Source organism: Ranitomeya variabilis, chromosome 4 (assembly GCF_051348905.1).
Source record: "Ranitomeya variabilis isolate aRanVar5 chromosome 4, aRanVar5.hap1, whole genome shotgun sequence".
Classification (NCBI taxonomy): Eukaryota; Metazoa; Chordata; class Amphibia; order Anura; family Dendrobatidae; genus Ranitomeya; species Ranitomeya variabilis.
The window spans coordinates 32,802,321-32,870,208 of NC_135235.1; the positions used below are offsets into that span (position 1 = coordinate 32,802,321).

Sequence of the window (67,888 nt, forward strand, 5' to 3'; positions counted from 1 at the left end):
AAGCCTTAGATTTTCTTTATAAAAATGTAGGTTTTATGTGTGAAGTCCGCAGTATGATAAATAATTCTAATCATCGGTGATCTGGTTATTACAGACTCAGTCAGGACCTGCCCACAAACAAGCCCTGGGTAACACTTGGCTTCTCACAGCCTCCTGAGGACTAGTGAGCTGTTCTGGCCTCTGCTTGTTGTAGATACCATCTCCAGGAGCCATTCATTCTGCTGTGACACCGAGGGACAAGCCAACAAGCAGCAGATGAAGCCATTGTTCCAGCAGGGACCTAAACATAAACAGCGACCGGCATCCAATGCCGCCGGCATAGCGCCACATCTGACTATCCTCCATATAAGAGCAGCCTGCAATGTCCTACGTGGCGGATGTGGAGGTCCTACCAGGGGTCCGCAGTGGCCAGGCCCCCGGCAGCTGTGACAGCAGCTTAGATGAGGGTCTCCGCTTCTCTCCAGATCTGGGGCTGTCACCTGTAAGCTGCCTCTCTGGAAACATGGGGCATCTGCACTGTGAGGACAGGTAACGTTGCCACATTGCTGTATTGTTGGGGATGTCCTATTATTTAACACGGATGATTGTGTTTTTATTTATCTTATTTTACGTAAATATTGTAATATTTAATAAAAGAACAAAAAAATAGAACTTTTCGAATTAAATGGATGATGTGAATAAAGTACGATTCCTGACCCTGCCATCCTGGTATAGGGGGCGCTCTAACCCTGGGGTAACGGCATCTTATATTTATTTTATTATTATTGATGCTGACTTGATGGATGGTCTGGTGTGAAGATCGGTCTTGTGCAAGTCTAGATAGGTCCACCAGATAGTATTAAGACACCGGTTTGTTGGTCTTCCTCTTCGCCTTATTCCTTCCATTCTTCCGACTGGATAACACATCAGATTTTATGTTCAGGGCTCAGGGAAAGTTGGGTGACAACCAATATGGTGGCCAGCAGAACTCCTGATCTGGTTGTCACCTAGTTTTCCTTCCTGGTAATAAAGCGATATATGTCATATTTTCTTATTGTAGTGTAACTAATCATTTTGACCTTTCAAGACTTAAGAAAATATATCACCCAGCTTTCCTAGACTCCTGAATGACTTATCTTCCTGTTTTGAACCAATATAGCACACAGTCCTCCGTTACTGTTATTTTTACTATTCAGGGCCCTAGGAAAGATGGCTGACAACCAATATGGTCACCATCAGAACTTGACGTCACCCAGCTTTCCTTCTGAATGACATATCAGCCTGGATATTAAGGGATACAGGTCACATTCCCTTATTACTGTATAACTGATTATTTTTTTATATTCAGGACTTAAAAAAAGATGGTTGACAGACAACATGGTGTGAATTGGAACTCCTAATAGTGTTGCCACACAGCTTTCCTAGTATCCCGAATGGCCTGGTTAAACATTGATATATCCTGATATATCTCTCATTCCCTTATTATTGCTAAAGTAATTTTTTTTTGGTCCAGACTAAAAGAAACAAAACAAATAAGGTCGCCATTAGCACATTTAATGTGGCTGCCATTCTGCTTTCCCGGGTGCCTGAATGGCAAATACAGGTGCTTCTCACAACATTAGAATATCATCAAAAAAATACTTTGTTTCAGTTCTTCAATACAAAAAGTGAAACTCATATATTATATAGCGTCATTACATACAGAGTGATCTATTTCAAGTGTTTGTTTCTGTTAATGTTGATGATTATGGCTGACAGGCAATGAAAACCCAAAAGTCATTATCTCGGAAAATTAGAATAATTAACAAAAACCACCTGCAAAGGCTCCTAAGTGTTTAAAACGGTTCCTTAGTTTGTTTCGGTAGCTCCACAATCATGGGGAAGACTGCTGACCTGACAGATCTCCAGAAGGCATCACTGACACACTCCACAAGGAGGGGAAGCCACAACAGGTCATTGATAAAGAAGCTGGCTGCTCACACAGTGCTGTATCCAAGTATATTAATGGAAAGTGGAGTGGAAGGAAAAAGTCTGGTAGAGAAAGGTGCACAAGCAACCGGGATAACTGCAGCCTGGAAGGATTGTTAAGAAAAGGCCATTCAAAAATGTGGGTGAGATTCACAAGGAGTGGACTGCTGCTGGAGTCATTGCTTCAAGAGCCACCACACACAGACGTCTCCAGGACATGGGCTACAAGTGTCACATTCCTTGTGTCAGCCACTCATGACCAATAGACAAGGCCAGAAGCGTCTTACCTGGGCCAAGGAGAAAAAGAACTGGAATGTTGTCAGTGGTCCAAGGTGTTGTTTTCAGATAAAAGTAAATTTTGCATTTCATTTGGAAATCAAGGTCCCAGAGTCTGGAGGAAGAGTGGAGAGGCCACAATCCAAGCTGCTGGAGGTCTCGTGTGAAGTTTCCACAATCAGTGATGGTTGGGGAGCCATGTCATCTGCTGGTGTAGGTCCACTGTGTGTTATCAAGAGCAAAGTCAGCACAGCCGTCTACCAGGACATTTTAGAGCCCTTCATGATTCCCTCTGCCGACAAGCTTTATGGAGATGGAAATGTCATTCTCCAGCAGGACTTGGCACCAGTCCACACTGCCAAAAGTACCAATACCTGGTGTAAAAACAATAGTATCACTGGGCTTGATTGGCAGCAAACTCGCCTGACCTTAACCCCATAGAGAATCTATGGAGTATTGTCAAGAGGAAGATGAGAGACACCAGACCCAACAATGCAGACGAGCTGAAGGCTGCTATCAAAGCAACCTGGGCTTCCATAACCCCTCAGCAGTGCCACAGGCTGATCACCTCCATGCCACGCCGCATTGATGCAGTAATTGATGCAAAAAGAGCCCCGACCAAGTATTGAGAGCTGATCATACATTTCAGTAGGCCAATATTCCAGATTTTAAAATCACTTTTCAACCTGGTGTTATAAAGTATTCTAATTTACTGAGATAATGACTTTTGGGTTTTCATTGGCTGTAAGCCATAATCATCAACATTAACAGAAATAAACACTTGAAATAGATCACTCTGTATGTAATGACTATATATAATATATGAGATTCACTTTTTGTATTGAAGAACTGAACTAAATTAACTTTTCGATGATATTCTAATTTTGTGAGAAGCCCCTGTATGTCATATCCTTTATTAATAACTAAGGGGAAAGGAAAGCTGGATTACACCCCGCTGTGAGCTGCCACCAAGCTTTTCCAGAAGTAGAAATATTGGGTCTAAAGAATTGATGATGACTTAAAAACTTTTATTTACTTTTTAGTTTTTTTTTTTATTAATTTGGTGACATTTTTCCTAGTTGTGGCTTCTGTTTTACAATGAATTATGGCGGATACATGTTGCGGTTTCACGCTTGGTTTGCGTCTAACCCACAACAATACTCCGGTAATTTCCTTTGTTATCGTTTCTCAGTCTCACTCCAAGAAGAAAGCTGAAATTATCCCCGGACTCCCAGGATGCCAGCCCCATGGAGACACCAAGCTTACAAGAGCCTGCCATGGGAACTGCGGGACTCTCAGGTCAGCTGCATCACTCCCACACAAAGCCGGCTGATGAAACCCCAGTGACTGCCGCCACACACTGTCACCAGGCACCACAGAGCCCAGCAACAGCCTATAACACAAATGTAGTGCCAGGGCTACGGGGAAGTCAGCGTGCACTGCTCAGGCCTTCACTCACAGTCAGAAACACCTTCGAGTGTTTGTTGTTGTTTTTTTTTAACCTAAATCCATATAGTTGGGGCTAAAGATCATTTTTGCAATTGGGTTTTATAAAAAAAATTGCTTTTACAGGCTCTTTTTTATTTCTATGCACATTCAACTTTGCTGTGGTCATAGATCAGCTGAGAGGAGCGCAGAAAAATACAAATAAAAGCGTAACAAACTCTCCAATCCTAAGGAGCTCGCTGAAGGATTCTCAGTTAACTCATTGTGCAGCCAGCAGCAGATATTGCGACACAGAGGCTTTGGGAGGGAAATTATGCAATAAGGACTTAATATAAAAAATGATTTTTAGCCCCAAACACACATGCATTTACGCAAAGTTAGAAGATTGTCCCCAAAGGTGAACAACCCCTTTAATATTTAATTGAAATACATTCTTCATGGAATCTTGGCTGCCGCTTTCTTCCCACAATATGAGTGTTGTAAGCATGGTTTGTAACACGTGTATCTGTCTTTTCCTGAGCTCATCTCAGCTAATGTATGACCACATAAATGTTACATTCAACCTTGATGTGGTCCGAGCTCCTAAATAAGCAGAGAGGAGCTCAGAAAAAGACGGATAAAGGAGTTACAAACTCACTGTCAAAAAAAGAGCTCACTGACGGTGAGCCTGAACTGTAAAAGCGGAACAGTGCAACATTTTTTAATGAAACCCAATTGCAAAAATAATTTTTAGCCCTAAGTATAAATGTATATAATAATTAATAATAATAATAAATGCCCCCAAAGCTTTCCCTATACTTTAAGGTGGCATTCATCAGTATGTTTTGGCTGCTGTTCTTTAGTTATGTTTTTCCACAGAATCAGCCCAATTTTCTCACGCACAAGAAAAACGGACCGATTATTTTTATCAAACTTCGATCGCAGTTTGGCCTGGGTGTCATCAGTTTTTCTCGTACGTGGAAGAAAAAAAAACAGTTTCTCCATCTTCTCCTTTATGACAGTCCGTGAAAATGACCCCGGCCACTTAGGGAAGTCTTTGGAGAGTTTTTCATTTCTTGAAACGTTTTTACAGGATTTTGGAAGAGTTTTTGTTTCCTGAAGCTTTTTTTTTTTTTTTTGCAGCCTTTTGATTGGACAGTTCCTAGGTCAGAGCAGATTTATTAGGATCCACTTCAAAGGAATGACATGCACTTTATTTAGAAATTCATTAAAAGAGTATTCCGAGCTGGATTTGGGAAAGTATCAGCTAAAAAAAAAAAAAAAAAATCTTCAAAAAACTTCTAATCTTAGAGGACTTAACATTTTATGCCTTTGTGGGCTCTGTGTAATGCCTGACTTCCCCTGTGGTGGCGCTGTGGGAAAAGTGAACTGTTGTTTCCAGGTTTTCTTAGAGACTTTTCCATTTAAAAAAAATATATATATTTTTAAACTTTTTTACTGCACAGGAAAACCTAAGATCACTCTTCAGCAAAAATGTCCATCTTGCACCGTATGATGACCTATTGCTTTATGTGTCTATAAAATCATCATAACGTCCGTATCCAACAGTTTCAGGTCTCATCCTCTATAAACTGCCATGTTGTCATGCACTGTTACTAAGTTGCAGGTGAACTGCATTCACTTCTATGGAGGTGCTTGGACATTAGTAACAGCCGACGGCCGGACGCTAGTGATGCCGCAATCTGTGGGCCCATGGGTTATAATCTCATGCAGGAAACATCAATAAGGTCAGGATTAAATCTGGCAGGGCACTATATGGCATTATATAAGGCTATGTATTATAGCCTCAGACCCTCTGCGAGCACTGCAAATATATTCATCTAAGGACGGTCCGACTGAGATCAGAACCTAGTGCACGGGCCGGCTGGCGGCCTGCTCGGGTGGGGAGAGCCGCCGGCCGGTCCGATCTCAGTCCTCCCCCATCGGGAGCAGCGTTGCTGCCATCTTGGTACCGCGCCATCGTCATGTCGCCACTATTTCCAGGGTTACATATATTTTGTGACATATTTCAATATAATTAGCACAAATGCATAATGTTTATAATTTTTAATATTATGTTTCAGATTTATCAAGTGAATTAACTCCGGTGTTGAAACCACGAGTCTGTAATGCAAGGTAAGAGAGAGCGAGACATCAGCGGAGATACCGGGATTTGATGGGAACCTCCACTTTTAGGCTACTTTTTCTAAAAAAAAGGTGCAGGGATAAAAACATCAGCCGAAGACTGGCAATTTGTGCGAAGGTTGCGCCCCCATTTGGCGCGGCTTTAGCGGTTCATCGTCACCGCGAGAAATGACAGTGGCGGGAGCACATTCCTGGAGCATGCGCGGAAACGTTCCCTCTTGGCTAAGACCTGGCGGAGCTGGGTTAAAGTCGTCGAGAATTTTGGTGAAAACTGATTGATGAATCGGCGCCATCGTGCAACAAACAGATAACTAGAAAACGTGATCCTGCTATAACAGCAGGAAGACGACACCATTCTCTGATCAGATCCTGGGGCTTGCCACAATCCATCCTGGGGCTCAGTTTGGTTTTCTTGTAGAAGATTAAGCTCAGAAATGATGCACTAATGGGGATTGTCTGGCAGAAACAAGTTATCAGCTATCTGAATTGATCGTGGGGGTGCGACCGCTGGGACCAGTACCAACGGACAGAATGGAGAACTAGAACGGAAGGGCAGTGTGCATGATCGACCAGTGCTCCATTCATTCCCCATGGGACTGCCGAGCGCTGCATTCAGCTTTTTAGTCAGTACACCCACCAATTGAGAAATTATCACCTATCTTTTGGGGAGCTAATCAGTGCAAGTCCCAGAGGTCGATCACCCACCAATCTATAAGTTATCGCCTACCCTTTGGGGAGCTAATAGGTGCGAGTCCCAGAGGTCAATCACCAACCAATTGATGTTATCAGCTATCCTTTGGGGAGCTAATTGGTGCGAGTCCCAGAGGTTGATCACCCACCAATCGATAAGTTATAACCTATCTTTTAGGGAGCTAATCGGTGCAAGTCCCAGAGGTCGTACACCCACCAATCGATAAGTTGTAACCTAGCTTTTGGGGAGCTAATCGGTGCAAGTTCCAGAGGTCGATCACCCACCAATCGATAAGTTATCGCCTACCCTTTGGGGAGCTAATCAGTGCGAGTCCCAGGGGTCATACACCCACCAATCGATAAGTTATCACCTATCCTTTGGGGAGCAAATCGGTGTGAGTCCCAGAGGACGCACACGCACCAATTGATAAGTTATCACCTCTCTTTTAGGGAGCTAATCGGTGTGAGTCACAGAGGTCGTATACCCACCAATCGATAAGTTATCACCCTTGGATAGGTGATAACTTGTTTTCACTGGAGAACCCCTTGATCTGTTATATACTTCATGCAGTAATTTCTCATGAAAGCCACGATACGATTGATAATATACTGTTGCGACCAGAGACTGAATGAACACCATTTTGGCCTCCATTGGGTAAATAAGCTTGGAGTGTATGCCAGAAGCTTTCCCCGGTAAAGACTCATATCGTGATATGAACAGAGTATAAAGCCCCCAAAACACATTTTACTAACGTCAGTCGAAGCCGGTGATATTAGCAGGATCAGCCGACACAGTCTTATCTGTATGGGGCCCCCAACTGTTGATTTTTGGGGAAGGTAAGCATCCAGTGTTTCCGATTTTGGACTGCTGATCCTTTTGTTATCCAAGAGACAAGTCCCTCCCTGAGTCTGACGGGGGCTCTCCCATAGAGAACACCGGAGCGATTGGCCGATCGAGTGCTCCTGTGTATGTGAGAGTTGATCGAGTTAGCTGCCGGTTGACCAGTCGGAGAGCTAACTAAAGTGCATGGAGGCTTAACTCTCCAATGAAGAGAGACAGCAAGATGTTCCTGAATCAGAAAGTCAGATTTAACCAGTAGTCTACCATGTAGGTCAATATATTTGTGTTCTATTATAATACCCCTTTTTTTTTATTTTGCAGTGATTTTTCTTATCCACCGAGCATCTACAAGCCGGTGAGTATCCTAAGTCCAATTTCCGTGTATTGGTGCCCTGTGCTTCATGGCATGGGAGGAATCATCTGTGTTATCTTCAAGTTCATTTATCATATTATTATTTTTTTTTTTTTTAATATCTAGAAAAAGGCGTCAAGAAAAGTGAACGTAAGAGAACAGGAGAACTCCCGTCGTAAAGACACAAGAAAGGTACAAACCGCCCTTCAATCATCAGGATCGGTCAGTGTGTAGCCAAGACCGATGGGGTCAGACCTTCTCAGTGCTTCACGGATTATTTTTTTACCCTCTGTTTATCCAGAAAAAATCTCGCCTGAAGCTTTTAGACTTGTTCCAAAGCCCAGAACTTCTGATTGGGCACCAGGGTCAGAGACTGGAAACAGACAAGAAAGAAGAAGACGGAGAAAGGGAGCCCAAGACAGAACGCATACAATGCTCTGAGAGCAAGAGGGGATCGGTAACAAAACAGCCTATTACTATTCGTCTGAGCCTTTTGCACTTTATTCACCCCCCATTGCAAATTTTGTTTATTGACAACATTTTACAAACTTTCATCTTTTTGCAGTAAATTTCGTGATCCTGGAAAATAAAACGTTATTGCATCAGGTAATATGTGAACCTTTTCTGTGCTGTTCTCTTTAGATGGCTGACGTCAGTCCGACATTTAAGGAAGCCGAAGAGGAAAGTGACAACCTCATAGGAGATTTCTCCAAAGTATGTGATAAACACTTCTGTGCCATCAATTGTGCAAAAATGCTAAATAATAGGGATGTATTGCAGGATGTATAGGAGAGATGGACCAGATATATTCTGCATTCAGTTGCTCACCCCAATAACATCAGGTATTCCCATTGTTGGCATTTATGCCATAGTGTGTATGTGCTGTATTAGGTGCCAGTCCCAGGAGTGGAGAATGGGCGGCCTGTGACCCACATCTGCCAATGCGCAGCTATCTATGTTACATTATAAAGGTTTCCGCTGTATAGGCGATAATTGCTGATTGCTGGGGATTTAACAGCTGAGACCCCCACTGATCCCAAGAACAGGGCTCTGAAAGCCCTGATCAGTGGCCACATGTGTGCACAAGCCCCCTCACTCATTGTCTATGGATCTGCGGGAGATAGTGCTCATGAGTCTTTGTAAGTCCCAAGGAATTGAGCAGTGTGTCACGCTATGACGGTCTTTGGTAAGGAAGGGAGACCTCAATTTGTCCCAGGAACTGGGACACTAACTAACCCTGTCCCGGGGTACTCTTGATGGTAAAGAGGCCTGAGTCTCCGACCTTACTATGCGCCTGTTAATGTCCTAAGCTGTACTCTTCTCTTCTCCTAGGAGGCCTGGGATAGATATGTTAGTGTATAAACACGTAAGACAAACAGGTATAGCAAAAAGCAACTAACATACAAAAACACTCATCGAGGGTAGGGAGGAATAAAGGGAAGGATAGAAAGGTACTAACTAAATGGGAATAGGATATTGAAGAAAACATACACCCAAAAACCGCAAACAACAATCTCCAGCAGCAACTGCAAACTCTAACGTCAGCACACCAACTCCAGCAAGTAAACTTTCACAGGCAGGGATGAGAAGGTCTGGCCAGGTTTTATAGAGGGAGGAAATGAGCAGGTCAGGAGCAGCTGTGAGATTAAACTGCATGTCTCCAACCAGCGTACTAAGAGTTGTTAACCTCTTCAGCACGAAAGGAAACTAAGTCCATTTAATATGAGGCTAAATGGAAGACCTGCGATTACTAATACGTAATGATCACCTAATACCAGATCTCCCAGGAGGACGTGATACAGTGACTGCGCTCTTGGCTGTCATATCTGCCGCCTCTGATGTTGCGGCCGCTTCTTCCATTACCTCCTCCCGCTGCACTCCTGCTGTCCGCCCTGGGCATCGCGCCGCTACCTCGGCCTCTCTTGCAGCTGCTGGGGGTCTTCAGCGCGGCGTCCGTGCTTCCTCCTTCCTTCGGCTGGCGTCTGCTCCGCACATGCCCCTTAGGTCGCGGGCGCGCGCTCTCCCTCCTTCTTAACCCCTTCCGCGTCCTTCCTGCTTCGCCGCTGCCAATCAGGTGATTTCTTAGCCTTTATCAGGTGTCCTCTCCTTAATTGAGGCGCCTGATTACTGTTGTGCTTTTGTGCTCAGTGTTTGGCCATTTCTCCTCAGTGTGCTCACGTCTAATACCAGTCGTGTGTCAATCTTCCGTTTTTGCTGTCTTGTGCCTCCTTGTTCCCGTTCCACTCCACCTCGTACCCTTCCCAGTCTTCCTACCACCTATCATTCAGTCTTGTTTTGGTCTCTCTCCTTTGTCTGTTATATTCCCTGAGCCGTCCCTCTTGTACCAGCTGTTGCTGTGTAGCCCCCCTTGGGCCTGCTCCCCACTATCCCTGTATAGGGGTAGCCTCTCCCGGGGTTGCTCGTCCTTGGGTCGTCTGCACCGCGACCCTGAGGGTCCACTCTCTCCTTGTACGTCTCCGTACGTCACAGTGTAATCAGGCCATGGACCCCGCTGGTGCTTCTGCAGCAACGCAGAAGGAGTTGCTGTTTTTACGGGAGAACCAAAGCCGGATCATGTCTGTCATGAAGTCCATGGATTCCCGGTTAACTGCCCTTCAGACTTCCGATCCTGGCAACGCTCCTTTATTGGCGGGACTCCAGCAAGAGCTCGCACAGCAGCGGGATACGCAGTCCCATATCCTAACTTATATGGCATCCGTAGATGACCGTTTACACTCCCTCCAGTCTACGTCCGCTGCTTCTGTCTCTCACAGGGATCCGGTTCCCCTTCCCCCTCCTCGTTTGGGAAAGCCCCCTAGATATAGTGGTGATCCCAAATTATGTCGAGGGTTTCTGAATCAGTGCCGCCTTCACTTCGAGCTTTTGCCCCAGCAGTACCCATCCGATCGTGCTAAGGTGGCCTTCATTGTGTCTCATCTTGAGGGAGAGGCCTTATCCTGGGTAAATCCTTTGTGGGAACGGGACGACCCGGTAGTTGCCAGTATTCAGATTTTTTTAGACACATTCCGTAGAGTCTTTGATGAACCCGGACGGCTGGCTTCTACTACCGAGTCCCTCTTTAGCCTCCAACAGGGGAACCTTACTGTAGGACAGTACGCCATCCGTTTTCGAACATTATCCTCAGAACTCGGGTGGAATAATGAGGCATTGGTAGGGGCTTTTTGGAGAGGGCTTTCGTCCAAGATCAAGGATGAGCTCGCTGGCCGCGATACTCCTACTGTCTTGGAGGATCTCATATCTCTGGCCACGCGTATAGACTTACGCTTCCAGGAGCGTTCTCGAGAATCGGTCAGGGAGAGAAGGTCCTTTAGGCCAAACTGGGTACCTGGTCCTTCCCCAAGCAAGTCTTCGGCCTCTTCCATACCAGAACCTATGCAGGTAGATCGTGTTAAGCTTTCTGAGCAGCGACGTAAAGAAAGGTTAGCACAGGGTTTGTGTCTCTACTGCGGAGGGGTTAATCATTTTTTGCGCTCCTGTCCAGAGAGGCCGGGAAACTCCTCCACCTAGGCCAGGTAAGGGAGGCTTCCCTAGGTGACCCTAATTCCTCTCTACCCTTAACTATTTCAGCTTTGATTTCTTTAGGTCTTGAGCGTAGGTCTGTGGAGGCGTATGTGGACTCGGGTGCGGCTGGTAACTTCATTCGTGAAGAGGAGGTGCACAAGCTTCAAATACCAGTAGTTACTTTGGAAACCCCGCGGGTCATTTCTGCAGTTGACGGCAAACTCCTACCGGATCCTATCACCATGGTTACTCTCGAGTTGGAGATGCAGATTGGAGCCTTACACCGGGAGAAGATCGCCTTCTATGTTTTGCCCAACCTATCTCATGTCCTGCTTTTGGGTCTGCCCTGGCTCAGATCACACGAGCCAGTTCTTGACTGGCGCTCCGGAGAAGTACTCCGCTGGGGGCATGGATGTCATAAACATTGTCTTCAGTCTGTCTCTCCTCCTGGTCTTCAAGCGGTTACCAATCCTTCCACTCTTCCTGCGGCCTATCACTCGTTTGCCGATGTCTTTGATAAAAAGGAGGCGGACTCCCTACCACCGCATCGAATTTTTGACTGTCCCATCGAACTAATTCCCGGAGCTACCCTTCCCAGGGGTAGAACATATTCCCTGTCTCCGGCGGAGACTTTAGCCATGTCTGAGTACATCAAGGAGAATTTGGCTAAGGGATTCATCCGGAAGTCCTCTTCTCCGGCAGGAGCAGGTTTCTTCTTTGTTCGAAAGAAGGATGGCTCTCTCCGTCCTTGTATTGATTACCGAGGTCTGAATACCATCACGGTCAAGAATCGTTATCCTCTTCCGCTGATTCCCGAACTCTTCGACCGACTAAGAGGAGCCCGAGTTTTTTCTAAACTTGATCTGAGAGGGGCCTATAATTTAGTTCGAATTCGCGAGGGAGACGAGTGGAAGACCGCCTTTAACACTCGCGATGGTCATTACGAATACCTCGTCATGCCCTTTGGACTCTGTAACGCTCCAGCAGTCTTCCAAGAATTCGTAAATGAGATTTTCCGTGACCTGTTGTATTCCTGCGTGGTGGTATACCTTGACGACATCCTTATTTTTTCGCCCGACCTCTCCTCCCACAGGAGAAGTGTCCGTTTGGTCTTGCAACGTCTCCGGGAGAATCGTCTTTACGCCAAACTCGAAAAGTGTTTGTTTGAACAGTCCTCATTGCCCTTCTTGGGGTATATTATTTCTGACGTGGGGTTGAAGATGGATCCTGAAAAGTTGTCTGCTGTACTCAAGTGGCCCCGTCCCTGTGGAGTGAAGTCCATCCAACGTTTTCTGGGCTTCGCAAATTATTATAGACAATTCGTGCCGCATTTTTCTTCCGTAACCAAGCCTCTTGTCGCCCTAACCCGAAAAGGGGCGAGGCTTCATGAATGGCCTCCGGAGGCGGAGGACGCCTTTCTTACCTTGAAACAGGCCTTTGCTTCTGCTCCAGTTCTTCATCGACCAGTGGCCAGCAGACCCTTCTCTCTTGAGGTGGATGCCTCCTCTACTGGAGCTGGAGCGGTACTCTCCCAAAGGACTCTTTCTGGACGTCTAGTTCCTTGTGGATTCTTTTCTAAGTCATTTTCCCCCGCAGAATGCAACTACTCTGTTGGAGATCGAGAGCTGCTGGCTATTAAGATGGCTCTACAGGAGTGGCGCCATCTCTTGGAGGGGGCCGCTCATCCTTTTATTATCTTTACTGACCACAAGAACTTAGCTTACATCCAGTCCGCTCAGAGACTAAACTCCAGGCAAGCCAGATGGTCTTTGTTCTTTTCGCGTTTCGATTTTAAGCTTCATTTTCGGCCCGGAACTAAAAATATTAAAGCAGACGCACTTTCCCGGTCTTTGCAATCCCCAGAGATTGAAGAGAGTCCTGCACATATCATTGATCCCGCCAGACTCATGGTAGCTCCTTCAGATCTCCTCTCGGTTCCACCAGGCAAGACCTTCGTCCCGTGTGACAAGAGAACTGAGGTTTTACGATGGGGACACTCTTCCAAGATTGCCGGACACGTCGGTACCAAGAAGACCCTTGCTCTTCTCTCCCGGTATTACTGGTGGCCATCTCTTCGACAAGACACGTCGGATTTTGTAGCCTCTTGCATGACCTGCGCGAAAAACAAAGTACCAAGAGAGTTGCCCTTCGGCCTCTTGCATCCTTTACCCGTACCAGAAGCCCCGTGGCAACAGATAGCCATGGATTTCATTACGGATCTGCCTCGTTCCTCTGGGTGCACAACTATCTTTGTGGTAGTAGATCGGTTTTCTAAGATGGCCCATTTCGTTCCCTTGCCCGGATTACCCTCAGCTCCAGAATTGGCAAGAGTCTTCATCCATCAGATCTTCAGATTACATGGCCTTCCTCAACGAATCGTGTCCGACCGAGGAGTCCAGTTTACTTCCAGATTCTGGAGAGCTCTTTGTAAACTCCTGGGCATCTCTCTGGATTTTTCCTCCGCTTACCATCCTCAGACTAATGGGCAAGTAGAACGGATAAATCAAGTTTTGACTTCCTATCTACGTAACTTCACCAACGTCCATCATGATGATTGGGTCACCCTTCTTCCTTGGGCTGAGTTTGCCCATAACAATCATGTCAGTGAAGCTACTTCCAAATCTCCGTTCTTTGTAGTCTCTGGTCTGAATCCGGGAGTACCTCTTCCAATGTCTTCTCCTTCTGGTGTTCCTGCTGCAGATACCCTTTCGTCTGAGTTTTCCCAAATTTGGAAAGAGACCAAGGAGGCCCTCGTACGGGCTGCGGGCCTAATGAAGAGACATGCTGACAAGAGAAGGAGAGATCTTCCTCCATATCATCCTGGTGACAAGGTCTGGCTTTCGACCAAGCATATCCGCTTGAAAATTCCCTCTTACAAGTTGGGTCCTCGATACATCGGTCCTTTCGAGGTCTTGGGTCGAATTAACAACGTGGCTTATAGGTTGAGGTTGCCGGCTTCGCTCCGAGTTCCTAACGTCTTCCATGTCTCGCTCTTGAAACCTCTCATCCTTAACCGTTTTTGTCCAGCCCCGCTTGATTCTCCGCAACCTTTTGGTGTCGGTCACGATTTTGAAGTAAGAGATATTCTGGCTATGAAGAGGGTTAGAGGTAGAACCTTCTATCTGATTGATTGGAAGGGATTTGGCCCTGAGGAGAGGTCTTGGGAACCTAGGGAGAACATTAACGCTCCACGGATTATGAAAAGATTCTTAACTAACCTGAGTAGAGGGGATCTTAGAAGGGGGGGTACTGTCATATCTGCCGCCTCTGATGTTGCGGCCGCTTCTTCCATTACCTCCTCCCGCTGCACTCCTGCTGTCCGCCCTGGGCATCGCGCCGCTACCTCGGCCTCTCTTGCAGCTGCTGGGGGTCTTCAGCGCGGCGTCCGTGCTTCCTCCTTCCTTCGGCTGGCGTCTGCTCCGCACATGCCCCTTAGGTCGCGGGCGCGCGCTCTCCCTCCTTCTTAACCCCTTCCGCGTCCTTCCTGCTTCGCCGCTGCCAATCAGGTGATTTCTTAGCCTTTATCAGGTGTCCTCTCCTTAATTGAGGCGCCTGATTACTGTTGTGCTTTTGTGCTCAGTGTTTGGCCATTTCTCCTCAGTGTGCTCACGTCTAATACCAGTCGTGTGTCAATCTTCCGTTTTTGCTGTCTTGTGCCTCCTTGTTCCCGTTCCACTCCACCTCGTACCCTTCCCAGTCTTCCTACCACCTATCATTCAGTCTTGTTTTGGTCTCTCTCCTTTGTCTGTTATATTCCCTGAGCCGTCCCTCTTGTACCAGCTGTTGCTGTGTAGCCCCCCTTGGGCCTGCTCCCCACTATCCCTGTATAGGGGTAGCCTCTCCCGGGGTTGCTCGTCCTTGGGTCGTCTGCACCGCGACCCTGAGGGTCCACTCTCTCCTTGTACGTCTCCGTACGTCACATTGGCATTGGTAGGGGATCCATTAAAACCCATTTAACTGGAAATCCAATAAACATCTGAGACCAAACCAACCCTTAGAATGGTCCTCCTCCTCCATTTCTCTTTGTATTCACAGTCACTGACTAGTCGGCCTGAAGCACACTGCAGGTTGTCGGGCGGCACTCCATACTCCACCATATAGTGTTTCCATACAGCGCCAATTACAGAAATATTATCCCCTAACAGCATTTCTATTTTTTCTGCAACGTAATGAATTAAAATATTGGAAGCTTTGGACCCCTTACATGCCGGACACCGGCAGTGCTCAAAGGGACAGATTGACTATAGTGGGGGTCCATCATTTTATATAAAATAGTGATCAACAGGCAGAAACGATCACCTTGTAAATGCCTCTTATAAAAGCTAATAAATGCATCAAAACTTACTAAACACAAGTGAATGTATCTTTCGCAGCCTCACATCCTGCCGGTAGAAAGGGGCAATCACCAGGACCTGAAATATATCACTTGTAACACAGTAAGTAGCTGCAATAAAGTATCACATCTTTTTAAAGGGGATTTATTCACATTCACTTCTATGGCAAGAAGAGTAAAAAAACATTTAGTGTGACCTGTCAATCACAGTCGGTGTGAATCGGTTTGTACGATCGGCCAGGACAGGAATCAGTCAGAACTGCCTTTCCCTGAAGACATCTTGACTTTGAGTTTGATTAGCCGGACTGATGCGACGTTATCGTTACGGCGTGATGGACAAGTGACATCGCACCAAGCCGGATAATGAAAAGATTTAGGTACCAGGCGGCACTCCCAGATTACTAAATACTGTATATTGTGCCCTTTTAGCGCCTACACACCACAGTGACGCCACTATGAAGATGGCAGAACTAATGCTGACTCATTGACATTACTAGCGCTACAGGGGTAATAGTTCGCCTCTCCAGCAGGTCCTCCTAGTCGTTGGCTTCTTTGGGAATTGGGTACCGGACAAGGAACATTGTTATTATTGAGGTTGTGGTTGTGAGGGATAAGCCGCCAACGGACCCCAAAAGTAAGGCTAAAACTGGCAGATTTTCCTCACATCTGCAATATTCATTTTTGTTATTTTTTTTCTCAAGCAAAAGCAGAACAACAAAAATGAAAAAAATGATGGAAGTTTTGGATCCCTCGCATGACAGATATTGGAGTAAAATTGCGCAAAAAAAATCAGTGAAATTTTAAAAAGTCACAAATAATGAATTATATAGAAACATCGGGATAATGAAAACCACTCATAAAGCCAAAGGAAAAGAGCGACGGTCGAAACAAGTACAATTAGCTTAAAAAAGGAACAAATGAAATAATAAAAAAAGTGCAAAATAAGAAAAAAATCATTATTAGGACCATTTTGAGGTGCAAAGTGATGATGAATCTGCCCCTAAGGCCACGTTCACACTTTCAGTATTTTACATCAGTATTTGTAAGCCAAAACCAGGAGTGGGTGATAAATCCAGAAGTGGTGACGTGTTTCTATTATACTTTTCCTCTGATTATTCCACTCCTGGTTTTGGTTTACAAATACTGATGTAAAATACTGACCAAATACTGAGCATGACCTTAAAATGACTTCTGACATTCTGTATTCCGGTGATTTATTTCTCTCCTGATGCTTTATACTCAGCTAGCGCACTTGCTCGGAGGAGGATATCAGGGCGTTGTACAGACGTACCTTCTGGTGGACTGCCGCTATCCCTATGAATACACGGGAGGACATATCAAGGTATGACGCGCCATTCACATAGTGTATGTGTAGGGAAGTGTGATATTAATATGTTTCATTCCTTAATGTGTTTATCTAATGTGGTATATTATGTGGTGTATTATCACACTGTATCTTCTGGTATTGCTACACATACAAGTGTATTACCAGTCATGCATAAGAGTATTGCTACACGTGTATTACTCTGCACATATATATATATATATTATTGTTTACATGTTTGCACAAGTTATTGTATGACAGGGATAGTGAGTTCCCCCTGGGCCGTTCATCAGATATAGGGGTAGGGGGAGTAGTACCCCAAGTTGGCCACTAGATGGGGGCATTATTAATGGGAGGGTAATAGTTAATTGTAGGAGGGACACGGTGGGATAAGTAGTGAGGTTTTCCCGGGGTTTAGTCAGTTGGGGCTGGGGCGCCCGTGTGGTACACAGGGCTGGCTAGCCCAGGGCAACACCGTGCCCCGCAACATTCTCAGAAGAGTGGGCCCAGCACTTAATATCCAAGGGGCCAGAGTACAGAACGAAGCACAGTGACACCAGTGATAGCAGTGCAGTATAAGTGGGACTGCAGTGCTACAGGAAGAAGGCTAAGCAGAACGGGAGCAAGGTATCCCAATATGTGGCAGATTTTTGCATGGGCCGCTATTCTAAGGACCGGGGCGAAACGGCAGGGAATATCCCCATGAAAAGCAGGAATTCTGGGCATTGAGGTCACTGAGGGACCGAATGAAACGGACAGTCCCGGGGACAGGCTTAGTGGCATAGAGAAGAGGCAAGGGAAAGCGTTGCCAATTGCTATGATTGATTGTGCCTTGGATAATGCTGTGTTAAGTAAAGAAGTTGAAGAAAAAGTGAAGCCGGGCTGTGACTCTTTAATTGCGGAACCGTCTGTAGAGAATACACTCTCGTACTGGGAGATCCCAGATGACGCAGAGAAGCAGCACCAAGGTGCTCAGAGAAGAAAACATGATCTTGTGCTGAGAGTGGGCCAGGGGGCGATACAGGGGTTGCTGTTGGCCATGACTAGGGCCCTGGCTCCTTACATGTGTACCATGTGTTTAAAGAGTTATTCCCCAAAAATCAAGTTATCCCCTCTACATTGATAACTTGCTAATTGCTGGGGGGTCTGAACACTGGGTCCTCCAGTGGTCCCAAAAACAGGGTTCTGGAACCATGAGAACGAGACTCTGCAGCCCCAGGGTGACTGGAGCAGAGGTCTCTTCTCCATTGTCTATAGGACTGACAGAAAGACCAGAGCGCAGTGCTCAGCAGACCCTGGAGCGGAGGCCGAGCATGTGGACCTCCGCCCTGCTCACAATGGGGCTGCAGAGCCTCGTTCTCAGGGTTCCACAGCCCCATTTCTCAGGATCGCTGGGAGGGTCCTTCAAAAAAAGCCTAAGAGTGAAGGGGCTGCAACTGTGCAGAGAATTGAATGTAGCCCATATTTAACTGCCTGCTGTGACCCCCTTCGTTATTATGAACAACGGTGGCCCCGCAGGTCACACCCAGTGATCATTAAGCTACGGCATATCCTGGCGATATTCTATCACTTACTGACGTGGGTAAAGCCACTTTATGTCGGGCAATAATGGAGGTGCGAGAGGAACATCTACTGTGGTCCATCTGGGTCTTAGTAATGGTCATTCGCTCATAATGAGCTGGATCGTTGTGAATATTATCAGAATATATACTAAAGCTGGTCATAGATGGAAGGAAAATGTAAAGTGCTATGGAATATGTTGGCGCTATAGAAATAAAATTATGATTATAATTTCTCTTTGATTTTAACAGGGGGCCCTGAACTTCTATAGAGAGGACCAAATTTCAGAACATTTTCTTCAGAACCCATCCTTTGCCCCTGGCAGAAGAGTAGTCATCTTCCACTGCGAATTCTCCTCTGAAAGAGCTCCAAAGCTGTGCGTAGAAACAATTTATTCATTTATCATCCGTATCGTTTAAGAAAACAGACACTGACACAGACAATCAGTGCTCCTCAAACTGTGAGTGGAGCCACCTAGTCAATAGGTGAAGTGCAGGCTAACAAGCTTCTCGGTCATTATCCACTTCCCACCGTGCCAAATTTTCCATTTTTAGGGTATGTGCACACGTTGCAGATTTTTCGCGTTTTTTCTCTTTAAAAATGCAAAAAATCCACATACGTATGCATCTTATCATTTAGAATGCATTTCACAATTTTTGTGCATATGTTGCGTTTTTTTCCGTGAAAAAAACGCATAGCGGAAGAAAAAGCAGCATGTTCATTAATTTTGGGGATTTTTTTCGGATTTACCACTATATTATTGCATCGCAGATCCTCCGGAAAAATCCGCAAAAAATCCCACGCGAAATACGCAAAAAAACCCGCGAAAAATCCGCATGCGGATTTCTTGCAGAAAATGTTCGTTTTTTTCAGGAAATTTCTGCAAGAAATCCGGACGTTTGCACATACCCTCATACTTCTGTCTTTTACTCTTCTTCCAAAAACTTTTTTCTATATATTTCTGTTGACACAGCACATATCAAAGCTTGCTTTTTTTCACAGGACCAGTTACAGTTTTGAGTGATATTCATTTTACCGTTGGAACAAAAGAAAAACAACGCTGTCAAAAAAAAAAAATCAAAACACCAGAATTGCCATTTTTTGTTTCATCAATGCACCTCCCCTAAAAAAAAACAATAAAAAGCAATCTGGACAAATGGCCCTAATAAAAAAAAAAGATCAATTCACCACCCGACAAGCAAACTGGATTACAGCTCCATTGATGGAAAAATAAAAAAGTTATGGGTCCCAGAAAATGGCAAAACAAACCAATTTTTTTTTTTGCAAAGTTCTAAATTTTTTTTTTAAATCACTGAAATAATAAAAAAAATAGATTTGTTTAGTATCACAGTAATCGTTGTGATCAGAAGATTTCATGTTGCTGGATCATTTTTACAGCACACTGAATGGCGTAAAAACTAAATCTGAAAAACTACAGTGAAATTTCTGTTTTTCGTGATTTAAAATTATTCCTGTTTTTCAATACATTATATAGGAAAATGAAAGGTGTCAGTGAAAGATATAACCAACTCATAAAAAAAAGTTTTGGAAGAAAGGAAGTATAAATTAAGGAGCAAAAAATGAAAATTCTTTCCAATGGTAATGGGTAGGGTTGAGCGACCTTGACTTTTTTAGGGTCGAGTCATGTTTTGCGAAACCCGACTGTTGGAAAAGTCGAGTCGGGCGAAATCGGCCGATTACTGCGCAAAGTCGAGGATCGGCCGGAACACGAAACCCTATGCACGTCAATGGGGATTTTTTTGTTGTTGCTGTTTTTTTTTCTCTCTCTCTCTCTCCTCCGTCCCAGCACAGAAAATTTCGTTTTACACATTCCAAATCGCTACTGCGCACAAGCGATAAAATGATGGACGTGCACGCCCTAACCCCTATGTCATCACTCTGCCCACGCTCCTTCATTGGCTGAAAAAATGGCGCTAAACGCGTCATACGAAACGCGACTTTGGCGCCAAGATCGCGTACCGCATGGCCGACCCCACACAGGGATTGGGTCGGGTTTCATGAGACGCCGACTTTACCAAAACTTATGACTTATGAAAATGAACGATCCGTTTCGCTCAACCCTAGTAATGGGCTAAAGTGATGTTGTAGGGAGTAAAGTAAATATAAAATATTAATAAAATATTCTCAATTATTCACTTGTATTTTTGAAAACTTTTTTTTTCTCTCAATCAAGATGTCGGATTTTCAGAAACCTGGACAGAAAAGCGAACAGGTATCCTCACCTGTATTACCCTGAGCTCTATCTCTTACAGGGTGGATATAAGGAATTCTACGAAACATTCAAAGTGAGTATTTCATTTCAATTTAGAGAAAAAAGAAAAATAAATAAAATCAGAAAACAGAGTGCAATATGGACGGGTCCATTGGAAATAAAATGTAAGGCATGTCAGTCAGCGGCGAGAAGGAACTGATGATTGCAGAAGGAATTAACTTTACTTTAAACTGTAGATTTATTTTTTTTTGTACACAGCCTGTAAATTAAATTTTTCATTTTTCGCGCACTATACAGCTCCTCCTTCCTGATGTCCTATTCTTTTACAGGTTTGTCACGCTTAAATGTTTCCGATCACCAAGCAAATGTAAATATTCGACAAAGATAACACAAGTGATTACAAAATGTAGTTTTTAAATGAAGGTCTTTATTATTAAGGGAAAAAGAAATCCAAACCTACAGGGCCCTGTGTGAAAAAGCGATTGCCCCTAAACCTAATAATAGCAGCAACAACTGCAATCAAATGTTTGCGATAAATGTTAATGAGTTGTGATGCAACTGCAAGGCAGTTGCATGCATCCTCCACCAGTGGGCACAGGTAAGGGGAAAAAGGTAGCACTCACTGTGTAGCACCACAGTGCAAAGCGCGGAGTGCCACTAGGAGGCGGCAGAGTAGTCAGACAGGCCGGTCAGCAACAAACAGGAAGACAAAGTACCAGAGGTCACAGCAATGCACGTGGTCAGAGACAAGCCAGAAATCGAAACCAGACGGGAGCGAAGGATCCAAAATGTGAGACAGAAAACGTAGTCGGGTACAAGCCAGAGAGTCAAAGCCAGATGGGAAAAGTAGTAAAAGGGACAGAAAGCAGGAGGCAGGGTTCAGAATTCAATTCAAGAGTCATACACTGTAGGAAACCACCAAACACACTAAGGCCTCTTTCACACTTCCATCTTTCTTTTTCCGTCACAATGCGTCGTTTTGTGAAAAAAAAACAGATCCAGCAAATGTTTCTGCTAAATCCGTTTTTTTTTCTCATAGACTTGGATTAGCGACGGATTGTGACGGATGGCCTTCTGTTTTGTCCGTCGAGTGCTGGATCCCTTGTAAAATTGCTGTCCGTCGGGCGGGGACAACGCACATAGAAACGTTTTTTGTGTACGTCGGAAAATCGCTCAGCGATGGATCCTGCGATGTCCATCGTTGGCTATAATGGAAGCCTATGGGCGCAGGATCCGTCGCTGACTGTCAAAAGCAGGAATCAAGCTTCCTGACGGGAAATTCTCTCGCTCTCTCTCCCTTTCTCTTTTTACTATTGATGCTGCCTATGCTATGCTAAGATGTTAAAAATAAAAAATCGTGATATTCTTACCTTCCGGCGTCCCTTGCAGCCTTCCCGTGGTCCCCCCAGCCTTCCCGATGCTCGCGATGCTGCCTGCAGCTTCCGTTCCCAGTGATGCCTTGCTAAATGACCCGATGACGTAGCGGTCTCGCGAGACCGCTACATCATCACAGGTCAGTCTCACAAGGCATTACTGGGAAAGAGAGCTGCCGGCAGCATCGCGAGCATCGGGAAGGCTGCAGGGACCGCAGGAAGGCTGCAAGGGACGCCGGAAGGTAAGAATATCACAATTTTTTAATTTCTTTTATTATTTTTAACATGGGTTGTTGTTGTGTATGCATTTTTCCAGTGGAAAAACGCTGCGAAGACGCATACACAATGTGTGCACAAAACCTTGACAGATCCGTCAAAAAAACGGACCCAGTGCATCTGTTTTTTACAATCTGCATAGGATCCGTCTTTCCAACATTTTGACGGATTGTGACTGATTGTAAAAAACGAAAGTGTGAAAGAGGCCTAAGTCAGGGATAAGGAACGGGTCAGGCACAAATACGGGTAGTCAGAGGCAGAAGGATCACTAGGGTATACAGGTCAGCTGCTCAAGCCAGAGACTGGAACTATCACTGACAAATGCTACCAGGAATGGCACCAATAAATAGCCACCCATGAACCAAAGAGAGGCAGGAAAGGTTAACCCCACCATAACCGGGCCGGGGAAAGAAAAGCAAGAAGCAAACCCTGACCTGAATCATGACATGAGTCTTTTACAACGCGCTGGAGGGATTTTGGCCACTCATCTTTGCAGAATTTTTGTAATTCAGCCACATAGGAGGGTTTCTGAACATGAACCGCCTTTTTATGCCATTCAGATGTGGGCTTGATGGTGTGTTTTGAATTATTGTCCTGCTACATAACCCAAGTGCACTTCAGCTTGAGGTCACGAACAAATGGCCGGACATTCTCCTTCAGGATTTTTTTGGTAGAAAGCAGAATTCATGGTTCCATTTACCACAGCAAGTCTTCTAGGTCCTGAAGAAGCAAAACAGCCCCAGCCCATCACACTACCACCACCACATTTTACTGTTGGTATGATGTTCCTTTTCTGAAATGCTGTGTTACTTCTATGCCAGATGTAATGGGACATACACTTTCCAAAAAGTTCAACTTTTCTCTTGTCAGTCCACAGAGTATTCTCCCAAAAGTCTTGGGGATCATCAAGATGTTTTCTGGCAAAACTGAGTCAAGCCTATAACGTTATGTTATCTTATTGCTCAGATGTGGTTTTCGTCTTTGATCTCTGCCATGCAGGCCATTTTTGCCCAGTCTTTTTTTTATGGTTGAGTCATGAACACTGACCTTAACTGAGGCACTGAACCCTGTAGGTTTGGATTTATTTTTCCCTTAATAATAAAGACCTCCATTTATAAACTACATCTTGTGATTACTTGTGTATTCTTTGTCTAATATTTAAATTTGTTTTCTGATCTGAAACATTTAAGTGTGAGAAACATGCGAAAGAATAGGAAATCAGGAAGGGGGCAAATACTTTTTCACACCACTGTATACTGTATTACATAAATGAATATGCCCCCCACACAGATCTCTGATATCCTCATATTACACATAAAAAATATATATTTACAAAATTAGGTAAAAATAAAATTAAAATAAACAAACAACACACTGCCCACACCAGAACAAACTACAAACTGACACAATACACACCTCATGATCAAAGAGTAAACACATTGTATATGAAAATGACCAAAAGAATAGGAGACCATTTTAATTACCGTACTTTATTTTACTGTAAGTTTGCAAATTTAACCCCTTTCTGTCATCGGACGTACTATTCCGTCCATGTGGGGTGGGCCCTAATTCCCAAGGACGGAATAGTGCGTCCAGCACGATCGGCCGCGCTCACGGGGGGAGCGCGGCCGATCGCGGCCGGGTGTCAGCTGCCTATCGCAGCTGACATCCGGCACTATGTGCCAGGAGCGGTCACGGACCGCCCCCGGCACATTAACCCCCGGCACACCGCGATCAAACATGATCGCGGTGTGCCGGCGGTACAGGGAAGCATCGCGCAGGGAGGGGGCTCCCTGCGTGCTTCCCTGAGACCCCCGGAGCAACGCGATGTGATCGCGTTGCTCCGGGGGTCTCCTACCTCCTATCCCTGCAGGCCCCGGATCCAAAATGGCCGCGGGGCTGCATCCGGGTCCTGCAGGGATCACTTCCGGGTGCCGAGCAGGCTGCAGATGAAAGCTGCAGCCTGCACGGCTGTAAGTGAGATCGGAGATCTCACAGAGTGCTGTGCACACTGTGAGATCAGCGATCTGTAATGTCCCCCCCTGGGACAAAGTAAAAAAAATTCCCACATGTGTAAAAAAAAAAAAAAAAAAAAATCCTAAATAAAGAAAAAAAAAAATTATTATTCCCATAAATACATTCCTTTATCTAAATAAAAAAAAAACAAACAATAAAAGTACACATATTTAGTATCGCCGCGTCCGTAACGACCCCACCTATAAAACTATATCACTAGTTAACCCCTGCAGTGAACACCGTAAAAAAAAAAACAAAAAACAAACGAGGCAAAAAACAACGCTTTATTCTCATACCGCCAAACAAAAAGTGCAATAACACACGATCAAAAAGACGGATATAAATAAACATAGTACCGCTGCAAACGTCATCTTGTCCCGCAAAAAACGAGCCGCCATATAGCATCATCAGCGAAAAAATAAAAAAGTTATAGTCCTCAGAATAAAGCGATGCCAAAATAATTATTTTTTCTATAAAATAGTTTTTATCGTATAGAAGCGCCAAAACATAAAAAAAATGATGTAAATGAGGTATTGCTGTAATCGTACTGACCCGACGAATAAACCTGCTTTATCAATTTTACCAAACGCGGAACGGTATAAACGCCTCCCCCAAAAGAAATTCATGAATAGCTGGTTTTTGATCATTCTGCCTCACAAAAATCGGAATAAAAAGCGATCAAAAAATCTCCCGTGCCTGAACATGTTATCAATAAAAACGTCAACTCGTTCCGCAAAAAACAAGACCTCACATGACTCTGTGGACTCAAATATGGAAAAATTATAGCTCTCAAAATGTGGTAACGCAAAAAATATTTTTTGCAATAAAAAGCTTCTTTCAGTGTGTGACAGCCGCCAATCATAAAAATCCGCTAAAAAACCCGCTATAAAAGTAAATCAAACCCCCTTTCATCACCCCCTTAGTTAGGGAAAAATAAAAAAAATAAAAAAAAATGTATTTATTTCCATTTTACCGTTAGGGTTGGGGCTAGGGTTGGGGCTAGGGTTAGGGTTGGGGCTAGGGTTAGGGTTGGGGCTAGGGTTAGGGCAGGGGCTAGGGTTAGGGCAGGGGCTAGGGTTAGGGCAGGGGCTAGGGTTGGGGCTAGGGTTAGGGTTAAGGCTACAGTTAGGGTTGGGGCTAAAGTTAGGGTTAAGGGTTGGGGCTAAAGTTAGGGTTAGGGTTTGGACTACATCTACGGTTGGGAATAGGGTTGGGATTAGGGTTAGGGGTGTGTCTGGGTTAGAGGTGTGGTTAGGGTTACCGTTGGAATTAGGGTTAGGGGTGTGTTTGGATTAGGGTTTCAGTTGTAATTGGGGGGTTTCCACTGTTTAGGCACATCAGGGGCTCTCCAAACGCGACATGGCGTCCGATCTCAATTTCAGCCAATTCTGCGTTGAAAAAGTAAAACAGTGCTCCTTCCCTTCCGATCTCTCCCGTGCGCCCAAACAGGGGTTTACCCCAACATATGGGGTATCAGCGTACTCGGAACACATTGGAGAACAACTTTTGGGGTCCAATTTCTCCTGTTACCCTTGGGAAAATACAAAACTGGAGGCTAAAAAATAATTTTTGTGGAAAAAAAATATTTTTTATTTGCATGGCTCTGCGTTATAAACTGTAGTGAAACAATTGGGGGTTCAAAGCTCTCACAACACATCTAGATGAGTTCCTTAGGGGGTCTACTTTCCAAAATGGTGTCACTTGTGGTGGGTTTCTACTGTTTAGGTACATTAGGGCCTCTGCAAATGCAATCTGACGCCCGCAAACCATTCCATCTAAGTCTGCATTCCAAATGGCGCTCCTTCCCTTCCGAGCCCTCCCATGCGCCCAAACAGTGGTTCCCCCCCACATATGGGGTATCAGCGTACTCAGGACAAATTGGACAACAACTTTTGGGGTCCAATTTCTCCTGTTACCCTTGGGAAAATACAAAACTGGGGGCTAAAAAATAATTTTGGGGTGAAAATGTTTTTTTTTTTTTTCACGGCTATGCGTTATAAACTGTAGTGAAACACTTGAGGGTTCAAAACTCTCACAACACATCTAGATGAGTTCCTTAGGGGGTCTACTTTCCAAAATGGTGTCACTTGTGTTTTTTTTTTACTGTTTAGGTACATTAGGGCTCTGCAAACGCAATGTGACGCCTGCAGACCATTCCATCTAAGTCTGCATTCAAAATGGCGCTCCATCCCTTCCGAGCCCTCCCATGCACCCAAACAGTGGTTCCCCCCCACATATGGGGTATCAGCGTACTCAGGACAAATTGGACAACAACTTTTGGGGTCCAATTTCTCCTGTTACCCTCAGGAAAATACAAAACTGGGGGCTAAAAAATAATTTTTGTGGGAAAAAAATGTTTGTTTTATTTTTACGGCTCTGCATTATAAACTTCTGTGAAGCAGTTGGTGGGTCAAAGTGCTCCCTACACCTCTAAATAAGTTCCTTAGGGGGTTTACTTTCCAAAATGGTGTCACTTGTGGGGGGGGTTTCAATGTTTAGGCACATCAGTGGCTCTCCAAATGCAATCTGACGCCTGCAAACCATTCCATCTAAGTCTGCATTCCAAATGGCGCTCCTTCCCTTCCGAGCCCTCCCATGCGCCCAAACAGTGGTTCCCCCCCACATATGGGGTATCAGCGTACTCAGGACAAATTGGACAACAACTTTTGGGGTCCAATTTCTCCTGTTACCCTTGGGAAAATACAAAACTGGGGGCTAAAAAATAATTTTGGGGTGAAAATGTTTTTTTTTTTTTTCACGGCTATGCGTTATAAACTGTAGTGAAACACTTGAGGGTTCAAAACTCTCACAACACATCTAGATGAGTTCCTTAGGGGGTCTACTTTCCAAAATGGTGTCACTTGTGGTTTTTTTTTACTGTTTAGGTACATTAGGGCTCTGCAAACGCAATGTGACGCCTGCAGACCATTCCATCTAAGTCTGCATTCAAAATGGCGCTCCATCCCTTCCGAGCCCTCCCATGCACCCAAACAGTGGTTCCCCCCCACATATGGGGTATCAGCGTACTCAGGACAAATTGGACAACAACTTTTGGGGTCCAATTTCTCCTGTTACCCTCAGGAAAATACAAAACTGGGGGCTAAAAAATAATTTTTGTGGGAAAAAAATGTTTGTTTTATTTTTACGGCTCTGCATTATAAACTTCTGTGAAGCAGTTGGTGGGTCAAAGTGCTCCCTACACCTCTAAATAAGTTCCTTAGGGGGTTTACTTTCCAAAATGGTGTCACTTGTGGGGGGGGGTTTCAATGTTTAGGCACATCAGTGGCTCTCCAAATGCAACATGGCGTCCCACCTCAATTCCTGTCAATTTTGCATTGAAAAGTCAAACGGCGCTCCTTCCCTTCCGAGCTCTCCCATGCGCCCAAACAGTGGTTTACCCCCACATATGGGGTATCAGCGTACTCAGGACAAATTGTACAACAACTTTTGGGGTCCAATTTCTTCTCTTACCCTTGGGAAAATAAAAAATTGGGGGTGAAAAGATAATTTTTGAGAAAAAATATGATTTTTTATTTTTACGGTTCTGCATTATAAACTTCTGTGAAGCACTTGGTGAGTCAAAGTGCTCACCAAACCTCTAGATAAGCTCCTTGGGGGGTCTACTTTCCAAAATGGTGTCACTTGTGGGGGGGTTTCAATGTTTAGGCATATCAGGGGCTCTCCAAACGCAACATGGTGTCCCATCTCAATTCCAGTCAATTTTGCATTGAAAAGTCAAATGGCGCTCCTTCGCTTCCGAGCTCTGTCATGCGCCCAAACAGTGGTTTACCCCCACATATGGGGTATTGGCGTACTCAGGACAAATTGTACAACATCTTTTGGCGTCCATTTTCTCCTGTTACCCTTGGTAAAATAAAACAAATTGGAGCTGAAGTAAATTTTGTGTGAAAAAAATGTTAAATGCTCATTTTTATTTAAACATTCCAAAAATACCTGTGAAACACCTGAAGGGTTAATAAACTTCTTGAATGTGGTTTTGAGCACCTTGAGGGGTGCAGTTTTTAGAATGGTGTCACACTTGGGTATTTTCTATCATATAGACCCCTCAAAATTACTTCAAATGAGATGTGGTCCCTAAAAAAAAAAATGGTGTTGTGAAAATGAGAAATTGCTGGTCAAATTTTAACCCTTATAACTCCCTAACAAAAAAAAATTTTGGTTCCAAAATTGGGCTGATGTAAAGTAGACATGTGGGAAATGTTAATTATTAAGTATTTTGTGTGACATATCACTGTGATTTAATTGCATAAAAATTCAAAGTTGAAAAATTGCAAAATTTTCAAAATTTTCGCCAAATTTCCGTTTTTTTTCACAAATAAACGCAGGTAATATCAAAGAAATTTTACCACTATCATGAAGTACAATATGTCACGAGAAAACAATGTCAGAATCACCGGGATCCGTTGAAGCGTTCCAGAGTTATAACCTCATAAAGGGACAGTGGTCAGAATTGTAAAAATTGGCCCGGTCATTAACGTGCAAACCACCCTTGGGGGTGAAGGGGTTAAAGAAAAAAAATAACGACATAGAAATTGCTTTTTTGTACACATTACTGTAACTTAAAAACAAAAAAAAACAACTTTTAAACCACTATGATTTTTAACAAATGTCAATTTTTTTTGGCGCTTCTCACTCCAATCCCTGACAGATGTAAAGTTTCTGAAGGAGTTTTAAATTTGATGCATTTTTGCAACTTTTCAAAGAATTTGCAACTTTTGGTGTTGTAAAGGCTCTAAACATAAAAAAAGCATTTTAGATTTTGTGCAGAATTCATGACCCCTGTGCGCCATTTTTAAGTATTTTGGTGCAATAAAACATCAGCAAATACAACAAAACATAAAACAAAGAAAAGTGACTCCAATAAATCGCAAATGATGAATTGGGATCTATGTGACCAGGTGACAAAAAAAGGCAACCAGATGAAGCCTAATAGGACTGATTACGGAACTGTAACTCAACTGTCAAAATTTCCGGCACAAAAACTGCAGCTCTACATCACAATTTATGAATAAGGTCAACTTTTTATTTTTGATCGGACGTGCACGATAAAACAAAAAATCTGTGGTTTGCACTGGAGCCTAATTTATCACAGGCAAAATTGTCATGTGAGTTTGAAAAGAGGGTGCAAAAAGATTATTTATTATTAATAATAGTAATTTGTGCTTTATTTATTTTTTCTTCCAGTGCCTCTGTGAGCCGCAAGGATACGTCAAAATGGTTCACAAGGATTTCCAAGACCAATTAAAACAATATCAAAAGAAGAAAAAGAATTTATCCGGCCAAAGAATCCGAAAAGAACTTTTTAAGCCGCTGACCTCGAGTAAAAACTTCAGTCCTGTAACGACACAAAGTGCTGGAATTGCAGAGCTCTAACTGTAAAACCACTGAACAGACCTCCAGCAACAGAAATCATGGCCTCCTAACAACCAAGGAAAACAAGGCAATACCATGAGACTGTGAAGGGTGATGTCACTAGTCCTAGAGATAGGTAAAAATCACTACAGGATTGGGATGGGCACAAATACCCCCCCACAATAACTGGATCAAAAAAGCCATAGTGACCATCACCTTCCATTAACCATTCTCGGCGTCCTTCAGAAGAGGCATCGTAAAACCATTTTAATCTGTTCTTCTCCAGTTCAGAAAAAAATGTCTCATATCATAGAAATAATTTATTGGCTCCTAGTTGACTCTCTTGGCTTTGATAAAAAAAAGATGAAGACGACAGGCCATTATGTAGCCAAGCAGAACTCTGCAGTCCCTTCTTTCCAGTCTTTGGTGGAGGCAAAGTCAAACTGCTCAAAGCCACCACCGATGAGAAGCTCTGACTCGTCTCAGTAACCTAAAGCCTTCGCAGCATCCATGATCATCTTTCATGTTTTAGCTCATGATCAATATACAGATAATAAAGTGCAACGTTTCACCATCTTCTCAAAACTGAGGCGCATTTCTGGTGGAAAAGACCCAGCTGTGACCTGGAGTCAAAACATTGCACTTTATGTTCTTTATGCTGCTGATGAGATAATATATCAAAGAAGAGGATCATTGCTACAGTGTAGGATTTATGGGATTACATGGGATTGAGGACACGCCATTTTTCACTTTCATCCGTTGGGAGTTGGTGTCCTCCTGCACATAATTAAATACATCTCTGTAACCTGTAATTTCTTTTTTTACATTTGGACAGCAGAGAATAAAGGACAAGATGCTAAGCTCAGGGATGTGAAGTTCTAGGTGATCTCCTTGAGTGTTTTCTTGTATCAAGTTGTGTTTCCTTTGTCAGGATTTCTAGAGAAAGCCTTTGTGTCCTGTTTAATCCACAGACCAATAGAGAAAGCCTGTGACTTCTGCTTTCTCCACCCACTCATAGAGACTGTGACTCCTGCTTCCTCCACCCACTTATAGAGAAAGCCTGTGACTTCTGCTTCCTCCACCCACTTATAGAGAAAGCCTGTGAGTCCTGCTTTCTCCACCCACTTATGGAGAAAGCCTGTGACTCCTGTTTAATCCTCCCCCTCATAGAGAAAGCCTGTGAGTCCTGCTTTCTCCACCCACTTATAGAGAAAGCCTGTGAGTCCTGCTTTCTCCACCCACTTATAGAGAAAGCCTGTGACTTCTGCTTCCTCCACCCACTAATAGAGAAAGCCTGTGAGTCCTGCTTAATCCGCCCACTCAGAGAAAGCCTATGACTCCACCTTCCTCCACCCACTTACAGAGAAAGCCTGTGACTTCTGCTTTCTCCACCCACTCATAGAGAAAGCCTGTGACTTCTGCTTCCTCCACCCACTCATAAAGCCTGTGACTCCTGCTTAATCCACTCACTCATAGAAAAAGCCTGTGAGTCCTGCTTAATCCACTCACTCATAGAAAAAGCCTGTGAGTCCTGCTTAATCCTCCCACTCATAGAGAAAGCCTGAGACTCCTGCTTCCTCAACCCACTAATAGAGAAAGCCTGTGACTTCTGCTTTCTCCACCCACTAATAGAGAAAGCCTGTGACTTCTGCTTTCTCCACCCACTAATAGAGAAAGCCTGTGACTCCTGCTTCCTCCACCCACTAATAGAGAAAGCCTGTGACTTCTGCTTTCTCCACCCACTAATAGAGAAAGCCTGTGAGTCCTGCTTCCTCCTCCCACTCATAGAGAAAGCCTGAGACTCCTGCTTAATCCACTCACTCATAGAAGAAGCCCGAGTCCTGCTTTATCCTCCCACTCATAGAGAAAGCCTGTGAGTCCTGCTTAATCCACCCACTAATAAAGCCTGTGACTTCTGCTTTCTCCACCCACTAATAGAGAAAGCCTGTGAGTCCTGCTTCCTCCTCCCACTCATAGAGAAAGCCTGAGACTCCTGCTTAATCCACTCACTCATAGAAGAAGCCCGAGTCCTGCTTTATCCTCCCACTCATAGAGAAAGCCTGTGAGTCCTGCTTAATCCACCCACTAATAGAGAAAGCCTGTGACTTCTGCTTTCTCCACCCACTAATAGAGAAAGCCTGTGAGTCCTGCTTCCTCCTCCCACTCATAGAGAAAGCCTGAGACTCCTGCTTAATCCACTCACTCATAGAAGAAGCCCGAGTCCTGCTTTATCCTCCCACTCATAGAGAAAGCCTGTGAGTCCTGCTTAATCCACCCACTAATAAAGCCTGTGACTTCTGCTTTCTCCACCCACTAATAGAGAAAGCCTGTGAGTCCTGCTTCCTCCTCCCACTCAGAGAAAGCCTGAGACTCCTGCTTAATCCACTCACTCATAGAAGAAGCCCGAGTCCTGCTTTATCCTCCCACTCATAGAGAAAGCCTGTGAGTCCTGCTTAATCCACCCACTAATAGAGAAAGCCTGTGACTTCTGCTTTCTCCACCCACTAATAGAGAAAGCCTGTGAGTGCTGCTATCTCCACCCACTCAAACCCTGTGACTCCTGCTTAATCCACTCACTCATACAAAAAGCCTGTGAGTCCTGTTTAATCCTCCCACTCAGAGAAAGCCTGTGAGTCCTGCTTAATCCTTCCCCTCATAGAGAAAGCCTGTGACTCCTGCTTAATCCACCCAAAGAGAAAGTCTGAGAAAATCATGTTTTTTGCATATTACAGTTTGAAAAAAAGACCTAGGTCCATCAAGGTAAACATTTCTCCACCAATTATACATTTTTGTCACTAATTTATCTATAACACACAATGTTATGTGTGTTGAGGAAATCTTTCAGCCCTTTTTAAAAAGCTGTTTTAATGTCTACTACCTCTTGCGGTCGGGCATTCCATATTGACTGCACGAACTGTAAAAAATCCTTTCCCATTACCTGCCTCATCCACCCACTCATCCAGAAAGCCTGTGAGTCCTGCTTCCTACATCCACTCATAGAGAAAGCCTGTGAGTCCTGCTTCCAACACCCACTCATAGAGAAAGCCTGTGAGTCCTGCTTCCAACACCCACTCATAGAGAAAGCCTGTGAGTCCTGCTTCCAACACCCACTCGTACAGAAAGCCTGTGAGTCCTGCTACCAAAACCCACTCATAAAGCCTGTGAGTCCTGCTACCAAAACCCACTCATAAAGCCTGTGAGTCCTGCTTCCAACACCCACTCATAGAGAAAGCCTGTGAGTCCTGCTTCCAACATCCACTCATAGAGAAAGCCTGTGTCCTGCTTCCAACACCCACATAGAAAGCCTGTGAGTCCTGCTTCCAACACCCACGTAGAAAGCCTGTGAGTCCTGCTTCCAACATCCACTCATAGAGAAAGCCTGAGTCCTGCTTCCAACACCCACATAGAAAGCCTGTGAGTCCTGCTTCCAACACCCACATAGAAAGCCTGTGAGTCCTGCTTCCACCATCCACATGGAAAGCCTGTGAGCCCTGCTCCCTCTGGCAGCCCCGGATTCACATCTCTCCCCCTCCAGCGTCTGCACAACATGAATCCTTCGGTCACATAATCCCCCGCTGGCGCTGACAGAACCAACCAAGCCCCCGGCTGAAGGTCACGTCGCCTTGCTGCGGAGACGTGCTTTACGTGCAGACAGCACAAGCTCTGCCAACGCCCAGCAGTGTCAGCGTCACAACCTGATGCCGCGGCGGCCATCTTTCCAAAGGGCACCGTGTCCAACATTGTACCACTTACCGTCAAGAAACCTATTTCTCCCTCACACAACCACCTTTATAACATTATTATCTGGTGTTCATTAAACTGAGCCGGCAACACAAGTATAACTTCTTTTTCTAATCATGTTATACTCAATCTCCCAAAACAAACATGGCCAACAGGGTACGGTGCCCGCTCTTCGCCCAACATCGAACTACTACGCATGCGTACAAATACACGCAGGCGCACTTGAGTCTGCGAAGCGCGAACGTGCTCGGGAGGCTTTCGAGTGACGTCACGCCTCCCCGCCCACTCCTTCTTTGGTTGTGAATGCGCAGGCGCAGTTATCCCTCAGTTCCGCAGTGTAACAGCAGCCGGCGAGCGGAGAAAGAAATGGCAGCTTATAAAATCGTCCTTATCCGTCACGGGGAGAGCACCTGGAACCAGGAGAACAGATTCTCCGGCTGGTATGATGCTGACCTCAGCGAGACGGGAGTGGAAGAGGCCACGAGGGGCGGCCAAGCTCTGAGAGGTACTGTCCCTTTAAGTGGGTGTACGTGCAGATGAATGGGGCAGATGTCAGAGACCATCAGGGCAGATGTTTCTATACGTTTATTGGCTCATTTTACATTATTTACTTATTGAAAGAGGAAAATAGAATATATATATATATATATATATATATATATATATATATATATATATATATATATATATATACATACACACACACATTATCTATCTATCCCCAGTTCTTGGTGGTGATGATGATGAGAGATATATATATATATTGGCATGGCTGAATAATGGCCCCCCATGTATTGGTGCCCCTGTGTTTGTGCAGTATCCATGGTGCCCTGATCTCCATTGTAATGTCACCCTGCAGTCTGCGCTCCCTGAATGGCCTCCAGCTATAGAGGCTGCATCCCCCCCGGGGTCCTGTGCAGCATCCGAGAGCAGCCATACTGCCAAGGACGCGGAGCACGGTCACAGTGATGCAGCCAGTGTCATTGAGGGCGATGTTAAATGACATCCCCTTTAATGAAGGTGCAGGACCCTCCCTGTGTTATGTAGTGCAGGATGCCTGGAAAGTGCCCCCTTAATGATGGATGGATGGATAGCGATGGAATGTAATTTGCCCATAGAGGCTGTAGCTACATAGTGCAGAGCACATCACCCTATAGCCTGCAGATGGGGCGAGCCCTTGTATATAGACCACCTAAATGGGTTTCTGAAGTGGGATATACTTACATTTGGGGGATGAAAAATAATGAAAATATAGAATATTAAAACCCACAAAATTTTTATGTGTAATTATATATGCACAATATTTTTGTAATTAAATTTTATTCTAATTGTTAAAATATTTTTTATTTTTATTTTATTTTTTTTTAATATATATTTTATTTAAAATGTATATTTTTTTTTTATATACACATACGTAATAATGAAGAAAATATTTAACAATTATAAGAATACAAGTCTTGTGTGTGTGTGTGTGTGTGTGTGTGTGTGTGTAAAAAAAATTAATATATATATATATATATATATATATAATTATATTTCGGATTATAAGACGCACTCCCCCCCCCCCCCCCCCCCCCCCCCTAAATTTGGGGGGAAATGGGGGTGCGCCTTATAATGTGGATATACCTTACCGGCTGGGGTGAGGGGGTGTTCGGATGTGTGGTTCGGTGCACCGCTGTGGGTGTCCAGTGCTGCGGGGGATCTGCCGACATCTTGTGAAAGCCCCGAACCCCCACAATGACATGGTTTCCGATGCGGTGGACTGGATTCCAGGAATATGGCTGCCGGCTGTGGGCAGCGCATGCGCAGATGGAGAGCTCGGGAGATGAGATCCCATAGAATGTAAGTCCGCAAGGACAGGGTCCTCGCCCCTCTGCACCAATCTGTCACTGTAAATTTGTTTACTGTGAACGATATCTATAACCCTGTATTTAACCCCTTTTCTCATGTACAGCACCATGGAATTAATGGTGCTGTATAAATAATAATAACCAGGCGACCACATTCACTGACCATGCAGCAGCGTCTGAGCCGCACAATCCCAGTCCAGTCGTTCGCTGCCGTGCAGCCTCTGGCCGATGCCGCAGATTTGTCACTTTGCGATTCATGATGTGAACTCTCTGATTAATCTGGGTGTACTGTAATTCTTTTGAAAATTTTCTGCAAAATTGCTGCGTTTCTGGGTCCTTGATGGTACATCCTCCTGATCTGGGGGTCCGTGCGGTCGGATTTCTATTTTACTCATTTCCTTTGCTGGCGGTGAAGCTCTTATTTCGTCATCTTCCTATGTCTTCCACGTTATGAGTCGTGAAATGCTCCATCCATCTGAAGGGGGCGAAGATGATTCATCCTCCTTCCCGGCATCGCTCGCTCTAGATCTGCCGGAATGAATCATCAGATCAGAGTCTCAGGGCGAGGAGTAAATGGTGCGATAGCGAGGGAGCGTGGCGCCAAGTGTGACCGCGGCCAAATGAAGATTGATTAATCATAAATACAAATTCTCTTCAGCTGGTTGTATTAAATGCAGGGTTATGACAAGAAAATGTTGCAGGTAATTTTGGATGCAAATTGCAGTGATAAATGTCCCCAATTGTTCTGAGTCACCCAGCTTTTCTGGGCCCCTGGTCACCAAATATATCCAGTCATGGAGCCGTCTATCCCCATCCTGCAGATCACCGAGTACGAGGGTAATGAAAGGTAAATGACGCCCGCTCCGGTAACAGCCATGTTGCTTGACCTTCAGTTTTTTCCAGAAACTGATGAAGCGAAGAGGACGACTATTAATATAACATCTGGGCCGCGACTCATGATCCTGACATGGAGCCTCTGACAGCTTGGATAAGAGCGGCTGCCGAACAGTTGCTCCAAAAATAGTGCGCTACTCGGCCTTGCTACATCCTCGTTCCTCTCGTCTGCGCTACTCTACTCTGCTACATCTTTGCTCCTCTCATCTGTGCTACACGGCTCTGCTACATCTTCCCTTGTCTGTGCTGCTGTGCTCTGGTGCATCCTCTCTTCTCTCATCTGTGCTACTCTGCTGCGTCTTCGCTCCTCTCGTATGTGCTACTCTGCTCTGCTGCCTCCTCGCTCCTCTCATCTGCGGCACTCTGCTGCATCCTCGCTCCTTTTGTCTGCGCCACTCTGCTGCCTCCTCGCTCCTCTCATCTGCGGCACTCTGCTGCATCCTCGCTCCTTTTGTCTGCGCCACTCTGCTGCCTCCTCGCTCCTCTCATCTGCACCACTCTGCTGCATCCTCGCTCCTCTCGTCTGCGCCACTCTGCTGCATCCTCACTCCTCTCATCTGCACCACTCTGCTGTATCCTCGCTCCTCTCGTCTGCACCACTCTGCTGCATCTTAGCTCCTCTCGTCTGTGCCACTCTGCTGCATCTTAGCTCCTCTCGTCTGTGCCACTCTGCTGCATCCTCACTCCTCTCGTCTGTGCCACTCTGCTGCATCCTCACTCCTCTCGTCTGCGCCACTGCTGCATCCTCGCTCCTCTCGTCTGCGCCGCTCTGCTGCATCCTCGCTCCTCGTCTGCGCCACTCTGCTGCATCCTCGCTCCTCTCGTCTGCGCCACTCTGCTGCATCCTCGCTCCTCTCGTCTGCGCCACTCTTCTGCATCCTCGCTCCTTTCGTCTGCGCCACTCTGCTCTGCTGCCTCCTCGCTCCTCTCTTCTGCGCCACTCTGCTCTGCTGCATCCTCGCTCCTCTCGCTGTCTTGCTCAGGATGTTTGACCTTTGTCTTGTTTTCAACCCTTTGCTCTGTAATCATGGAAACCTCCCCCAGGACTGAATGTGGGTGAAACCTGTAAGAGGGAATGGTCTGTACTTACACAAATGGCACATGTAGCATCAAGGGGCGTTAATCAGAATCAAGTTTCTTTGACCTTGCAGCAAAAATTCCCTAAAGCATTATGTACATTGTCTATGAGCCCCATTAATCTTTTACAGTTTTTTTTTTTGTCTTGTATTTGTTGTAATTTTTTCCACCGGTCCATGTACTTTCATGCAAAATCAAAAAATGCAGTTATTTTTATCTCTTAACAATCTTGGCACAAAGTCACATGCTCAACAAAAATGTCACTAAAATTTGCGCAGAGATTTCAGAAGTACGTGAATTTGTTCCCGGGGAAGGCCTCAAATAGGCCAAAAAAATCTGGAGACCCCAAATCTTGTCCACAATGATGACTAGGCTAGGAATTGGTAGCTTTGTTTCTTGTCTTTTTTTTTTTTTTTTGATCATCACAACAAAATCCAATTTATTTTTTTTTACTTTAATTTATTTTTATTTTTTTTTTGTTTGCAGTTATGTAAAGTTGCATGTGATTTCTTGTGACGCTCCACCCAAAATATGAATCTGTTATGTAATATAAGACTTGGTGTGAATTTATGTGCACATCCCATTCCATCGGCCATGACAGGGGGTCTATGGCCCCTGGATGGGGACTCTTGCATTCCCCCCCTTCTCCTATGGAAATGTTACTACGTATCCGTCCTTTGTGGACGTCCGCCAATTGTGCATGATTTATCACTGCGGAGCTCTGCATAGGGATCAATAATGCTCATTTCTGGACGCCATGGTGGCTCTTACAGAGAGCAGAAGGCCTAATGACTCCGTAGTGTCAGGACTGTTCTGCTCCTCTGGGTCCAGTGTCCAATCGCTGCTTCTTGTCTTTGTGCAGTGCAGGAAATGAAGGAACAGTCACTTGTATAATGGCAGTGGAAAGAGAACATTGGGATTTCCCATTGCCGCCTACCTCCCCTGGTGTCTGGGGGGTTAGAGCTGTTGTGGTAGCCCCTTCCAAGAAGATGTCATTTGGGTTGAGATACAAACGATCTCTAGATCTGCCATTATTTGTCCAAAATAAATAAATATGATGCATCGGAGATAAGAAAATAACTTGCAGCCAGTGTCCGTGTACAATTCTTGTCTGAATCTCAGATCCCAGTCACAAGTCTTCATTACAACCACAAAGATAAGGGGAGTGGGAATGGCTTCTTGCATTATGTCACCTAAGAAAGAAGATATTTGAGTTGGGAATAACAAAGTTGTAAATTATGGATTCTGCCAAATTCCTTTAAAACTAGCTCTGACCAACTTACTATACTTTCAGAAACAAAGGAAAGCTTAACACACAGACGCCTCTGTATCAGATACAACGCCTTGTGTTATTGCTTTTATGAATACCTATATATCTTTGATAATTTTGCATATTATCTTAAGTGTTATATTTAATTGTCTAATAATCAAAGCAAAGTATAAATATTTACCATAACAGAGCAAATATAGGAAAGCTCAACTGTTCCCTTATTGATATTTAACGAGCTGGATTTACACTACACAATCGGCAGTGTTAAATGACCTCTGAACGCCGGTGGTTTAATAGACCATTATGGCATGCAGACCCTCTATGGCTGAGCACAGAATGACCACTAATAGATCATTCTGTGCACACAGGTCACTGTTCTCTGCAGTACAGATACTGTTCACACACACAAAAAAAAACCCATTGTTCTAACTCTGAGTAAAAATTGTTTCACTCAACAAACCAATGATTTTTTTGCTCGTTTTGTCACGGAAAACGGAAGCAACACCTCTTAGCTTTCCAAGTTATAAATCTATTTCTCCTCCCCGCTCTCATGTTTGACAGATGCCGGCTATCAGTTTGATATCTGCTTCACATCCGTGCAGAAGAGGGCCATCCGAACCTTGTGGCACGCGCTGGACTGCACCGACCAGATGTGGGTGAAGGTGGTGAGGACCTGGCGGCTTAACGAGAGGCACTATGGCGGCCTGACCGGACTCAACAAAGCTGAGACGGCGGCCAAGCACGGAGAGGAGCAAGTGAAGATCTGGAGACGGTCGTATGATATCCCTCCACCACCCATGAATCCGGACCATGATTTCTATAACATCATAAGCAAGGTAAGGGGAGGGGTATGTAACCATTAATGTACCTGGGATCATACCTAAAATACACCTTGCATACAGCGGCTCAGGCGGGGCCACCTTGCATACAGCGGCTCAGGCAGGGACAACTTATGAGTGCACAGCTGCTGCGTTTGTTACAACCCCATAGCCCTACTGTGAAACAATAATTTTTATTTTTTTCCGTTTAACTTCAGGATCGTCGCTATGGTGACTTGACAGAAGACCAACTACCGAAGTGTGAGAGTCTGAAGGACACCATTGCCAGAGCGCTGCCATTCTGGAATGACGAAATCGTCCCAACCATCAAGGAAGGGAAGAGAGTCCTGATTGTAGCTCATGGGAATAGCCTAAGAGGAATCGTCAAGCACCTTGAAGGTTTGTGTCTAAAGTCCGCAGAGGGGGTGCACCATCAGAAAATGCCTTTTGGTCTTACATATGATTTTTAAGGTGTTTTAGATAGAAAAATTATATAAACTTTTTCCATATAGAAATTTAAATTCTAAAATATTTCAGTTTTCACTCCGGCCACTGAGCCAAATACTAGAATCCTACTTCCTGTTCTGTGCAGAATACTTTTCAGCAAGACAAGATTACAATGACAGATAACACAGGATCCACCATTCACAATAGGTGATGTCATAGCTCACCTCCTCCTGTACAATGACTGATAACACCTCTATATACAGTAGATAATACAGGATCCATCATTCACAATAGGTGATGTCACAGCTCACCTCCTCCTCCTGTACAATGACCGATAACACATCTATATATATATAGTTCACCTCTTCCCTCCCTGCACAGATCAGAGCATGCCTAGTAACTTCCCTACAGAAGACATTGGTTGCCTATATTCATAAGGCTGCTGCAGAGAGTAGGAAGTATTAGTTTAGTGTAAATCCCTTTGTCACGACAGAATTGCAGGATTTCTGGATATTTTTTTTTTTTCTTTTACTGATATGCAAAATACAAAATTTCACAAACGTTAAAAGAAAAAAAAATGCATTCAATCCCAATGTCATTTAGTGACCTATTATTTGCTATCGCATATATTAGAAATCGTGCTGCTTCCAGCAGTCAGCCCTTGTCCGTGTGACGTCCTATCTAACTGAGTCATCCACATCTTTGGTGGGAAAAGCCTTTTTTTATTGACCCTGAGAGTCGCCGTCCTTCGGTGTCCAGTGAACATCAAACCTATAGATGGAGCGTTAGTTGTTTCTAGCAAATCTGCCAAAGTTGCTGATGTCAGAACTTTCCCAGCATCAGCAAGAGGTACATGGGGCTGACTCAGACCTATAGCTATGAGGGGTTTATTTAGCGTTCTTTCTGCCGTGTGCACATACAGACGTGGAGCGGTAAAGCGGCCACATTGTCACGCAGGTGGAGTGTTAGTGTCTCTAATTATATAGTTAGGAGGAGAATATGGTGCTCACCAGGATTCTGCTTCTTCTCCGTGCACTAGGAGACAGAGCCCGTGTCAGCGCCTCGTAGGAGCTTCTATCTATATTCTTTATATATCTATATTTTTTTTTCCAACTTTATGCAGAACCTACTTTTTCTCACTTTACTCAAGATGCAAAAACAAGAAAAAAATTCTTTGGGCAAAATTCATGAAATGCATGCACCATACCATAGAGTGTGGAGCAATAAAATGGCAACAGTTACCAGAAGATCAATAAAGTAAAGTGACTTTAAAAAAAAAAAAGCAAAAGCACAAATTATGAATCTGGGTCACTTTGTGTTATTATTGTGTGTTATTGTGCAGTTATACCTAATAATATTTACGGTATTTTTTTCTGTATGTTAATTCCCACCCTATAGGGATGTCAGAGGAAGCCATCATGGAGCTGAACCTTCCCACCGGGATTCCCATTGTGTATGAGCTCGATAAGAACCTGAAGCCGATCAAAGCAATGCAGTTTCTGGGCGATGAAGAAACGGTGCGCAAAGCCATGGAGGCCGTGGCCGCCCAAGGAAAAGCCAAGAAATAAATCGTCCTTCGCTGCTGCCGGCGTCATCCATCCCCTCTTTTTATTATTTTTCAAGTTTACTTTTACAATCAACACTTGACAGATTCTACAATGCGTCTGTTCTTGTAACTGTGCCCCATTAGCAAAACCGTTCACGTCTCCAGCACCAACGCTCGCGCAGCTGGAGTAGACTTTAGTGCATTCCACATTCTCTACGATAGTTAGGATGTGGTCCGGTCACACACAGGTAGTCGTATCGCTCTGTAGTCCTCTGTTTACGGCACTCATAGGGTTCTCATCTACGTGTTCTTTAATTTCCAGGTTTCCAGCACTTTTTCTTCCAGTGCACTGAAAATATTCCTTTATGAAGACGTTACCGTTCGTCGCGCCGTTTCCAAGCGTCTTCAGACATTTGCACCAAAATGCAGAAACTCGTTTCTGTCATTGTCATTCCAATTGTAACATATGTGGTGCACATCAGTAGATAGTCGCCCTCTGCTTCTTTTGCAGTAATTTCTTGTTCTTAAAGGGACATCCTCATCGTATAATGTTTACGGAGGAGGTCCGACCCCTTGGACCTTACCTATCCCAAGAACAGGATGCAAATGCTAACTCGACCACAGCTCCATTCCAGTGATCCTTCACAACTCCAGTGCTGCTCCTTTTATTTTTAGGGTTGTGAAGTTCAGATTGTCTTTGAGGGGTTGTCCACCTCTTTCGGGGTATCACCCCCCCCCCCCCCCCAACTGTACTTAAGTTCATGTATTGGAGTCTAAAAATCATTATTTTTTTTTGTTTCATTAGAAAGTTGCACCATTTGCTTTCTGCAATGTCTGCGTTGCACAATTAGAGGCTGCAGAAGGAGTTCTCTGAGAAACGGTTAGTGAGCTCGGCCTGACAGAGTCTGTGACTCTTGATCAGTCTTTTGAGTTGATTTATGACCTGAGGTCTCATCAAAGATAAAAGTGAATGAAGCAAAAAAAGCTGTAAAAGCAAAATGGTGCAAATGTTTTTAATGAAACTCGATTACAAAATAAAAGCTTTTTAGCTCCAAATACATGAATTTAAGTAAAAAAAAAATAAAATTAGTTACTAAAGATGGACAATTCCTTGAAGTCATTTCTATTTTTGTCTGTTATGCCATTTTAACCATTTCTAGGCAAGATGGCTGCAGTTAAACCTCTCACTTTCCCAGACTCCTGAATGGCGGCGCTGCCACCTTTTATGTAGTGATACATCCCCAGCTCCCATGTTCCTGCACAGGTAGGTAGATTCACTGTTCAGGACTCGAGAAAAGCTGAGTGGGAATGCAGTGGGATGAGATTTGTTTTGTATACCCCCCCCCCCCCCCCCCCCCTGTATTTTAGGTTTCCTGTGCCCCCATGTATTAGCGGTAACGTACATCCCTATACTGTGGCGACGTAGTGCATTGTGCCGCTCTGCCTCCCGGAGACCTGTACATGTTTTCTGGTCCCGTATTTTCTTTTTTTGTAGAGACGTCTATTATTTAAACCATTACAATAAAGGAGTGATGTGCAATGAGAGCGGCCTTGTGGTTGTGCTTTTACCCCAGTAAGGCTCCTGCAATAATAAATAATAATAATCTTTATTTATATAGCGCCAACATATTCCGGAGCACTTTACAATTTAAGCGGGGACATATACAGACAATAAATTCAATACAAGTTAAGACAATTTAAACAGTGACATTAGGAGTGAGGTCCCTGCTTGCAAGCTTACAATCTACAAGGAAATGGGGGGACACAATAGATGAAAAGTGCTTGTTATTTCAGGTCTGGCAATTATAATAAATAGGGATTCTCATATAAAGCTGCATGATCCGGTCATCAGCCGTGTGTTTAAGTGCAATAGTCAAGTATGAAGTGCAGTTATCGTGTGCATGCAGGGTGTGGGGACAGATGAATAGTAGGGGGCAGATTCAGAGTAATATTTGGAAGGAGGGAACAGGGCAAAGTTAGTTTACTGAGTAGTTGATGTGGTAGGCTTGTTTGAAGAGATGGGTTTTTAGAGCGCGCTTGAATAGGTCGGGGCTAGGTATCAGTCTGATCGTCTGGGGAAGTGCATTCCAGAGAGCTGGCGCAGCATGAGAGAAATCTTGTAGACGGAGGTGTGAGGTTCGGATTACGGGGGATGTTAGTCTTAGGTCATTTGTAGAACTGAGGGCACGTGTAGGGTGATAGACAGAGATGAGAGACGAGATATAAGGCGGTGCAGAACTGTGGAGGGCTTTGTGGGTGAGAGAGATGAGTTTGTACTGGACCCTGTAGTGAATGGGTAGCCAGTGTAATGACTGGCACAAGATGGAGGCATCGGTGAAGCGGCTGGACAGATATATGACCCTGGCTGCCGCATTCAAGATGGATTGGAGAGGAGAAAGTTTGGTAAGAGGGAGACCGATCAGAAGAGAGTTGCAGTAGTCCAGACGGGAATGAATAAGAGCGACAGTAAGAGTCTTAGCAGTTTCAAAGGTGAGAAAAGATGCAGGTGACAAGAGCGAGTGAGTGATCGGACATAGGGGGTAAAGGAAAGATCGGTGTCGAATATGACCCCAAGACAGCGGGCATGCTGCTTGGGAGTTATGGTTGAACCCTCCAGGGTAATTTCGATGTTGGGTAGAGTGAAGTTAGTAGAAGGGAGAAACACAAGAAGTTCCGTTTTGGAGAGGTTTAGTTTCAGATAGAGGGAGGACATGATGTTAGAGACAGCTGACAATCCTTGGTATTTTGAATTAGGGTAGGGGTGATGACAGGGGAAGAAGTGTATAATTGGGTGTCATTGGCATAGAGATGATACTGGAACCCAAATCTGCTGATTGTCCAATAGGGGCCGTTTATAGAGAGAAGAGGAGGGGGCCTAGGACTGAGCCCTGCGGAACCCCGATAGCAAGGGGATGAGGAGAGGAAGAGGAGCCGGCGAAAGATACAGTGAAGGATCGGTCAGAGAGGTAGGAGGAGAACCAGGAGAGGGCGGTGTCCTTGAGGCCTATGGAGCGGAGCATAGTGAGAAGGAGCTGGTGATCCACAGTGTCAAATGCGGCAGAGAGATCCAGGAGAATCGGCAGAGAGCAATGACCTTTGGATTTAGCTGTTATTAGATCATTAGAGACTTTAGTGAGGGCAGCTTCAGTGGAGTGTAAAGAGCGGAAACCAGATTGTAAGGGGTCAAGAAGAGAGTTTTCCGAGAGATAGCGGATTAGACAGGAGTGGACCAAGCGTTCCAGGAGTTTAGAGATGAAGGAAAGGTTAGAGACAGGTCTGTAGTTAGCAGTGCAGTTCTGGTCCAGGGATGGCTTTTTAAGTAAAGGGGTTATGATGGCATGTTTAAATGAGGAGGGAAAGATACCTGAAGAAAGAGAGAGGTTAAATATTTTAGGTGAGTGGTGACCACTGGTGAGAGAGACTGCAGGAGAGGTGAAGGAATGGGGTCACTGTTGCAGGTTGTAGGCCGAGCAGAAGCGAGGAGCTTGGAAACTTCTTCTGAGACAGGCTCAAAGATGTCTAGTGAGCTTGAGATGCGTCAGGGAAGGGGATCAAGGCACTGAGGAGATTGCGCTGAGATATCCTGATGGATGTGGTTGATTTTTTTCTAGGAAGTAAGTGGCCAGATCCTCCCCACTGAGATTGGTGATGGAAGCCTGTACATTAGGTTTCAGGAGGGAGTTTAAGGTTTCAAAAAAGTCGTTTTGGGTTGTTGGGTAGTGAGGTGATGAGGGTGGTGAAGTAGGATTGTTTGGCCAGATAAAGGGCAGAGTTATAGGTTTTGAGCATGAACTTATAGTGGATGAAGTCTTCTGCTAAGAGAGACTTTCTCCACTGCCGCTCTGCACACCTTGAGCATCGCTGGAGAAAGCGTGTTTGCATAGTGTGCCAAGGCTGCCGTTGTCTCTGTCGTGTCTTTCTGCGTGTAGAAGGTGCTGCTTCATCTACGGCATTCTTCAGTGTATTATTGAAGTGTGACAATGCTAAGTCTGGACAGGAGAGGGAGGAGATGGGGGCTAAAGATGTGTGGAGATTGTCCATAAGCTGCTGGGTATTAATGGAACGTGTATTCCGATAAGTGTGGTAAGTGGGGGTGTCCTGAGTGAGGAGACAATTCTTGACAGAGAAGGAAAGAAGGTTGTGGTCCGAAAGCGGGAGAGGGGAGTTAGTAAAGTTGTGCAGCGATCCGGGACGATCGCAAGCGTCCATTCTACATATATTAATCCTACCCGTAATGAACACAACCGAACAGAGTGTTTGCCAAAAATTAAAATAATAGATGGCCATTTTTTTTTTTTATCTACGACTTGGAACAAACTTATCAAATCAATGAACAAAATAGAGGAGGCACAAATGTCACACGTGCGCTTTACATTTAATAATTAGAGGAACCTTGGAATTTTTGGTATTATTTTTGAGATATGAGATAATTGGATGACAATGAAGGTAAGAACCTGATCCAGCACATTGATGAAAAGCTGCCAGTTTTTTTTTTTGTTTTTTTTTTTGGGAGGGAGGGGGGGGGGGGGGGGGTTGTATGCAAAAGTTAAAAAGAGAACATCTGTATGAGGCCTCACATTTTTTTTTTTTTTGCCATATGACACAAGTTTTAATGGGGGGTTGTCATCACTGGAGCATTCGGCCGGCCTGTGGCTATAGCTCTAGACTCTCTCTGTTAAGAAATTCAAGGGAGTCTGTAAGCACAAAAAAAAATGACTGTTCAAACCAAGCACCGACACTTTAGGCCCATATCATCAAAGCTTCTACATGAGAAAAGCTTTGAAAAGTTGCCAAACTTTGGCTGCTCTAAGGTTTTATGCCATATGGTGTTCTCGCTTCATTTTTGCCAAAGTCGGCAGAGTGCGTGCCAGGCGACCGCCGCTCGGCAAATTCATGGTGAGTGGTGGTGTTTGCTGTGCCACAAGTTACTTTAGCATGGACTGCTTGGAGATGGAGGAGCGCACCACCTGTCTGACGCACCTCGGGGGCATCTGACTCCATCACACCTCCTCATCAAGACAAGTGTGAGCGACGTCGGCCTCGGTGCGTCTGTGCTGCGCCCGAGCAGCCGAGTGCACCGTCCCACCTGCTTGTTTTCCATCTATTTCCACCCTTCTGCTCCTGTAAAGCCATAACTATCAATTGAGGAAGAGGAGGACGGACATAGGTGGCAATCTGGCCGCCTGTGGACAATCCATGTCCTGAGCAGTAGAACTTACAATATCCACAGGCCCGGGGCGAAACCCCCTTTAAATTGTAACTCATTTCAAAATAATTTGCAGTGGAATGTCCGTGTGTTCCGCTAGCTCCTCCCCTCTGCATAGAATGATGTGAGCACCAACTGTCATTAAGTCATGTGACAAGGCTCATTAAAAGGTCGATACTGAGCTTTAGGATCACTACTTCCAATAGGTGGCGCTAGCGCTGTAGTCCTCTTCCTCTCTGAAGAAACAATTTGCAAACTCCTCTTTCAGTAATGGGAAAGGCTTATCTTCACTGAATACAGATTTGATCCAGGAGGAGAAAGCAGCAGATTTCTCTGATTAAATATGTTACAAAGTTTCTTATTTTCATGTGAACTATTGATTTATGAAATAAAGATGTCCATTGGCCTTTAACCACTTCACGACCAATGACTTATAGATACGTCATCGGTCACGTCCCTGCATTTGGGGCGGAGGCTCCAGCGCTGAGCCCGCATCTTTCCCTGATCTGATCAGTTGTCATGTGCATCTGTAACAGCCGCAGGTGGAATCACAATCCATCTGCAGCATTTAACTCGTGCTTACGGGAAGTGCATCTTGGCGCCCCTGTCACATGATTTTTGGGCGCCCATGGGTTGTCATGACAGCCAGGGATCTGCAGAAGCCCCCCCCCCCCTATGTGCTCGTTATTGCGACCGGCCTGTGGCAATTAGGAGATCAGCATTTATGGTAGACATAGCACAGGCGATTGTTAGGGTATGGCTCCACGGTCCGGAGGGGCGGCGGTATCGCCGCAGCGGCGAAGCCGCTCGCCGCTAAGCCCCGCCCCCTTAATGGGACGCGATGGTGCCGGATGTGTACAGTACACATCCGGGATCATCGCACCCCTCGCCATAGCGCCCTGTGATATGCCTTGCGGGGACGCTGCGTCCCCGCAAGGTGTACGGACATGCTGCGTTCTGAAAAGACGCGCAGCATGTCCGGAGTCGCAGGGCCGCCGCGTGCGGGTTTCCACGCATAGTGGAGACGGGATTTCATAAAATCCCCTCCACTATGCTGGAACATCTGGACGCTGCGTGTTTGACGCTGCAGCGTCAAACAAGCAGCGTTTACTTACCGTGGAAACATACCCTAAGATTGCAGTTTCAAGTTTTCTAGGGAGAACTTAGAAACAAAGTAAAAAGGAGAAAAAAGTTTGCAAAAATTAAAAAAACAACCACAAGTTCAAATTCCCTCCCCCCCCTCCCTCAAAATAAAGCAAAATATGCATACTTGGTATCACTGCATTCAGAAATGTCTGATCTATCAAAATATAAAATAAATGAATCCGATCTGTAAAATGCCAGAATTACGTTTTTTCTGGTGAAAGCGGTTAAGCTAAAACTGGTGAAAAATACAGTAAATAATCCACTGAGCGTACTGCATTGATGTATTATCCTCTCACCTCTTCAACCAAACATTTTCTTTTTGTATTATGTATATTCCCTGTACAGTAAGTTACAATACACTCTGGAAACTATCTGTGGGCAGCTTTCCCTCACTAAATATGGCTGCCGCCCGTCTGCAGACCTCTCACAGTTGATTGGCTCGACTGCTTCACAAGACGTCACGTCCAATCGGCTGCAGGCATGTTAATACACCACGTGATATTGCATCATCCAATCATAGCGTGACTTTCTCCTGCGTGTCAAATCTCACGTGGTCCTAATGGCGCCGGTTCGGTGTTGTGTCCCCGGTGAGTACGGGAGAGGAAAACAGCTGATAATGAGCGGAGTCATCTGATACTGGCTGTCTGCACCGTCATGGCCGGTTATAGAGAAGGCTCCTTCCGATAAATGGTGCTTGTTTAGTATATAGCTGTGTAATGTATGGAGATTGCTGGCTGCTTGCTGAGACTTGTAGTTCCACGCTGTTATATTTAGCTTGGTTTTAGTATGTGCACACTAAACACTTAGGATTTGTTCACAGGGGGGCAGACACGCCGTAGATTTAGGTGAAACGTGATTTTGCGCAGAAACGGGACCCAACGACCCCAGTGACTGCCATAGGGTGGAGTGCCGGGGTCTGCGGCAGGGTTTCTGCAGGACTATGTGGACGTAGACATCATCTACTCCAAGAATTGTTGGTTTGTTTGTTTTTGTGCAGCTCCCACCAAAATAATGCAATAAAAACATGTCAAAACGTCGTATCTGGCCCAAAAGGGGACCAATAATAACGAGCGCCCCGTGGGCAAAACACAACAAGTCCTGACGCAGCTCTGGCCACAGAAACATAAGGGTTATGAGTGTCGGCGAATGCGACGCGGATCAGGCTAAGGCTGTGTGCACACGTTGCGTTTTTTTCACGTTTTTTTTTTTTGCTATAAAAACGCATTAAAGAACACATGCATCCTATCATTTAGAATGCATTCTGCAATTTTTGGGCACATGATGCGTTTTTTTTTCCACGAAAAAAAATGCATCGCGGTAAAAAAACGCAGCATGTTCATTAATTTTGTTTTTTTCACGTTTTTCCCACTATATAATGCATTGGGAAAGCTCCGGAAAAAAACGCATGCGGTTTTCTTGCAGAAAATGTCCGGTTTTCTTCAGGAATTTTCTGCAAGAAATTCTTACGTGTGCACATACCCTTATTCTGTATAAAGACACGTTCAGTATCTATAGCCAAAACCAGGAGTGGGTGATAAATGCAGAAGTGGTGCATATGTTTCTATTATACTTTTCCCCTGATTGTTCCACTCCTGGTTTTGGCTTATAAATACTGACTAAAATATATACCGGTGTATATATCTGTAATCGTACTGATCAGAAGAACTATTATTTCCGCATGATGTGCGCTGTAAAAATGTCCCCCCCCCAAAAAAGAAAACAAAAAAAACAATGGAGGAAATTGGACGGGAACGGGTTGTCTGTGTTGCACTTTTTTTTTCTTTTTCCTCCTTAGGTGTGGGCTATCATACAATAACAGAAGCAGTGGTTGATACTGTCCAGGTTTCACAGAACCGCCGCAGTCTGTGATTGGTTGCAGTGTTCAGGTGACTGGAACTGCACGTCATTAGGGAAATATACTGTGATGCACTGTGTCTATTTCATGACCGCTGCCATCAGTCACAGGCTTCAGTGGCATTATGCCATCCTGAGAGCGCAGGCATCACCACCACTCTGGATGTAGAGAGGTGGCGGGAGGCCCCTGTGCCATCTGCTCTGGATATACGGAGGTGGTGGGAGGCGCATGTGCCGTCTGCTCTGGATGTACATGGGTGGCGCGTGTGCCGTCTGCTCTGGATATCCAAAGGTGGCGGGAGGCGCGTGTGCCGTCTGCTCTGGATGTACATGGGTGGCGGGAGGCCCCTGTGCCGCCTTCTCTGGATGTACATGGGTGGCGGGAGGAGCGTGTGCCGTCTGCTCTGGATGTACATGGGTGGCGGGAGGAGCGTGTGCCGTCTGCTCTGGATGTACATGGGTGGCGGGAGGCGCGTGTGCCGTCCGTTCTGGATGTACATGGGTGGTGGGAGGCGCGTGTGCCGTCCGCTCTGAATGTACATGGGTGGCGGGAGGCGCGTGTGCCGTCTGCTCTGGATATCCAAAGGTGGCGGGAGGTGCCTGTGCCGTCTGCTCTGGATATACGGAGGTGGTGGGAGGCACCTGTGCCGTCTGCTCTGGATATACAGAGGTGGTGGGAGGCACCTGTGCCGTCTGCTCTGAATGTACATGGGTGGCGCCTGTGCCGTCTGCTCTGGATATACGGAGGTGGCGGGAGGCGCCTGTGCCGTCTGCTCTTGATATACGGAGGTGGTGGGAGGCGCCTGTGCCGTCTGCTCTGGATGTACATGGGTGGCGCCTGTGCCGTCTGCTCTGGATATACGGAGGTGGCGGGAGGCGCCTCTGCCGTCTGCTCTTGATATACGGAGGTGGCGGGAGGCGCCTGTGCCGTCTGCTCTGGATGTACATGGGTGGCGCGTGTGCCGTCTGAGAGCTCTGGCATAAATAAAAGCTGGACCTGCCAGATTCTAACTTTTGGTCTTGGAAAATGTAGTAATAATCCGCGGCAGAGCAGTATGGCAGCGGCGTTATATCCACATGTACTGATCATATATGTGTTCGTTTTCCAGGAGAGCGTCTGTGCAGCTTGGAGGAATGTACGCCCGGCTACGGGACTTACTGCAAACACGGCTACGTCTTCTCCTCGCTGTCCGGATATGTGGTGAAGAAGAGCGACAACGGCCTGGTGAGGAGCATTCACACCTGGTTTTGGGAGGGATTTTTAATTATATTGTGATTCGCTGCCTTAGACTGCAGAGGTGGCCGGTAGCTATCAGAGGTGGCCGGTAACCATCAGAGGTGGCCGGTAGCCTGGCCAGTTTCTTGGGAAGGACAGCGACCCTTGCAAACGCTTTGCTATACAGTTACAAGTTCTTCTCTCAGCCCGGCCACTGGTGCCCCTGTCCGGTTCCGATGCTGTGGAGCTTTGTCTACCATGCTGTTGGTCGGGTTGTCAGCACGCAGCGCCCTCGCAGGACGGCATAAGGCTGGTAGCGGTGCGCCCCTGAAGACACATATGAGCAGCCATTTAACTGTGTGGCTTCAGGACGCTGCGTTGCCCTCGCCCTGGGGGTGTCATTATGGATTATCGGTGTGTACAGGTCTCCACACTGGAGTGACCGGCAGGGGATCTGTAGGGATTACACTCTGGGACCATAATACAATGCAGAATATTAGGAAGGGGCATTGTATGTAGACTTGTTTTACTTTGGTGATCCTAATAATATTTCCTAGAAGTGCAGAGCCCCCAGTACTGGCACCTCGTCCTTCCCCCACAGTGACGTCCCTGACGTGTGTTCTCTTTGTGCAGATGCCGGTGGTCTCCGTAGTGAGGGACACAGACTCCCATCTTCTGCCTGACGTGGGCTCTATAGTGACTTGTAAGGTGAGTAGTTCTTCCTCTCTGCCATGTCATGTGTATAAAGACCACCCCTGTTCATGTAGCTCTTAGGGCGTATTGTTGTGGACCCCCACACCCCTTGAGTCAGGACAGAGCGCCTCCAGCAAGCATCAGACCCATTCCGTTGGTTCCGAGAACTTGTGGGCAGGGCTGTGAAATCGGTAAGCCTAACCACCGACTCCTTAATTTCCATGACTCCGACTCCACCAAAACGGGCTCCGACTCCACAGCCCGGCTTGTGGGGGCTCAGGAGACAGCAGAGTCCCTGCACCAGTGTGAACAGCATTGCTGGATGGAGGAAGAGACTGAGCAGAGGGCAGATGGCGCCCCCTTCTGTTGCTTTGTCACAGTGCTGGATTTGTCTTTGAGTGTTATTGGGGGGGAGGGGGACACAGTTGGAAGTTTGTCACTAGGGGGCACGGTGGCTTGAAATGTTTTAGAAACCTGCTGTATGGGACGGGTCATTCATTGTTTTTGTGCTTTTAATTGCAGGTGATGAGTATTAATCCAAGGTTTGCCAAAGTCCAGATCATGTACATCGGTGCGGCGGCGCTCAAGAACACATTTAGAGGGACGATCAGGTAAGACAAACTTGCCTGTCGTTTTCCGGATCCCCATGGTGCCTTACAAGACCCCCATTGATTGCATTTGTTGCAAAATTGGTGTGGCACAAAGGGGGCACATGACAATTCATGATATTACCTGGTGCTTAGGGGGTCCACAAAATGAAGAGGTTTGGATGCAAGATGGTTCAGTTCTAGCAATTGTGTAAGGCTGTGGTGTTCTGTTATCTATCTTATACTTTATGTGTAATATTATTATTATTTTATTATGTAGGAAAGAAGACATCAGAGCAACGGAGAAAGATAAGGTAATGCACAAATCTAATCTTCGTAGCCGTTTAAAAAAAACGCATGTGGTGAAAAAAACGCATGTAAACGCGGCAAAACGCCGCGTTTTTTAGACGCATGCGTTTTTCCATGCAGAAAAAAAACGCGGCGTTTTGCCGCGATTACATGCATTTTTTCCAGCGTTTGCGTTTTTTAAACGCATGCTGAGAAGTGTGTGACAGCTGCCAATCATCAAAATCAACTAGAAAACCCACTATAAACAGAAATAGCTAGGGTTAGGATCCCTAGTAACCCTAGGGATCCTAACCCTAACCCTGACAAGCCACCCCCCACCATCAAGGTGATAAAGGCATCCAAACCCTAACCCTGACAAGCCACCCCCCACCATCAAGGTGATAAAGGCATCCAAACCCTACCCCTAACCCTAACCCTGGCAAGCCACCCCCCACCATCAAGGTGATAAAGGCATCCAAACCCTAACCCTTACCCTGACAAGCCACCCCCCACCATCAAGGTGATAAAGGCATCCAAACCCTACCCCTAACCCTTACCCTGACAAGCCACCCCCCCACCATCAAGGTGATAAAGGCATCCTAACCCTGACAAGCCACCCCCCACCATCAAGGTGATAAAGGCATCCAAACCCTACCCCTAACCCTAACCCTGGCAAGCCACCCCCCACTATCAAGGTGATAAAGGCATCCTAACCCTACCCCTACCCCTACCCCTGACAAGCCACCCCCCACCATCAAGGTGATAAAGGCATCCAAACCCTAACTCTAACCCTACCCCTAACCCTGACAAGCCACCCCCCACCATCAAGGTGATAAAGGCATCCAAACCCTAACCCTGACAAGCCAACCCCAACCATCAAGGTGATAAAGGCATCCAAACCCTAACCCTACCCCTAACCCTAGGGATCCATAGGAATTGGCTATTATGTTGACCTGGTGACCAGGACATTCTTCTAATAAAAAGCTTTGTTCAATGTGGACACCCCAAGATATACGGTATTGCTATAGAGTACTAAAAATATAAACTCGTAGAGTATTGACTGTCATATAGGGGTAGGGTTAGGGTTTGGATCCCTTTATCACCTTGATGGTGGGGGGTGGCTTGTTAGGGGTAGGGTTAGGGTTTTCTTGTTTTTTCTTGTGTTTTCTTGTGTTTTTTTATAAAAGCGCATGCGTTTTTAACGCAAGCAAACGCATGTGCTTAAAAACGCATGCGTTTACATAGACAGCAATGCTTTTTTTTGCCGCGAATTAACGCATGCGTTTTTTTTGCGGCAAAAAAACGGTGCTAGAAATTACTACATGTTGCATTTCTGCAAATGAACGCACGCGTCAAAAAACGCATGCGTTGCCGAAAACGCGTCAAAACGCACGGTAAAAAACGCATGCGTTTTTTAGCGCTAAAACGCAGCGGACAAAAACGCAATTGTGAAACCAGCCTTAGTCTGCCTATGAAGCTAAGGCCAGGGTCACACTTGCGAGTTCAATGCGAGAAACTCGAGCATCAAATCCCGGCACTGCCGCCGGCAGTTTGGACCAGAGGGTACAGCTGCATATATTTCTATATAGCCACACGGTCCGGTCCCGAGTGCTGGCGGCAGCGCCAGGACTTGATGCGGGAGAATCGCAAGTGTGACCCTGGCCTAATTCTGAGGCCGGGCTTCATAAGAGGACGTCATTTTCACTATACACTGCAAGACGATCAGACTGGATTGGGAAAAACAAAATATATATATATAGATTTATTTATTTTTTTTACATTGTTTGGTAAATTAATGTGATGTAAAAGGAAAAAAAAAAATTAAACACTCATTGGACTATAGAAATAAAAGTGAAAAACTGTTGTATCTTACAAGAAGTTAATATAAAAATGGAAGTAGAAAAATGAAATTGCCATTTTGGGAAGGAATTGAGTATCGGTGAGATGTGCAGGAACGCGCTGCGGGTCACATACAATATAAATTTGTTACCTGGTGAGAAGGACTTTCCATATTTTGTTAATTATTTGCTTTTCTTTTGCAGGTTGAAGTGTACAAAAGTTTTCGTCCTGGAGACATTGTTGTAGCAAGAGTTGTATCCTTGTTATAGAAGTCCGCAAGGACAGGGTCCTCCCCTCTGTACCAGTCTGTCATTGTAAATTTGTTTACTGTAAACGATATCTATAATAATCTTTATTTTTATATAGCGCTAACATATTTCGCAGCGCTTTACAGTTTCTATAACTTTGTATGTAACCCCTTCTTATGTACAGTACCATGGAATTAATGGTGCTATATAAATAAATAATAATTACCTTATATACTCGAGTATAAGCCGACCCCCCCCTAATTTTGCAACAAAAAACTGGGAAAACTTATTGACTCGAGTATAAGCCTAGGGTGGAAAATGCAGCAGCTACCGGTAAATTTAAAAAATAAAAATAGATATCAATAAGAGTAAAATTAATTGAGACATCAGTAGGTTAAGTGTTTTTGAATATCCATATTGAATCAGGAGCCCCATATAATGCTCCATACAGTTCTTTATGGCCCCATAGATGCTCCATATAATGCTCCATGCAGTTATGGTCCAATATAATGCTCCATGCAGTTATGGCCCCATAGATGCCCCATATAATGCTCCATGCAGTTATCGCCCCATATAATGCTCCATGCAGTTCTTTATGGCTCCATACAGCATTGTGCCACATGTAATGCTGCTGCAATAAAAAAAAAAAAATGACATACTCACCTCTTGTCGCTGCTCCTCAGCGTCCCGTCTCTCCGCACTGACTGTTCAGGCAGAGGGCGGCGCACACACTAATACGTCATCGCGCCCTCTGACCTGCACAGTCACAGCAAGAGGACGGGAAGACGAGGCGGCTCCCGGCGGATGGAACGCGGACAGGTGAATATGAAATACTCACCTGCTCCTGACGCTGTCCCTGCCTGTCTCATGGTACCGCAGCTTCTTCCTGTAATAAGCGGTCACTGGTACCGCTCATTACAGTAATGAATATGCGGCTCTGCCCCTATGGGAGTGGAGTCTATAATCATTACTCATTACTTTAATAAGCGGTACCACGTGACCGCTGAATAGAGGAAGAGCTGCAGCGCGGGAGACCATGGGACAGCTTTAGGAGCGCCGGGAGCAGGTGAGTATGCGACAGTCCCCTCTCCCCCTCACCCGCCGACCATGACTCGAGTATAAGCAGAGAGGAGCACTTTCAGCCCAAAAATTTGGGCTGAAAATCTCTGCTTATACTCGAGTATATACGGTAAATTCCCAGCATCTCCTTGGTACTCGCATGAGTATGAAAAAGGCGTTGGTCCCCGGTAATCAGTAACTATTGTAAAGCGGGAATTACCAGAGCTTCCTTACATCACACACAGATATCATTAGGAGACGCTCAGTCCAATTATCTGCTGACCACGGCGGAGAATGAGTTGGGAGTGGTGGTGGCACATAGCGAAGCCGGTGAGTGCAAATATGTGCTGGGCATTACATGGCCTAATATATAACACTGTGCTCCAGCGTACGCCGTGTATTTACCCTGCCTGCCCATGTACGGGATGTCCTTCCTGGCGGAGGAAAGCAGGCAGCCAAGATCTCATGAAACATGTGCTGCAGGGATTGTCCACCTTTTGGTAATACTTTTTCTTTTTTTCTTACATGCAGATTTTGGGGGGGATAAAAAATAACTTTTGTAATTGCGTTTCTTTGAAAATTTTGCATTCTATAGACAATGCATTTCTTTAACTATTGCTGAATGAGTTAACTGAGGATCCATAAGTGAGCTCATCCTCAATGGAGAGTTTCTAATTATTCATTTTTTTTTTGTCTCCTGAGCCCCAATCAATGCCGAATTTTTAATAAAAACCAAGTTGCAAAAAAATCTTATCTTTTTTTTCTTTATCCTGAAATATTTGCATTTAAATGAGGAGGGGGATAAAAGACCCCAAAAGTAGACGACCTTTTAAATTCCACTTGTAGCATATTTTAGACATGTTTTCTCATAGACTTATCTACATAAAAAATTATTACATGTGCAAATTAAAATAAATAAAAAAAAAAATTGAAATTCAGTTTACAAGCTGCACAAACAGTGTGTGTGAAAGAAGACCAGTTGTTTAAAATGTGAATTACTTATTTTTCCAGTGGCGACCATGGTGCCAATCAGCTGGTGTGAGATGCAGTGCCCGAAGACTCACATGAAGGAGCCTCGGAAAGTGGCCCGAGTGCAGCCCGAGTTTCTCCAGACATAACACTGTACTGCTGCGTGCTTGTATCTCACAGATTGGACAGTTACAGTATATTCACCACCATGTGGTTACATTAAGGAAGCAAGGCTCACTTTTTTTTTTCTTTTTTTACTTTTATTTTTCTTACACTTCCTCCCCCTCCCAAGTTCATTTCATCGCTGCTTTTAAACCTTTTGTTAGACACATTAAATTGTTTTATGTCTTTTAGCTTTGTTTTCTTTTGTACTTTATAGAGCGGGCGAGAAAGAGGTCGTCTCCTTGCACACAACTGTGTTACGTGGCTGCCAGCATCTGATCAATGTGAACTCTGCCTGTCACAAAAAAATCAAAGGGGAGCAGAGTTTGAGAGGCCATACTTGTCTGTTTTGTTTGTTTTTTGCTCTTTTACCATCTTTTGAGTAGTTTCCTTGATACATTTTGGTAAAGGCACAAACCCAATTTTTATCAATTAAGAAAATGCAAAGTGAATGGGGAAAAAAAGAGAAATCTAAATCACATAAGTATCTGCTGATCGCTCTTCTCTTTTTGAAGGATTTCGGAAGGAGGTTGTTCTAAACATGTTGGAGAATTGTCCCCAGATCTTCTGTGTATGAGGCTTGCCTCTTCATGTGAGACCAGGGCTCTGTGGGGGCCGGATCATCACCCCCAGGACTCCTTGATATTAATGACATTGATTGGATGTTGGGAGTCGTCTGGCTGCAGAATAAATTTGGAGACAATCGGACGATTCCCTGACACTGAATTATAAGTCAAAACCTGTATAGATGGAGGCAAATTATAACATTTGGACTGCTGGCGGCCACCTCTAGAGGGAGCTCATTGCAGCCTAGTAGAGATAAAAGTACAACTAAACTTTTGTGGCCCCTTAAATTCTCTGCAGATCAGGGTTTTCAGATCCCCGTGATTCCTCATGATGCAGAAGACATGTCGGTGCAGAGTACAGATGCATTGTACAGACTCGGGCAGGAAAAGAGCTTGTTCACTGCTGGGGTCCGCACTTATCAGCAGAACGGGGACTCTTTTATCCCAGTTAGAGTAGAGCGTAAGTGTGCACGCCCAATAGAGAATGAATGGAGCGTCAACCTCACATGTACTCCTGCTCCATATAAGTGTCCCATCAGTGATCACCATTCCTCATTCTGAAGATCAGTGGTCTTACCACCACCACCGTGTAATTTATCGCCTATTGGGTGGATAGACTATAGTGTGTTTTTACTGGACAACCCCTTTAAGGACCTACAACATGTAAAATAATGCACCAAAGTTTGGTAACACAAAGTTTTGTAAAGTAGTGAGTTGTGTGCTGCTCGCTCTTTAGGTCACCCTTTTTTTTTACTGCTCCAGGAATTAGAATCTGTCATTTGCAGTATGGTGGCTCAGTGGTTGGCACTGTATGGTGGCTCAGTGGTTAGCACTGCAGCCTTGCAGCGCTAGGGTCCTGGGTTCCAACCCCACCAAGGACAACATCTGCAAGGAGTTTGTATGTTCTCCCCGTGTTTGCGTGGGTTTCCTCCTGGTTCTCCGGTTTCTTCCCACATTCCAAAGACATACTGATAGGGAATCTAGATTGTGAGCCCCAATGGGGACAGTGATGATAATGTGTGCAACCTGTAAAGTGCTGCGGAATATGTTGGCTCTATATAAGTAAATACAAATTTGGTTATTACTATGGTAATCAACAAATGTCACGCGGTTGACAAACCTTCCGTAAGGTTTTTTACTCTTTTAAATAAACTTATGGGTCAAGGACACAAATTAAAGATGGTTCAGTATGTGTGCGTGCGCTCGTCCGCATTGTGGGTGGGCGCAGGAGCTGCATTGACATTGAATACATTCTGGTCCATAGAATAATGCTGCCTCGTCGGCCATGTTTGCTGGCTATAATGGGCCCAGACACACACAGAATAAACATAAGAATCACTATGAGATCTGACGCCTAATCTGTTTTATATCATGTAGTCCTGTAAATGTTCACAGCGACCTGGACCACCGCATGTGCCCCCGGCAGATTCTACATGATCTCCTCCAAGGGCGGCAGCTTATATCTGGGGAGAGCAAAAGGATCGACAGCTGCAATTCCAATGGTCTGATGCTTTTCTCCTGCGACATAATCGAGAGGACCCGTATTTCAGAAAAGTTCCCACGCTCGAGTTCATATGAGGACATCCAGCAGAGGGCGCATCACCGCGACTCAAGGTAACTACAGTACATTCCCCTGCATTCCATTAATTCACAAAGTTTTACAGTCAGGAGCACAGCTGCATTAGCAGAGATCCTGGGTGTAAAATGATTTAACCCCTTCAGATGCATTTACAGCGTGGGACAAGACTGAACGACGGAAGGTATGGGATATTGTTGTTTGTTTTGTTTAACTTTATTTCAGGTGACAAGGGTCTTCAGGTGGATTAAGAGTATAATGAAATATTAAAACACCATGTGTCTTTATTTCATTAAAATACTTTGTAAAATTGTGTGTTTTATTAACCATTTCATACAATTGGATTAATAATGGATAGGTGTCATAATTGACGCCTCTCCATTATTAACCTGGCTTAATGTCACCTTGCAATAGCAAGGTGACATTAACCCTTCATTACCCCATATCCCACCGCTACAGCGGAGTGGGAAGAGAGAGGCTATGTGCCAGAATAGGCGCATCTTCCAGATGTGCCTTTTCTGGGGTGGCAGGGGGCAGATGTTTTTAGCCAGGGGGGGTCCTATAACCATGGTCCCTCCCCAGGCTATTAATATCTGCCCTCAGTCACTGACTTTCCCACTCTGGCGGAGAAAATTGCGCGGGAGCCCATGCCAATTTTTTCCGGGATTTATTTAATAGCTAGAGACCCCAAATTTAACACAGACACTTGTTACATTAAAAACGTTACTAGAAAAACACCCAGCGCTAGGCACGTGTGCCCAGAACAGCAGGCAAACCAGTTAGTGGGGTGTATAGAACTAACAGCAAATCAATAGATATAATAAAGGTTGCCGTGCTGAACGGCACTTACACGATGAAGTAACGTCCTCTATGCAAAGTGGTTGCTTGTCTGGCGATGTCCTGTCTAACAGACCAGGAAGCTTAGAGCAATGGGAGCGTCCTCCCTAAGGTTTCAGTCCCCCGAAATCACAAACTCCGCCGCCGTGTGTCAGCGTTGGGCCACGGCCGATGGCGCCGCCGACAGCGTCGCGAGGTGAGCGGGGGGCGTGGTGAAACTGGTGACGTCACCTGTCCGTACCTGACGGACGTGTGCAGGGGCCAACCCGAAGGGGTTCGAGGGCAGCGTCCCTCTTTCTCAAGGTAAGGCGCCCGCACTGCTGCTGTCCCTTATATATCCACCCACGCTGCTGTAACCTCCTACCCTGACAATACATGACACCTTTCGCCATGTGATATCTGCTTGTCCTGGCCCGTTACAAGCAAGCAAATGCTACTTTCTATTGCTAGACCCTGTGTATCTCAGGAACTAATGGTCACATCCGTATCCCTAATAAATGTATATATGAACAAAAAAGTACATAATATTTATAAAACTCAATCTTTATTAAATTAATATTTAAAACCGGAAAAATTGCTAATAAAAAACCTAATAAACCTGATAAACCTAATAAAAGATGTGCACTAAAAAAGCGCAGATAAAAACACAAAAAAAGAAAAACACAGAGAAAACCCCACTTCACACCGCGTGTGTGTAATAAAATCCCCTCCTCTCGGGTTTTCTCGGACCGTTTGGATACCATAAAACGAAAACCCCTTTATTGAACCCCCATGTCTTTCAACAAAATGTCGCGACATGTATTAAAAATATGTCCCGCATTGAATCCAAATGGATTTTTACACTGGACACTTTGGCCCCTAAAGGACTGAATCAGGAGATTGAGCTTTATGCTCTATAGTGTCTCTGTTTTTATATGAAGTATGTTCTTGCGCCCTCTGGATATATTTTAAAACGCTTTTAAATTACAGAGAATAGATGTTTCATAAAGCTGTGCACGTTTATTGATTATTATTTTTTATATATTATGATGTATTTTCCATATATTTATTTTTATAAGGAAATGTTTTTAAAATTTTTTAGAAATGTTAAATAATTCACTCTGTTAGTAATTTGAGGGTGGCAAATTCGCCACTATGGGTATGTGCCATTTTTGAACCCACTCTGAGTCTACACGCGTCCATACACACACGCGGTGTGAAGTGGGGTTTTCTCTGTGTTTTTCTTTTTTTGTGTTTTTATCTGCGCTTTTTAGTGCACATCTTTTATTAGGTTTATCAGGTTTATTAGGTTTTTTATTAGCAATTTTTCCGGTTTTAAATATTAATTTAATAAAGATTGAGTTTTATAAATATTATGTACTTTTTTGTTCATATATACATTTATTAGGGATACGGATGTGACCATTAGTTCCTGAGATACACAGGGTCTAGCAATAGAAAGTAGCATTTGCTTGCTTGTAACGGGCCAGGACAAGCAGATATCACATGGCGAAAGGTGTCATGTATTGTCAGGGTAGGAGGTTACAGCAGCGTGGGTGGATATATAAGGACAGCAGCAGTGCGGGCGCCTTACCTTGAGAAAGAGGGACGCTGCCCTCGAAACGCGTCGGGTTGGCCCCTGCACACGTCCGTCAGGTACGGACAGGTGACGTCACCAGTTTCACCACGCCCCCCGCTCACCTCGCGACGCTGTCGGCGGCGCCATCGGCCGTGGCCCAACGCTGACACACGGCGGCGGAGTTTGTGATTTCGGGGGACTGAAACCTTAGGGAGGACGCTCCCATTGCTCTAAGCTTCCTGGTCTGTTAGACAGGACATCGCCAGACAAGCAACCACTTTGCATAGAGGACGTTACTTCATCGTGTAAGTGCCGTTCAGCGCGGCAACCTTTATTATATCACTTGTTACATTAGTAAAGAGGAATATGTAATAAAAGAAGGGATATGAGATGGTTTACTGTATGTAACCATGTCTCATATCCTGTTGGGTTTGTGAAGGAGATAGTAAAAGCCGCCAATTGAATTAGCGGCTTTTATGCTATCTAGCGCTGCATTAAATATAAATATACATATATAGGTGTCTCACTGACATATTATATATATATATATATCCTATGTGTAGACATTTATTCTACCTATTCTGTCAGTGTGATTTTACTGTACACAGCACTGAATTGCCGGCTTTTCTATAGAACACCGCGGCGTATTTCTCGCAAGTCACACTGTTGGTCCGTGTGTAATCCGTATTTTTCTCGCCCCCATTGACTTTCATTGGCGATTTTTTTTTTGCGCAATACGGTGACAAACGCACCATGCTGTGATTTTCTACGGCCGTACAAGACCGTATAATATGGATCAGTAAAATACAGCAGATAGGAGCTGGGCCATAGAGAATCATTGGTCCGTGTGCAATCCGTATTTTCTGCGCTCATACGTCCGTAAAACTCGCCAGTGTGACGCCGGCCTAACAGCATTGTGGACAGGTGTCACCCTAATGGGGGCGGGGGCTGCAGCCTGTGGCCCATAGAGAAGACCAATACAATTAAAGGCCAGTGGTCGTTCAGGGGGCTGTTGTAATTTTTTTTTTTTTTTTTTTTTTTTTTTTTTTGGAGGCCTGTATTTTGGGCAAAAAAATAATTTTTGCAATTTTTTTTTTAATAAAAATGTTGCATCACTTTACCTTTGCAGGCTGCTTCCCGACACATTAAACTTTGATGAGAAGAGCTCAGAAAAACACATATATAAGGCTACTTTCACACTAGCGTCGGGCCGAGGTCACGGACGCTAGCGTTGTCTCCGCCGCACAACGGGGGCAGCGGATGCATTTTTCCAGCGCATCCGCTGCCCCATTGTGAGGTGCGGGGAGGTGGGGGCGGAGTTCCGGCCGCGCATGCGCGGTCGGAAAAAGCAGACCGTCGGGAGCAAAAAACGTTACATGTAACGTTTTTTGCTCCCGGCGGACCGCCACAACACGGCGCAACCGTCTCACGACAGTTGCGACGCGTCGCACTGCGTCGCTAATGGTAGTCAATGGAGAAAAAACGCATCCTACAAGCACTTTTGCAGGATGCGTTTTTTCTGCAAAACGACGCAAGTAGCCTAAGAGTGACAAACTTTCCTGTCATAGCGAGCTCACTGACCAATTCTTAGTCAACTCTTAGGCTATGTGCACACGTCAGGATTTCTTGCCGAAATTTCCTGAACAAAACCGGACATTTTCTGCAAGAAATCCACATGCATTTTTTGTGCGGTTTTTTTTTTTGCAGATTTTTTTTTTTTTTTCCCCAGAGGTTCCCAATGCAATAATATAGTGGGAAATCCGCAAAATTAATGAACATGCTGCGTTTTTTACCGCGATGCGTTTTTTTTGCGGAAAAAAATGCAACATATGCACAAAAATTGCGGAATACATTATAAATGATGTGATGCATATGTGCGCATTTCTAAGCGGTTTTATAGCAAAAAAAAGGGGGGAAAAAAACGCAAAAAATGCTGAGCGTGCACACAGCCTTAAGTCTGCAGCTAACAATAGATAGTGCAGCACAGAGGTTACAGAAGACAAACGGTGCAACTTTTTTTAATGAAACCATATTGCAAAAATGAATTTTAGTTCCAAACACGTGTATTTAAGTGAAGAAAAAAAGTCACTATAGGCGGACAACCCCCTTTAAATAATAAGGTATGGCTCTTGGAGTTGGTTAGTTATACATCATCTATATTATATAGGTTTCTCGGATAGCAAACGTAAAAAACCCAAGTGTGACGCCCACATAATGCTATAGTGAGTAATCAGCTTCTGCTCTCTGGTAGCAGCAGCCTTCTGAAAGGTCTCCATTCTGCGCATGCGTATTCTAGATCACTCATGAAGCGCATGCGTTGTTTATGGTGACGTAATACCGGCTTTCACTGGGCATGCGTGGTAAGGATACCTAGCTGCCGGGTTGTTGTGCGCATGCTCTGTAGGCATGGCTCCGGCCGATGTGAGGTGAGCGCTGTGACATCCGGTTCTTGCAGGTACCCGGGAGTCAGAATGACGGGAGAGAGGTGGAGGCGCTGCGGAAAGGGGAGACTATGAGCGGCGCCGCCGGGCAGGTGAGGAGCGGGCACCGGGGAGAACATGGAGGAGGCGAGTCTGCGTCACCTGTAACATTGTAACATTCTCCCACAATGTAACACAAGAGGCGCTCTGCTGTTAACTCCCGCACTCCCGGCGGGTTTTGTTTCCGCTGTATTTTTCTTTTTTTCCTATCCTTCTTCCAACAGCCATAACATATATATATATATATATATATATATATATATATATATATATATATATATATATATATATATATATATATATATATATACTCTTTTTTTTTCTTCTTTTTTTTTTAAAGACCATTTACATTTTTGTTTGACACTATTCATATCACTTCATAAAATGTGGGAAGAAATCTAAAATGAAAAAAAATTATTCAACTTTTTTGTGTTTTTAAGCCTCTCATTGTGCAGGTAAAGACGACCCTGCGATCCGATTCTCCATGGCGATGCCAAACTTATATACATTATTATTTTAATTGTTAAAAAAAAGTTTAAGAATTTTGAAAAAAAAAAAATTGATAAAACCTGTAGGTTTCTTTATTTTTCCCATCGATAGAGGTGTGTGATGAGCTGTATTTTTTTTATTTATAAAATTTTTCAAGGTTTTGATTGCTTTTTGCTGCATTTTTGCGGGTGGTGGAGCAGGTGATGTCAGATCATCCTCTGTCAAAAAAAATATATATTTCATTTTTTTATTTATTTTTTGATATGTTGTTTCATGTTGATTTGATGTCCCCAGGTAATGAACAGTGGGAATGAGAAACATCCGGCGCCTTTTCTTGAGGTGCCTTCGCCTGGGACACAGAAGGAAATTCACATATGTGAACCTGCTGACGGATTTGCTGCGTTACAGCCGCCTTTGCCTCGTGTCCTTAGCCTATAACTCCTTCATGAACAGCGATGTCGTCATAGAGTCTCTCTTTGAGCCAATTTATTGGTTGGTGGATCATGTGACGAGATGGTTTGGCATCGTAAGTATTTCCTTCCCGTATACCTCCAAACACCTTTTTCTTTTATTTATTTTTCATGATATTTTTTGTCATTATTATTATTAATTATTTAATTTTATTTTTTTTGTATAGGTGTTTGTGGCTCTGGTGATCTTACTGACCAGCTCCATTGTGCTGATCGTGTACATCTGCCTCCTTCCTCTTATACTCCGAACGTACTCCATCGCCTGGATCTGCTGGCACGTCGCCTATGGCCACTGGAATCTCCTCCTGATAGTGTTTCACTATTACAAGGCGATCACCACCCCCCCTGGGTATCCTCCGCAGGTAGCCTCTTTTTACAAGATACACATGCGCGACTGCTGCTTCATTCAGATTGGTCACAAGTTCCATGTACTAGCAATCCCAAGGTCCTAGTGATGGGACCCTCAATGATCTATTATAACTTGTTCTCATCGGACTACCCCTAAAGGGTTTGTATCAATAGGATAGGGGATAAGTTATTGATCCCTAGGGGTCTGACCATTGGGACCTCCATGGATCGGCAGAGGGCGAGCATGTGCACCTTTACTCCGTTCATTCTCTGCCTGATAATACTGTGTTCTGCTATTTCCGCTAGTCCTATAAAAAGCTAGTGGAGTGGAGGTACACGTGCTCAACCTCTGCTTCATTCAGACAAGTTTCTGAATTCCGTGGGGGCCCAGAGGTCGGACCCCAGGAATTAGAGACGAGTATATTAATTTGCTTGACCCTATGAGTCACTGGAGCCTCGTCCTAGCCGCTGGTAACCCCGGCTCCTCCTCTGATTAATAGGCTGCATCGCATCAGGCTTACATGTTATAGGAGGCATCGGAGGTTCAGGCAGTAGGAGGAGGTTCACAGGATCCCATCCGGTGACCACAGACTACTAACGTGACCCCTGGACTACTAGGGAACAATAGGTTATCCGTTCTCTTATCAATAGGGAATAACTTGGGCACTTGCTTATAACTCCCTTTAACTGTTGTAGATTGCAGGTTTGACATCTTTTTTTGCGCTTATTTTATGCAGCCTGTTCTTGCCACAAGTAATGTATGAAACAATGGCAAAATTACGTTTTATCCTGTCCCTACGTTTCGTTTTCATAGAATCAATGTATTTCCTTCATTTTGAGGGATTTAACATTCCTACTGTTTGTGTTAATCAGGCTCAGAAGAATATCCCATCGGTGTCGGTTTGCCGGAAATGCATCGCTCCAAAACCTGCCCGGACTCATCACTGTAGCATTTGTAATAAGTATGTGATAAGGTTTTAAGGTTTTTTTGTTTTCTTCTTTAGCATTGACTGGTTTTGGGTGCAACAATCCTTTTCAAAGGAGCTATCTAAATGTCATAAAATTGCAGCCCAACTTCTATGGAATCCGATGACTGGGATCCTCGGGAGGGGGAGAAGGGAATCCGATGGTTGGGATTCCCCGGTGGTGGGGAGGTGTCCGATGGTTGGGAGATGTCCGATGGTTGGGATCCTTGGGGGGCTATCTGATGGCTGGGATCCTTGTGGGGGGTATCCAATGTCATAAAATAGGAACCCCATTCTATGGAATCCGATGCCTGGGATCCTTGGGGTGGCTGGGGTCCTCTGAGAGGATATTCGATGGCTCAGATCCTCTGGGGGGAGGGGGGGGGGAGAGTTGGTATCCGACTATTGGGAACCTCGGGGGGGGGGGGGGGGGGGGGGGTTGGGTGAATGCAACGGTTGGGATCCACGGGGGAAAAGGCGTATCCGAAGGTTGGGATCCTGGGAGGGTGGAGATCCGACAGCTGGGATCCTACGTGGGGGGAGATCTGACGGTTGGGATCCTCGGGGGATCGTTATACTTGTCTTTCTTCGGCAGTCCCATAGACAATGAATGGAGTGGAGGTTGAGCATGCGCACCTCCAGCATTCAGGATGGGGCTGCAGAGCTCCTTTCTCGGGAACTATCAATCGGCAAGTTATCCCCTATGAAATATCCTATGGAATAATGGGAATCATCCTTTGACTGTGAATTCCCCATATGTGACACGAAAGCTGTCTCTCCTCTATATAATTATGTGGTCCGTCCTCTTCAGTCTCGTTATAGACATTCCTACGCCATAAACATTTTACAGGTCTGGGGGAAGTTTCGTCATTATAAATAGTTATGGTGCCCTAGTAATAACATACAATGGGATCATTCACTGAAAACTCTTTTTACCTGGCTGTGAAATAGAATAACCTCATTTTTATGTTCGGTCAGTAAATTTGATCTAGAAACAGGTCGTCCATGATGGAGAATCATTATTAATCATCTTCTCTTCACAGATGCATATTGAAAATGGATCACCATTGCCGTATCCTTTGTGAATAGATTTAAGTCGATTATTATTTGTGAAAGGTGAATAACAAGGTCATATAAAGACCCCCGTGGATCATTAGGTAGCCCTGCCCAGGTCTGTCTCTCCTCCCTACATGACACTCTCCAGTTTTGGAGGGGAGCAGCATGGGACTGAGCACGTCATGTGACTTGGGTGGAGGTCTCTGCACCACGACCCCCCCCGCGAGCAAATATCTAACTTGTCACCATAACATGTCAAAGTTTTGTGAAAGTGAAGTTACTTTTCAAACCTTAAAAAAACCCCATAATAACGAAGCTGTGTTTTCTTATGCGTTGGATATGTTATTCTTTAACGTGTTCCCATTGTAGCTTGGCTTAATAACTGTGTGGGGCACCACAACCATCGCTACTTCTTCTCCTTCTGCCTCTTTATGACCTTGGGTTGTATCTACTGTAGTATCAGCAGCCGCGTCATGTTCCGGGAAGCCTACGCAGCCATTGAGGTGAGAGCCGCTCGTTTTCCCATAATTGACTTATATGTGAAAGTCTCTGTAGGATAATTCATGTTCTGGTATCTGATATAGTGTTTGATGTCAAGCCTAAACTAAAGCATCATGTGTACAGACACTGAAACAGCAGGGGGTGCTGGGGGATTTGGGCTGAAGCCAGTGTGATTATTAATCTGGAGGAGAGTGGGCTGTATACTTGAGATCGGTTTTCGGTAGTTACTTGTGAACCCCCCCCTGACTAGTTTGGAGGTGATTCGATGCGTGCTGTTACCGGAGCTCCAGAAGAACATCTTGTAGATGCTTCATAAAGTGGCTGCACGCGGTGCCCAAACTCATAATTCCAGAAGATAATAGGAAAAAAAAAAAAGATTGTGGCAATGATTTCCTGCACTATTTTCCTGTTAGAATCTGCTTAACTAATGTTAGGAAAAACTACAC

General features: G+C 44.9%; 4 protein-coding genes across 7 annotated transcripts in view; all 4 read left to right on the plus strand.

Moving 5' to 3' along the window:
• Positions 1 to 225: 225 nt before the first annotated feature.
• On the plus strand, positions 226 to 30,551 carry LOC143769596 (M-phase inducer phosphatase 3-like). Its single transcript, XM_077258291.1, has 12 exons — positions 226 to 528; positions 3,416 to 3,522; positions 5,733 to 5,784; positions 7,646 to 7,679; positions 7,803 to 7,868; positions 7,978 to 8,133; positions 8,319 to 8,390; positions 15,572 to 15,634; positions 16,775 to 16,873; positions 18,667 to 18,791; positions 20,610 to 20,721; positions 29,519 to 30,551. Exons 1-12 carry the CDS (start codon positions 362 to 364, stop codon positions 29,705 to 29,707), a joined length of 1,242 nt encoding a protein of 413 aa, XP_077114406.1. The 5' UTR covers positions 226 to 361; the 3' UTR covers positions 29,708 to 30,551.
• A 3,113-nt stretch (positions 30,552 to 33,664) lies between these two features.
• Positions 33,665 to 42,874, plus strand: PGAM1 (phosphoglycerate mutase 1). Its single transcript, XM_077258292.1, has 4 exons — positions 33,665 to 33,932; positions 39,080 to 39,354; positions 39,555 to 39,735; positions 41,182 to 42,874. Exons 1-4 carry the CDS (start codon positions 33,731 to 33,733, stop codon positions 41,349 to 41,351), a joined length of 828 nt encoding a protein of 275 aa, XP_077114407.1. The 5' UTR covers positions 33,665 to 33,730; the 3' UTR covers positions 41,352 to 42,874.
• Positions 42,875 to 48,132: 5,258 nt separating this feature from the next.
• EXOSC1 (exosome component 1) lies at positions 48,133 to 58,332 on the plus strand. Its single transcript, XM_077258293.1, has 8 exons — positions 48,133 to 48,268; positions 50,645 to 50,760; positions 51,385 to 51,459; positions 51,967 to 52,055; positions 52,312 to 52,345; positions 54,362 to 54,412; positions 55,711 to 55,795; positions 56,477 to 58,332. Exons 1-8 carry the CDS (start codon positions 48,241 to 48,243, stop codon positions 56,581 to 56,583), a joined length of 585 nt encoding a protein of 194 aa, XP_077114408.1. The 5' UTR covers positions 48,133 to 48,240; the 3' UTR covers positions 56,584 to 58,332.
• A 5,169-nt stretch (positions 58,333 to 63,501) lies between these two features.
• The window catches only part of ZDHHC16 (zDHHC palmitoyltransferase 16), a 17,404-nt gene continuing 13,017 nt past the window's right edge, over positions 63,502 to 67,888 (plus strand). For 2 of the 4 annotated variants that reach the window (XM_077258297.1, XM_077258301.1), the window contains exons 1-6: positions 63,502 to 63,666; positions 64,397 to 64,628; positions 64,740 to 64,934; positions 65,794 to 65,882; positions 66,929 to 66,957; positions 67,311 to 67,444. In XM_077258297.1, coding sequence (XP_077114412.1) covers positions 64,413 to 64,628; positions 64,740 to 64,934; positions 65,794 to 65,882; positions 66,929 to 66,957; positions 67,311 to 67,444 — 663 coding nt within the window. In that variant the 5' untranslated portion in view covers positions 63,502 to 63,666; positions 64,397 to 64,412. The remainder of the gene's footprint in view (positions 63,667 to 64,396; positions 64,629 to 64,739; positions 64,935 to 65,793; positions 65,883 to 66,928; positions 66,958 to 67,310; positions 67,445 to 67,888) is intronic. The other 2 variants (XM_077258298.1, XM_077258300.1) reach the window with 2 other exon arrangements.

Bases quoted from the DNA above. Each gene is read 5' to 3' on its own strand.
- PGAM1 (XM_077258292.1), top strand. From the start codon at position 33,731: ATGCGCAGGCGCAGTTATCCCTCAGTTCCGCAGTGTAACAGCAGCCGG. The intron at 39,355-39,554 runs GTAAGGGGAGGG...GTTTAACTTCAG, and splicing joins TCTATAACATCATAAGCAAG to GATCGTCGCTATGGTGACTT. The intron at 39,736-41,181 runs GTTTGTGTCTAA...CCCACCCTATAG, and splicing joins AATCGTCAAGCACCTTGAAG to GGATGTCAGAGGAAGCCATC.
- EXOSC1 (XM_077258293.1), top strand. From the start codon at position 48,241: ATGGCGCCGGTTCGGTGTTGTGTCCCCG. The intron at 51,460-51,966 runs GTGAGTAGTTCT...TTTTAATTGCAG, and splicing joins GCTCTATAGTGACTTGTAAG to GTGATGAGTATTAATCCAAG. The intron at 54,413-55,710 runs GTATCCTTGTTA...CATCACACACAG, and splicing joins ACATTGTTGTAGCAAGAGTT to ATATCATTAGGAGACGCTCA.
- LOC143769596 (XM_077258291.1), top strand. From the start codon at position 362: ATGTCCTACGTGGCGGATGTGGAGGTCCTACCAGGGGTCCGCAGTGGC. The intron at 5,785-7,645 runs GTAAGAGAGAGC...TTTATTTTGCAG, and splicing joins CCACGAGTCTGTAATGCAAG to TGATTTTTCTTATCCACCGA. The intron at 16,874-18,666 runs GTATGACGCGCC...TGATTTTAACAG, and splicing joins ACACGGGAGGACATATCAAG to GGGGCCCTGAACTTCTATAG.